At 44.6% G+C, this 72089-nt stretch overlaps 1 protein-coding gene across 8 annotated transcripts; it reads left to right on the top strand.

Moving 5' to 3' along the window:
* The first annotated feature begins 24599 nt into the window (after positions 1–24599).
* LOC110508471 (capping protein, Arp2/3 and myosin-I linker protein 3) lies at positions 24600–70675 on the top strand. Of its 8 annotated transcripts, none has more exons than XM_036966211.1 (40): positions 24600–24775; positions 31622–31716; positions 47311–47361; positions 47518–47577; positions 47719–47840; positions 48348–48442; positions 48725–48795; positions 48949–49022; positions 50694–50769; positions 51039–51127; positions 51346–51440; positions 52255–52341; positions 53594–53703; positions 53863–53940; positions 54608–54684; positions 58596–58700; positions 59186–59255; positions 59483–59564; positions 59687–59783; positions 59876–59930; positions 60315–60487; positions 60884–60952; positions 61312–61405; positions 61595–61693; positions 61875–61994; positions 62227–62340; positions 62560–62735; positions 62921–63008; positions 63487–63609; positions 63705–63771; positions 63869–64041; positions 64673–64752; positions 64938–65057; positions 65234–65411; positions 67525–67963; positions 68274–68401; positions 68505–68742; positions 68954–69037; positions 69394–69504; positions 69812–70675. In XM_036966211.1, the coding sequence occupies exons 1-40, from the start codon at positions 24718–24720 to the stop codon at positions 69859–69861; spliced, it is 4371 nt and encodes a 1456-aa protein (XP_036822106.1). In that variant the 5' UTR covers positions 24600–24717; the 3' UTR covers positions 69862–70675. The 8 variants fall into 8 exon arrangements, with proteins under 8 accessions (XP_036822106.1, XP_036822107.1, XP_036822109.1 ...); XM_036966212.1 differs by having other exon boundaries at positions 24601–24775; positions 65231–65411; positions 68954–69025; XM_036966214.1 differs by having other exon boundaries at positions 24601–24775; positions 65231–65411; positions 68954–69025; positions 69394–69507; positions 69804–70675.
* The last annotated feature ends 1414 nt before the right edge of the window (positions 70676–72089 follow it).

The raw sequence follows: 72089 nt of genomic DNA, 5'->3' as shown, positions 1-72089 counted from the left end.
TGGCTGCATCTCTGATCAGTCTTCTCCTTGTATGAGCTGAAAGTTTAGAGGGACGGCCAGGTCTTGGTAGATTTGCAGTGGTCTGATACTCCTTCCATTTCAATATTATCGCTTGCACAGTGCTCCTTGGGATGTTTAAAGTTTGGGAAATCTTTTTGTATCCAAATCCGGCTTTAAACTTCTTCACAACAGTATCACGGACCTGCCTGGTGTGTTCCTTGTTCTTCATGATGCTCTCTGCGCTTTTAACGGACCTCTGAGACTATCACAGTGCAGGTGCATTTATACGGAGACTTGATTACACACAGGTGTATTGTATTTATCATCATTAGTCATTTAGGTCAACATTGGATCATTCAGAGATCCTCACTGAACTTCTGGAGAGAGTTTGCTGCACTGAAAGTAAAGGGGCTGAATAATTTTGCACGCCCAATTTTTCAGTTTTTGATTTGTTAAAAAAGTTTGAAATATCCAAAAAATGTCGTTCCACTTCATGATTGTGTCCCACTTGTTGTTGATTCTTCACAAAAAAATACAGTTTTATATCTTTATGTTTGAAGCCTGAAATGTGGCAAAAGGTCGCAAAGTTCAAGGGGGCCGAATACTTTCGCAAGGCACTGTATTTGGTGAAATAGACCGGCATGCATCTCCACAGGAAAACAATGGGGGAAGCGGAGCTCAGCGTTCCAAGGGCAAAAATAATTTTAGGGGCTAGCATTTGATGATAACTGAGCTAGCTGCCAAGCCTTACATCATTAGAAAGAGGAGATTCTCATGATTAAAATGGCGTCCGACTTCATGTTATCTCACCACAGTCCAGATTGCAGATATGTCACTCTCTACCTCCAGCTCTCCGGGTCAGGTTGAGGTTTTTCTTTTGATCTGGACTATTTTTTGTGCTGACTGAAGTGTGTTCACCTGCTGTTCCAGCTCCACCTGCCTTACCTCCAGTTGGGTGAATTTCAATGAGGGAGTAGTACTCTGTGCTGGGAGGTTGACTTTCTTCTTGGGGTTTCTTGTCTGTGGGGTTGTATAATGAAAAGGTCTGGTCTGACAATGCTCGGGGTGGGGGTATCTTTCTCAAGAAAGTGCTGATCCTGCTGAGTATCTCTTCCATACTGTGAAAGTCCAGCTGAAACTGTTTTGGGGTTGGCCTGTACCATTACTGTTCCAGATTTGTCCAGGTTCACATTGTCTGATTCAGAGTCCTCGTTGTCTAGTATCCTGAGTTTCCACCCATCACTAACACCCACCCCCCCCCCCCTTCTTAACAGAGGAGTTTGAATATAGCACTTCACCATGCCAGGGGATGGTCTGTGTGGAAGATTAAGTTGCTTATGTTCCCATTTTTATAAAAGCCTCCTGATTTTCCAAAATTAGCTTGTACTCTTTTCGTGCTTTATCCTTTAATACATCCAGAGGGTACTGTATTGTAATTACCTCTGAACAGCAGGAGTGGGCTTCAAAGGCCTCTGCGTTTGGTTGGAGTAGGCTGTGAGACACTCCTGCCATTTTTGGGCTCAAGGGCTTTGACACATCTCACTTCACTCCTCAGTGCTAATTGAAGTTGTATCTGTTCGGTCTTAGCAAGCTTGGTAGCCTTTTCTTAGCATTCAGTCCTTATAAAGTAAAGTATATCATTGTAATGTATTTTTCTTCTTGGCTTTGAAAATAGCTTCAGACTAAACATTACTCACACAGTTTCAGGTTTCTGTTGTTTATTTGCCAGACCATTTGCTATACAGCTTGGAAAGAAGAATCTTTGGTGTGGTATGGTATGAATCCTTCCAGGTAATTCTGTCCAAAATCAGGTTGTAGGTTTGGAGTTTTGATTTGGAGTGAAGGTTATGTCGTGGAGGGTATTATCCTGTATATGTTCTTGCAGAAAAATCCAAGTTTATCTAACTCTAAATCTATCTTTTTGTAAAAACATGCTGGAAAATGTGGGAGCTCACATGCAGCTGTGTCTCTCTACCTCTCCTCTCTCTCCCTCTCTCTCTCTGCTCTGTGTTCAGTGGTTTGAAGTAGAAAATTAAATCTTCATTAGCAATCTTAATTAGACTTCGATCTCCCGACTGTAAGTTGACAGAGTATCTATAGTGTAACAGGGGAAGACAGGGGTAGGGGTAATCATAGAATGGAAGCTTTAGGGTTAGTAAGTTACACAGGAAGAACTAGACCTACTCTCCAAAGGAAATTAGATGACTGAAAAAGGAGAGAATTAGATTTATAAGCATACAGACATGTTGCCAACTGTATTTTATTTTAATAGGCAAGTCAGCTAAGAACAAAGTCTTATTTTCATTGGAACATCGGGTTAACTGCCTTGTCAGGGGCAGAACAACAGATTTTTGTCAACTCTGGGATTTAATCTTGCAACCTTTCGGTTACTAGTCCAACACTTTGACCACTAGGCTACCCTGCCACAGTGTTAATGGGTGATATAGTCTGAACTCAATTACTGGATGGGTTGCTACGTTCTGTTTATTCTGTATTCAAAATAAAATAAAACGTTATTTTGCAAATGTGTTGTTTTTTTAAAAATGTTATCAAATGACTGCCCCCGTCTTGCTTTTCAGAAATGTGATGTTAACCGAGGGGACATGATCTTTTATCATGCTTACATAAGCGTAAAACAATTGTCCGATACTAGAGAACGTGAAGAAACTTATGATTCTAATGTAAAACAACCCACAACATACTCACCATACTGTGTAAGGTACTTCCTACAGGTCCTTTACATTCAGAGTAGAATTCATGGTTGCGTGCATTCTTATTGCCATTATCTGACTCACCAATCAGATATCATCAAGCTCTTCATGAATACCTCTTATAATTATTAGTTAATGCATAGACAACAACAAAAAGACACACAAAAAAAACTGTGTAGAGCTGACATGGATTTGCCTAGGGGATACCTGTGAGGTAAAATGATACAAAGACATTGCCTGTGCTCTCAGTATGACAGGTACCAGGTACAGACAGCGTCTGTAAAGAATTCCTATGGGAGATATAGCGTATGGCAGAAATCTATATTTATAGATTCCTGATGTTGTCCACATTGTGGAGAAGATAAATAAATATGACCCCAGAACGTTTCGAAATGCTAAGAGCAGTAGATCATGTCAGGGGCTTTTATTTCTCAGAGTAGCTGCCTGGGAGGGGTGCTGCACTATGCTGTGTGATCATATCTGTGGTTAAATTTAAATTGTGGTGTGTGTGTGTCTTTGTTTCTGCCTCTATTTGCACAGCTGATCAGAGAGAAAACACAATGACAGGGAAATGATAAACGGCCGCGCGCACACATGCACACGTGCGCACACACAAACACACACACACACACACACACACACACACACACACACACACACACATACACACACACACACACACACACACACACACACACACAGGGCCTATTATCAAATTGGTTTATTAACAAAATAAATTACTAGAATAATAACTAATAAAAGGAAATTGCATCCTCTCTATTTCAGGTAAATGTCCTTAGGAAGACACAGAAACACATGCATTGTAATTCCTTGTGTAATGTGAATGTCCATTGTTTGAACACATAAACAATAGATTGAATACAATAAGGCAGATGAAGGAGCTCTGAATCTGTTTCTTCATGCAATAACGGAATGGGTAAGCATTCATGTTGTGCATCAATAATTGTAAAAAACAAAATTGTTTTAATGTGCTCAGTGAGGATAACACTTTTGAACCTTACACAACACCACAGTAAATCACATCTCCACTTACCCATTGTAAGGAGCAGGCAGTCTATCTATGCATCTTAGTCATTTAGTAGACAATTTTATCCAGAGCGACTGACTGAGTATGTACATTTTTCATACTTTTATCCTGTGGCAATCAAATCCACAACCCTGGCGTTGCAAAAGCCATGCTCTACCAACTGCGCCACACGGGACCCGGCAGCGTTGGTAAATTCATTCAAACAGATTACAAGCAGCTTGTCCATGAGTTGCTACTGCCACCTGGTGGAAATTAGATGAAGACTTGATGAAGCCTACAGTTAATGGCATGTCTGTGTACTCGATATAAGACATTTTCCTCAATATTGTTGTGTGATTGGGGTGTGATTACTTTGTCTTCTGTTACAACGAATTAGATGACTGACAGGGGGGCGCTGTTTTAAGCCACCGTGCCTCCATCTAGGCACTCCCCCATCTTTGTAAAAAAATATTTTGGAAGCGAAATAAATGCATTTATTAATGTCTACAGTTTTCGCCACATATTTTCTATTGGACACCTAAATGCATACTTTACATTGCATTACTTACATTACATTATTTAAGCTGAACATAAAAAGAAAGATAAAAAAATCAAAAGAATATATAAAAACATTTTCCTAAAAGTATACACTTTTTTTAATGTTCTAATTTGACTGTTCCCACTACAATAAAAAAAACTAAAATTAATTTAATTTTGTCCTTTAAACATTTATTTGAAATACTGTAGAATTACATTCATTCCTATGGAGGGCAGCTTCTTCTGCAGAGTGACATTAAGGTTGACCAGTGGCTTCAAATCCTCTCACTGGCCAATACATAGCATAAGAAATCCAGGGTTTATATACATCATTGGAAATTTGCTTTGGAAACATGATGCAAACATAATTTGACATCATTTTAATATGTTTTATCAAATAGATCTGAACAACATGTTTTTTTCAATCAAAATCCTACAAACAACCCCAAAAATGACAATTTTATGATGCTTCCAATTTTTCATCCTGTCCTGAATTTTATGTTTGAAAGTAGGGGGTCCCAGTTATTACAGATGCAATCTCTTACAAATACATCCAATGAAAAGCTCGCTAAGGTTTCTAACCACACTCAGAGTACTATTCGGGAATCAGAATCACTCTCATTCTTCGAACAAAGTGAGGCAGGCAGGCAGCTAACCTGCCAAACATCTCTGAGGTCACTTTGCTAGCTAGCTAGATAGCTAACCAAACATTTAACCAAAGATACTGGTAACAAACCCCTTTCCCCCACAGGTTTACCCTTTTGTCTGTGATTTTACCCAATGAGAATGGCTGAAGAAGGTTGAAACTTGAAATGCTCTATATGTCTCAATTTACTGAAAAATCCAACAACCAGTCCGTGTGGGCATAATCTTCGCATGCAGCGCATCGCTGGCGACGTCTATCTATGTCCTCAGTGTAGAAAGATTTTTAGCCCGTACCCCATTAATAGATACTAACTACCCAGCTAGCACAGTGGATCTGGGCCAATTCCGGCAGAGAGTCGGGGTACTCGGCTGAGAGTCAGACTCGGCCGACGTCATGTGACCCGAGTCTGGCAGGATTACTTATGTCTAGGATGCGGGGATGGAGCTTGGACCGATTCCGGTGTGAGTTATCTGGCCCAAATGTATTACTTGGAGATAGGGCCGATTCCGGTGAGAGTTATCTGGCCCAAATGTATGGCAGATGATTACACTGGCTGCTTTATATAATTAACATTTCATTATTTATTTATTTTCCCAAATTTTCTCATTGTTTCTGTGACCCAAAAATACAATGAACATTTAAATGAAATTCTTTAAGAGTTCTGTGTAGTATTTTTAGTATTTTGATACTTTGTGCAAGGCAATCAATCAATCAAATGTATTTATAAGGCCCCTTTGTTAGCCTGCCTGCCAGCTTAGTGGAGTCTGCCACTAGCTCAGTCAGTGTAGTCAAGTCAGCTATCCCCATTGAAACTAAACATGGCGGTGTTCGCCTTAGCAATCTCACTAGAATAAAGACCTCTTCCATCCCTGCCAGTATTGAAAAAGATTGTGATCCCTCACATCTCAAAATAGGGCTACTTAATGTTAGATCCCTTCCAAGGCAGTTATCGTCGTCAATGAACTAATCACTGATCATAATCTTGATGTGATTGGCCTGACTGAAACATGGCATAAGCCTGATGAATTTACTGTGTTAAATGAGGCCTCAGCTCCTGACTACACTAGTGACCATATCCCCCGTGCATCCCGCAAAGGCGGAGATGTTGCTAACATTTATGATAGCAAATTTCAATTTACAACCCCCCCCCCCGAAGTTTCCGCCTGTTGAGCTTCTAGTCATGAACTATATGCAGCCTACTCGATCACTTTTGATAGCTACTGTTTACAGGCCTCCTGGGCCATATACAGCGTTCCTCACTGAGTTCCCTGAATTCCTATCAGACCTTGAAGTCATAGCAGATAATATTCAATTTTTTGGTGACTTTAATATTCACATGGAAAAGTCCAAAAGGCTTTCGGAGCCATCATCGACTCAGTGGGTTTTGTCCAACATGTCTCCAAACTTACTTACCACCACAGTCATACTCTGGACCTAGTTTTGTCCCATGGAATAAATGTTGTGGGTCTTAATGTTTTTCCTCATAATCCTGGACTATCGGACCACCATTTTATTACGTTTGCAATCGCAACAAATAATCTGCTCAGACCCCAACCAAGGATCATCAAAAGTCGTGCTATAAATTCTCAGACAACCCAAAGATTCCTTGATGCCCTTCCAGACTCCCTCTGCCTACCCAAGGATGTCAGAGGACAAAAATCAGTTAATCACCTAAGCAAGGAACTCAATTTAACCTTGCTCAATACCCTAGATGCAGTCGCACCCCTAAAAACTAAAAACATTTGTCATAAGAAACTAGCTCCCTGGTATACAGAAAATACCCGAGCTCTGAAGCAAGCTTCCTGAAAATTAGAATGGAAATGGCACCACACCAAACTGGAAGTCTTCCGACTATCTTGGAAAGACAGTACCGTGCAGTATCGAAGAGCCCTTACTGCTGCTCGATCATCCTATTTTTGCAACTTAATTGAGGAAAATAAGAACAATCCTAAATGTATTTTTGATGCTGTCGCAAAGCTAACTAAAAAGCAACATTCCCCAAGTGAGGATGGCTTTCACTTCAGCAGTAATAAATTCATGAACTTCTTTGAGGAAAAGATCATGATCATTAGAAAGCAAATTACGGACTCCTCTTTAAATCTGCATATTCCTCCAAAGTTCAGTTGTCCTGAGTCTGCACAACTCTGCCAGGACCAAGGATCAAGGGAGGCACTCAAGTGTTTTAGTACTATATCTCTTGACACAATGATGGAAATAATCATGGCCTCTAAACCTTCAAGCTGCACACTGGACCATATTCCAACTAAATTACTGAAAGAGCTGTTTCCTGTGCTTGGCCCTCCTATGTTGAACATAATAAATGGCTCTCTATCCACCGTATGTGTACCAAACTCACTAAGAGTGGCAGTAATAAAGCCTCTCTTGAAAAAGCCTAACCTTGACCCAGAAAATATAAAAAACTATCGGCCTATATCGAATCTCCCATTCCTCTCAAACATTTTAGAAAAAGCCGTTGCGCAGCAACTCACTGCCCTCCTGAAGACAAACAATGTATACGAAATGCTTCAGTCTGGTTTTAGACCCCATAATAGCACCGAGACTGCACTTGTGAAGGTGGTAAATTACCTTTTAATGGCATCAGACCGAGGCTCTGCATCTGTCCTCGTGCTCCTAGCCCTTAGTGCTGCTTTTGATACCATCGATCACCACATTCTTTTGGAGAGATTGGAAACCCAAATTGGTCTACACGGACAAGTTCTGGCCTGGTTTAGATATTATCTGTCGGAAAGATATCAGTTTGTCTCTGTGGATGGTTTGTCCTCTGACAAATCAACTGTACATTTCAGTGTTCCTCAAGGTTCCGTTTTAGGACCACTGTTTTCACTATATATTTTACCTCTTGGGGATGTCATTCGAAAACATAATGTTAACTTTCACTGCTATGCGGATGACACGCAGTTGTACATTTCAATGAAACATGGTGAAGCCCCAGAATTGCCCTCGCTAGAAGCCTGTGTTTCAGACATGAGGAAGTGGATGGCTGCAAACTTTCTACTTTTAAACTCGGACAAATCAGAGATGCTTGTTCTAGGTCCCAAGAAACAAAGAAATCTTCTGCTGAATCTGACAATTAATCTTGATGGTTGTACAGTCGTCTCAAATAAAACTGTGAAGGACCTCTGTGTTACTCTGGACCCTGATCTCTCTTTTGACGAACATATCAAGACTGTTTCATGGACAGCTTTTTTACATCTACGTAACATTGCAAAAATCAGATATTTTCTCTCCAAAAATAATGCAGAAAAATGTATCCATGCTTTTGTTACTTCTAGGTTAGACTACTGCAATGCTCTACTTTCCGGCTACCCGGATAAAGCACTAAATACACTTCAGTAAGTGCTAAATACGTCTGCTAGAATCCTGACTAGAACCCCAAAATTTGATCATATTACTCCAGCGCTAGCCTCCCTACACTGGCTTCCTGTTAAGGCAAGGGCTGATTTCAAGGTTTTACTGTTAACCTACAAAGCATTACATGGGCTTGCTCCTATCTATCTTTCCGATTTGGTCCTGCCGTACATACCTACACATATGCTATAGTCACAAGACGCAGGCCTCCTAATTGTACCTAGAATTTTTAAGCAAACAGCTGGAGGCAGGGCTTTCTCCTATAGAGCTCCATTTTTATGGAATGGTCTGCCTACCCATGTGAGAGACGCAGACTTGGTCTCAACCTTTAAGTCTTTATTGAAGACTCATCTCTTCAGTAGGTCCTATGATTGAATGTAGTCTGGCCCAGGAGTGTGAAGGTGAACGGAAAGGCACTGGAGCAACAAACCACCCTTGCTGTCTCTGCCTGGCCGGTTCCCCTCTCTCCACTGGGATCCTCTGCCTCTAAACCTATTACAGGGACTGAGTCACTGGCTTACTGGTGCTCTTCCATGCCGTCCCTAGGAGGGGTGCGTCACTTGAGTGAGTTGAGTCACTGAAGTGGTCTTCCTGTCTGGGTTGGCGCCCCCCTTGGGTTGTGCCATGGCGGAAAACTTTGTGGGCTATACTCAGCCTTGTCTCAGGATGGTAAGTTGGTGGTTGAAGATATCCCTCTAGTGGTGTGGGGGCTGTGCTTTGGCAAAGTGGGTTGGTTTATATCCTGTTTGGCCCTGTCCGGGGGTATCATCGGATGGGGCCACAGTGTCTCCTGACCCCTCCTGTCTCAGCCTCCAGTATTTATGCTGTAGTGGTTTATGTGTCGGGGGGCTAGGGTCAGTCTGTTATATCTGGAGTATTTCTCCTGTGTTATCCAGTGTCCTGTGTGAATTTAAGTATGCTCTCTCTAATTCTCTTTCTTTCTTTCTCTCTCCCGGAGGACCTGAGCCCTAGGACCATGCCTCAGGACTACTTGGCATGATTACTTTTTGCTGTCCCCAGTCCACCTGACCGTGCTGCTGCTCCAGTTTCAACTGTTCTGCCTGCGGCTATGGAACCCTGACCTGTTCACTGGACGTGCTACCTGTCCCAGACCTGCTGTTTTCCTCATTAGCCATCCATCTGTCATGGTTGGTGTAATGTGTTCATATTGTCTGTGTAGACTGCTCTGTGGCGGAATTTGTAGTTTTTGTACTTTTAAGACAGTGACATTTGCACCACAAACTTTTGTGAATAATCACCAGCAGTGGGAAAAATAAATATGCCAACATTACTGGAATACCAAACTGACTGACTTAACCTTTTCATGAACTTCAGAATACCTTGGCCTTGACTAGCAGCAGCAGTTCGTTTCATCATCTTTATCCTGTGCCAAACATATTTATTTAGTGACTCTAAATTATTAACGTCAGCTGCTCGCTGCACGTAGCTAGGCTAATAAAAGGGTTTTGTTAGCTAACTGTAGATTAGATCATTCTAGATAGTTTTAAAGGATGACTAAACTGATATTATAACCTCTTTTTATTAACACACCTTGTTTTCCATAAACATTTGTGTTCACTCTCTCATGAGGCAGGCAGGCAGGAGAGGAGAGGAGAGTAAGCGAAGAAAGAAACCAAGTTCTGAGTCAAACAAGGTGGTGCTGGTGCAACTAGGGCTATAAGAGATCATGTTGCGGCACATTTCTATAGGCTATGCAATTGTTGTAGAAAACAGAGTGATTGCCTCTAATAAAAAGAGGAGGATCCAATCAGCTTCCTATAGGCTAGGCCTACTATAGTTATTTCTCAACTTTCCTAATATTAAGCACATTGCTTATATTTACTACAGGAGTATAGCCTACCTGGCTGGCATGAAAATTAACCAAGGGAAAAGTGTCCTCCATTCGCTATTTAAGTGCATAGATGACACATATTTTTTCCTGCTGCCCCTGTTTCGATACAGATACATGATAATGGTCCATTCTAAATCAAAACAAATTTCACACATATATTATTCAGTATATGTAAAGACAAGATTAAATCAAGAATATTCTGATGGGTGACAGCATTAGTCTATCATTTGGAAATGATATATTATCACTTGTGAATGATGCCCAGCATAAGAAACAATGCCTTTCCGACTTTTTCAAGTCATAGTTGCACACCTCATGTAGCCTAGCCCATAGGCCTATATGTTTTCATAAGGTTAGTATCACAACCAAAGTGGCCAAATAACTTCTTAAAATTAAGCACATTAATCCGCTTTACAAGCCTAACTGGCATACATAATCAGCATGTGAGTTTCAAGTTTATGGAAGATAATTTTCACCACAATAATGCACCTTTATAATAAAAGCATTACATGCATAATTGAATTTGCGGTGACTTTTCATAATTGTGTTTTCCCTCTAATGGAACATTCGCGCTTATGGCCTACTGCCATGTGCACATTGATGTGCTTCTAATGTGAAGAAATATCCTAAAAGTTCACCAATATTTTAAGCTAAACGTTTTGATCTGTTGTGTCAGGCACATTGAGTAAAAAGGTTTTTTTGATGCTACTGGTTGTATTAATTTGGGATCTATCGCATCCCACAACTGTCCCAGACTATGTTTGGAATATTTATTTCCCGCAAAGAATATAATATATTGACTTTTGTACTATGGTGGATAGTAGATTGACATAGGCTAGTGCTTTTCCTGTTCGTTAGGCCTACTCATCTTGTTGGCTGACGAAAAGTAAATGTGGACAGTTTTTCCAATATCTTCAATATGCAACTCGGAATTGGATAAGGACGCACGCAGTTGCATCCCCGATGTGTCTGTATTCACTTGTAGCCTGTGAGAAAGACCCTATGGAGTGACGGAGAGCCATGTGAGTGAGAGCGGTACTTCCGCGCAAACAGCACTCATGGAGAAGGGCACAACGGCCACTGGTCGCAAAGGCATGGATTTTTTTAAGGTGCATTACGGTCACCCAAAGGGGATGCCGCCATGAAATTCAAGGCATTATCAAGTGCTTGTCAAATTGTGATTGAGTGACTGATGAAATGTATACAGCTTGCACTAAAAACAAAGCATAACTCGTGCCTTTCAACCAGCTTTTTTCAAATCAGTCGCCCAACGTTTGTAGAACAACGAAAGTTACATTAATTACTCTAAATTAAGTATGTAGGAGTACCAATTTCTTTGTTAACCACTCAACACGTTTGGAGAAAATATCCTTCGTATTTTATTCAGCTTTGTTCAGTTGTATTCTTCATACTATAAAATAATGCCACGGAATTCTGAGCAAATCTTGTCTGCTAAATGAACTAGTGGAGCCCACAGCCATTTGGCATAGCCAGATCAGGACCTAACATAAGGACAACTCAGAGTATGCTATTCTACTCTTCTAAAATAGACTACATTGTCTTCACATCATGCTTCTTTAGACCTGTCTACAATAAATAAAGGATATATTGAGAAGGTGTAGGCTATATTACATGCATTTATTCAACTTTTTTAAATGTAGATGCTCCAAAGGTCGGCATCAGAGGGAAGCCAGGAGAGGCTAAATGTGTTTATGTTAATTAACGGTCAATTACCGTGAGACCGACAGTTATTTGCTTGACAATCACCAGCTGACGAAATGTTGTGACCCCTACAGCCCTAGGTGCAACCAAACTAATTTTTGAGAGGCGTGGCTGATGAGGCTCTGTAGACTGCAGCTAGGAGACCACTGTAACTGACAAGTGAAAGTTTGTGAGGGTTTTAGGGGCCAAGCCAAATTTCTTCAGCCTCCTGAGTTTGAAGAGGCCCTGTTGCGCCTTCTTCACCACACTGTCTGTGTGGGTGTACCATTTCAGATCGTCAGTGATGTGTACGCCGAAGAACTTGAAGCTTTCCACCTTCTCTGCTGCCGTCTCGTCGATGTGGATAGGGGCGTGCTCCCACTGCTGTTTCCTGAAGTCCACGATCAGCTCCTTTGTTATGTTGACATAGGTAGGTTTTGTTGACATAGATATGTAGGTTGTTTTCTTGGCACCACTCCCAGAGCCCTCACCTCCTCCCTGTAGGCTGTCTCGTAATTGTTGTTAATCAGGCCTACTACTGTTGTGTCATCTGCAAACTTGATGATAGAGTTGGAGGCTTGCATGGCCACGCAGTCATGGGTGAACAGGGAGTACAGAAGCGGGTTGAGTACGCACCCTTGTGGGGCCCTTGTGTTGAGGATCAGCGAAGTGGAGGTGTTGTTTCCTACCTTCACCACCTGGGAGTGGCCCGTCAGAAAGTCCAGGACACAGTTGCACAGGGCGGAGTTCAGACCCAGGGCCCCAGCTTAATGATGAACTTGGAGAGTACTATGGTGTTGAATGCTGAACTATAGTCAATGAACAGCATTCTTATATAGGTATTTCTCTTGTCCAGATAGGATAGGGCAGTGTGCAGTGCAATGGTGTGTGTGGACAATGTTAATTCCTAAGTGATGTGGACACTTGAAGCTCTTGACCCGCGCCACTACAGCCCTGTTTGGGGTTTTAGGCTGGGTTTCTGTACAGCACTTTGTGACATCGGCTGATGTAAAAAGGGATTTATATATTTTTTCACCTTTATTTAACCAGGTAGGCAAGTTGAGAACAAGTTCTCATTTACAATTGCGACCTGGCCAAGATAAAGCACATACAACAACACAGAGTTACACATGGAGTAAAACAAACATACAGTTAATAATACAGTATAAACAAGTCTATATACGATGTGAGCAAATGAGGTGAGATAAGGGAGGTAAAGGCAAAAAAAGGCCATGGTGGCAAAGTAAATACAATATAGCAAGTAAAACACTGGAATGGTAGATTTGCAGTGGAAGAATGTGCAAAGTAGAAATACAAATAATGGGGTGCAAAGGAGCAAAATAAATAAATAAAATAAATACAGTAGGGAAAGAGGTAGTTGTTTGGGCTAAATTATAGGTGGGCTATGTACAGGTGCAGTAATCTGTGAGCTGCTCTGACAGTTGGGAGCTGCTCTGTGAGCTGCTCTGACATATACATTTGATTGATTGATTGATGGGATCATGTTCAGATTCTGTTTCCTGTAGTCCACGATCAGCTACTTTTTCTTTCTGACATTGAGGGAGAAGTTGTTGTCCTGGCACCACACTTCCAGGTATCTGACCTCCTCCCTATAGGCTGTATAGGCTGGCTCATCGGTGATCTGTCTTGCCACCTTCGTGTCTTCAGCTAACTTGATGATGGTGTTTGAGTCGTGTGCGACTATGCAATTGTGGTTGAACAGGGAGTACAGGAGGAGACGAAGCCCACACCCCTGAGGGGCTCCCATTTTGATGGTCATCAAGGCGGATGTGTTGTTGCCTACCCTCACCGCCTGGGTGTGGCCCATCAGGAAGTCCAGAATTCAGTTGCAGAGGGAAGTGTTCAGTTCCAGGGTCCTGAGCTTGGTGATTATCTTGGAGGGGACTATTGTATTGAATACTGAGCTATAGTCAACGAACCACTTTCTTACATAGGTATTCCTTTTGTCCAGGTGGGCGAGGGCAGTGTAGAGTGTAATAGAGATACTGTCAGTAGTGCTGAGCAAGTAGTGCTTTTTGAGGTTGTTGCGGTTAGATTATTAAAAAATAATCACAGTTTTCGATTTCGGTTTAGATTATTTGAGTTAAATGCTGTTACAACACAGAATATAACAATTAATAAAAGTCACATGATAGTGACTGCCCATTACTAACCATCATTTATTCACATTACTTTACTGTAATAAAATATTTCAGTTGTTGTGTATATAATATTTGTATTATTTGATGACTTTATTATTTCATTCCAAGTCATCATCTCATCTCTATAGAGCTGCTGCCTAGGCTGTCTGACAATCTATTTTGTAGTTCTTCAACGTCAATAAGGCATACTTGTATGACTGCTGAATACCAACTATCATACCTCACGAAGCAACTGCTGCTGTCTACTGTATATCCATTCACAATCACGTGCATTCTTGTCTCTTCCATAGCAGGCAAAGATAAACACCACAGCGTTTCATTCTGTCTTTGGAAACACACTGGACAAGTAGATGCACAATGGATTGTGGTCATTGTACTTAATTACCTGTCACGCGGGACTAGGTGTGTGTGCAGGAATCAGACACAGAGAGAGAGAGAGAGTAACGGAGTAAAGTGCTTTACTATTGCACACCAAACTGATAAGCCCAATACAATACAGGGCGCAGGACACTATACCAGACAACCCAAAACCACAGGGTGTCCAGTATAGAAAATAAAATACACTACGACCTAATATGTACACACGTAACAAAAGACAATCCCGCACAAAACAAGGGCGGGTCAAACTACTACATATAGGGAAGCTAATTAAACCAAAATACACACAGGTGAAACTAATAAGACAAAACCAACAGACAAACGAAAAAGAGATCGGTAGCGGCTAGTAGGACGGTGACAACGACCGCCAACTTCGGCGGACGTCGTGACATTACCACGTTTTATGCGCTAAACTATGTAGAATAATGTCCTGCTGGAAACTGCAACTCCCTACTACATCGCAAAGTTCAGGCAGGATCTGATTTATCTCTAGAGAAACTGTGCAATGTGTACATTGAAATGGAGTTCAAGTAATTGAACCGAGACCGGTCAATTAGTTGTTTAAAAAACAAAAAATAACGGACATTTCTGTTAATCACTTAGCACTAGTAATGAGGCAGCTGAAATCTTATAGCATGTCAATTGTAGTTGGTGAATATGTGTAGATTATTTAAAAAAAAAATGTAAGCCCTATTCCGCGATTTTTCATGAATAGGTTGTTCTTAAGAACTTGTTCATAACATATGACATTTTAAAATGAAATCTACTATGTACTATTTTTCATGCTATTTACTATAGCAGTGCATGCTAGTGCAAAAAGGGCCTACAAGTCATAGATTAAAAAAATATCTGCGCTTTCTAACATTATAAGGCATTACTAGTTACTGTTCATGGCTCTCTCATGAAAATATGTTTTATACTGCCGTCCACTTAAATATACCCACTGAGTCTTAAATAATATAACTTATAAATCAACTGTCAAACCACATCAGAATCCAGAGTATTAGCTTGCTTTACTCCAATGTTTGTAAACATTGTACATGTAAACAAACACTGTATCATCTCAAAACATGCTCACAATTATTATTTTTTATATATTGGATGGTTAGTCCTTGCATCCATATCTCTGCCTATTAATCTGAGTGTAACGGCTGTTGGAAGGAGAGGACCAAGGTGCAGCGTGGTATGTGTCCATATTAATTTAATGAACACCAAAATAACAAAGTGAACGACTGAAACAGTTCTGGCTGGTGCAGACACACAACAGAAAACAATCACCCACAACTCTAAATAGGAAAACAGGCTACCTAAGTATGGTTCTCAATCAGAGACAACGATTGCCAGCTGCCTCTGATTGGGAACCATACCAGGCCAAACACATAGAGATATAAAACATAGAACACAAAACATAGAATGCCCACCCCAACTCATGCCCTGACCAAACTAAAATAGAGACATAAAAAAGGAACTAAGGTCAGGATGTGACACTGAGAGTGGTTACATTTCTCAAGGCCCATCACTCAGCTTTTTACCAAAACAGAGGCAGTTATAAACAGAGCCACTTTGTTATTGCTTCAACTAAGGATTGCCGTTTTAATGTTTTCTGTTTTTTATGCAGTCTCTTTATTGGGCCGCAAGCAATAATGAGTCTGTTAGTGAAATGTACATTTTCACAGACAAATCTAAGCCACCTCAAATCAATCTGAATACTAAAAAAGACTGCTTATATGCAGAGCTATAGATATTTTAACAATAACTTCAAATTCTTCTTTGATATGGTGTTTAATTGACATGATCTGTTGGTGAAATTGCATCAGAGTATGAGTGCAAACTCATCACCTGACCGGGTGAGTAAAAGCTTTCTGTAACTTCAGTTCTAATTGATAGGTTGCAATCCTAAGCCTTTTGTTTATAGGTCATACTGTAGGCTATTAGCCTGAGTGAACCAGCCTGATCGCTCCGTTCACCCTTCTATTTAATTCCAAACAATGGTGAATGTATCACGTTTCAGGTATGTCCCAGATGCAGACAGTGTCGAAGAAACAAACGTTTATTTCTAACACAGGGGCTGGCAAACAACAGGTCAAAGGCAGGCAGGGGTCAGTAATCCAGAGATTGGTGCAAAGGGTCCAGAACAGGGCAGGCAGAAGGGGCAAAACCGGGAAGGACTAGAAAACAGGAGCAAGAAACAGACTGGAGTAGGGGAACAAATGCTGGTAGGTTTTACGAACAAAACTAACTGACAACAGACAAACAGAGAACACAGGTATAAATACACAGGGGATAATGGGGAAGATGAGCAACACCTGGAGGGGGGTGGAGACTAGCACATAGACAGGTGAAACAGATCAGGGTGTGACAGTACCCCCCCAGGGGTGCCTACCTGGGTGCATACCTGGTTGACCAGGATGTCGGCATTGTCCCTGTACAGGATGTCCCTGGCGGAGGCCCAGCACCTCTCCTCTGGGCCATAATCCTCCCAGTCAACCAGGTACTGGAACCCCCTGCCCCGAGATCAAACCTTCAGGAGACGCCTCACGTGTACTCCGGTTGGCTGTCGAATGAGACAGGGGAGATGGGTGGGCCTGGAGACAGGAGACAAAGGGCTGTGAGACATGGGTTTAACTCTAGACCCATGAAAGGCGGGATGTATATGAAGGGTACGGGGCAACAGGAGATGAACAGCAGTGGGGCTAATGACTTTGGAGATGGGAAACAGACCGATAAACCGGGGGAACAGTTTGCGGGATTCCACCCGGAGGGGCAGATCTGGGTGGACAGCCATACCTTCTGCCCGACATGATACTGGGGAGCCGGGGTCCGGTGGCGATCCGCTTGTCGTCAATACCTGGAGGTGGTCTTGAGGAGGGCCGACCGGGCTCTCCTCCAGGTACGACGACAGCTGCGGACAAACATCTGGGCAGAAGGTATGCCAAGCCCTTCTTCCTGCTCAGGGAAGACCAGGGGCTGATACCCCAGGGAACATTCAAACGGTGATAGGCCAGTGGCAGAGCAGGGAAGGGTGTTGTGGGCATACTCGACCCACACAAGCTGCTGGCTCCAGGTGGTGGGGTTGGCGGAGACCAGGCAGCGCAGAGTAGTCTCAAGGTCTTGGTTGGCTCGCACCGACTGGCCGTTTGACTGGGAGTGGAAACCGGAGGACAGGCTGGCCAATGACCCAATGAGGGTGCAGAACACCTTCCAGAACCTGGGATGAGAACTGAGGACCCCGGTTGGAGACCATGTCGGCTGGCAGTCCATGGATCCGGAAGATCCGGAGGGTCTGTGGGAATAAAGTGGGAGGCTTTGGAAAACCGATCCACAACGGTCAGGATGGCGGTGTTGCCATCAGATGGGGGAGACCCGTGACAAAGTCCAGGGAGATGTGAGATCAGGGACGGTGAGGGACAGGCAGAGGTTGGAGGAGACCAGCCGGAGCTTGCCGAGCAGTCTTGTTCTGTGCACAGACCGTCCAAGCGTTGAGAAATGCAGAGACATCAGGAACCATGGTAGGCCACCAAAAGCGTTGTCGCACAAAAGCCAGGATCCAACGGGAGCCCGGGTGGCAGGCAAGCCTGGAGGAATGGGCCCACTCCAGGACCGCGGAGCGGACAGCGTCAGACACGAACATCCGGTTATCTGGACCCCCCTGGGGTAGTAGTCGTGGGGCTATAGCGGCGTGACGGCGCATCCGGCTTGACATTCTTGGATCCCGGCGGTAGGAGAGGGAGAAGTTGAACCAGGTGAACAGTAGGGCCCACCTAGCCTGCCTGGAATTGAGGCGCTTGGCAGTGCGGAAATATTCCAGGTTCTTGTGGTCGGTCCACACAATGAATGGATGTTCCCGCCAACTCCAGCCCCGGTCTCAACTCCAACAACCGCGAGAAGCTCACTATTCCCCACATCGTAGTTCCTCTCCTTGGCACTGAGGCGGTGGGAGAAGGCGGTGCAGGAATGCAGCTTGAGGTCCAGGGCAGAACGCTGGGACAGGACAGCCCCCATTCTGACATCCTAAACATCGGCCTCCACCACGAAGTGGCCGGACGGGTCAGGATGAACCAAGATGGGAGCCGTGGTGAAGCAGTGTTTGAGATCCCAAAACGCCCGGTCAGCAGCTGGGGACCACGTGAACGGAACCATGGGAGAGGTGAGTGCAGACAGTGGGGAAGCCAGGGTGCTGTAGCGACAGCAATTCTCTGTGGGCTTGTATTACTGACAGGCTGCTTTATATCTGACTGCTCAGTCACAGCACAAGCTGTAAAGGTCACCCATGTAGTCCCATCAGCCAGATGAAGAGAGTTTTGGCCCTAGCTGCATGCTGCCTTGGGCCAGAGGTGGAGTGCTTATAATAGTGTATCCCCCCCCCCCCCCCCCAATATGATTTCCTTTGACATGTGCACTCAAACACAGTGACAAACTGAACTTTCCATGTTCGGCACAGTGAGCTTCGAAAAAGCAAACATAATTACCGTTATATCCTTTACTATATGCAGCACTCATTTCATGCCTGCATCAGCCAATGCTCATTCATGTGAAACGGAATAGAGGAGAAATGGGAATAGGATTTTACCCTGTCTCACCAGGTGAGGGCAGCACATCATAAGCACTGGTAGACCCAAGCACTGTTAGTCTATATATATATATATATGAAGCGTAACTGCCTTATCCTACTTGCACACATCCTGGTGTAGACAGTCAGGAAAAGACCAAGACCTAAAATGATGAAATGGATACAGTCCGTAAATCTCCTTTAGCTAAGCACCACTTTGTATTTCAAAATGCACAGATTCTGATGTTTTTGTAAAAAAAAAAAATGCACAGATAAGAGGTTCTTGTACGATCTATTCCATAGGACCATGCGTGATGGTCCAAAGGTCAGTCAACTGTAAATGTTTTAGTGGAAATAACATGTCTGAGTTTATTTTTACTGGGAGCGTTCATACATACATCCTAACAGACAGAGAAGTAAGTGAGAGTACACTGAGGACGTCCCTGCTCCTGTCTTTGAGATGATGTATTCATTAATAAAGGATGATATCATACTTTCAAGCGTGTCCGTGTGAACAGCTGAAGTCTTTCACCCTGTGAAACCTGGACCCCGTGTCGGCCTGTTTATCATCTCACCTTAGCTAAACTCTTAAGCGGAGGTTCAATCTCAATAGTCTGCAGTGACTGCTGCCTCTTTTCCATCTGCACTAGTGTTGAAGAACTGGACAGGGAAAGCAAATTCAAGGAGAAGAGACCCTAAACCTGCCAGTTTTCATTGTCTTCTCTCCTCCACTTACCCTTCCCTCCCTCCCCTTCTCTCCCTGCTGTTATGCCCCCCCACTGGGGTCTTTCACTCCAGTGACATCATTTGAGAGACACAGACACAAAGGTCTCCTCTCACACACAAACTGACACAAACATGTTTATGTGGCCATGGGGCCCCTTTAGGGCCAGTGTTAGGGATGACACCAGAGCCAGCTGCTCCTGTGCCTTCTATACACCCTCACACACACCTCTCACAAATGCAAGCTAACCCTGAACTGTTTGTGTGTGTAGTGCATGGTGCATGCTCACACACATGGGTTCATCATCCACTTCACTGCAGAGTGAAAGGGACAAAGGAGGCTGTAAAACAATAGCAGATATTACATTTGTGAAATTACTTAGGGTTGGGTTCGACAAGCAATGGTTCAGATCAGTGGAATAATCACACTAGACTCTTTCTGTTTTCTGCTTTATTTGCTGCTTGATCCAATCAGGCCTCTCAAGCCCTTTGTGATCTGTACCAATCCTTTCAAGGATACAAAGGGAAATGAGTAATTTTGCTTAATCTGTTTGCCATGCCCCTTTCTCGTTTGTCTCATAACTCTACCGTACCCCTCCTTTTCAGAATCATGTCAGTTCCCGTTTGTTTCCTGTTGTTTTCGTGTGTGTGTGTGTGTGTGAGAGAGAGAGAGAGACAGGGTGATGGTGTGTTTGTAATGATGTGTGTAATAGAGTGTTTTTGCAAGATGGTAATTGACTTACAATATTAACTTTTCAACACTTGCTATCAAGGATGCGAAGGAATAGTGCCTGAAACCTGTACGGATTTGTACTGAACAAAACCTCATGGCTCTCCCATACTGTGCAGACTGATGGGTTGAAATACGTTATCTTAAATGAAGGCATCCACGTATTCAAAAATATTGATTCCAATAAAGATAACCAAATGGCCAAACCTGGCTTGCCCTTCAAACAGACTCAACATATTTCCTCCAATAACTAGGTTTACATCCAATTGGCGATAGATTTTCATGTGAATATTCTAAAATCTGCATGAAGAAAATATACACATTTTCCCGTCAGTGGTGTTTCCACCAAACGGACAATAGAGATAACCAAATGGCCAAACCTGGCTTGCCCTTCAAACAGACCCAACATATTTGCTTCAGTAGCTACGTTTCTATCTAATTGGCGACAGATTTTCATGTGAATGTTCTAAAATCTGCATCTTCCCACCAGTGGTGTGTTTCCACAAAATGGACATGTTGTGGATATAGCCATTCCTAGTCAATCCCCAAACATTTATGTCAAAAACCCAAAGATAAAGCCTTGCGTTCTTATTTATTTATTTTTCTGCTGTTGGCGGTAGATTCAGTAGCCCTAGCGCCGGGAAGGCAAAGTGTTCCCATTTTGAACCATTTCATGTGTCTGAAGGTAGAACTCCGCCTACCAGGCAGGCTCAGAGAGCAAATGAAGTGCACCTGTAGGCCTACCACTGTCCATTCAGATAGCCCAGATCACCGTGTCTGCACAGTTTCCTCGATCCATAGACTGTAAAAAGAAGCTTTGAATGCACAGCAAAGTTGATCATGTGAGATTTCTTTTCAAACCATGACCAGAGCGAAAGCTGCTGTTTTTATGAGTGAGTTCTTATTTAAGTTGTTATTCAGCACCGTAAACACTTTGTTCAACAGTTTTATAAGCTATACATTTGCGATCTCCCTACTTCCACTCACGCTACAACCAGCACTGCAGCGGCAATGAATGAGTATAGCGAAGAGTTTCGATGAGCTTGCGTTGTTATTATTTGCAGCTTGTGTCTTTTTTAATATCAAGGAATATTTTAGTTTCTCTGGTCATTAAGTCACACGCATTATTTCTGCAATCAGCTGGAAGTTTGTAACCCCTCTTCTCATTGAAGGGAGCGAGAGAGGAGGGACGGCGAGTCAGGTGGGAGGTAGCCTCAAGGCTGCTGCCTCCCTCCCCTCAGACTGACCATCAGATGCAGGCCAATCAGTCCAGTAAAAGCTGTGCATCACAAGTAATACAACAATGATCTATTATCAGTGGGATCATGCACCTAAAATGTTGAAATATCATTTCAAAAGGGTCTGAGAAGAACCTCATTGGCAGGGCAATTCGAGTGTAGCCAATATGCGGTGGTAATGTATTGGGCCTATAGCCTACTGCACAAACCTCATTTCTACATAACTGTTTTTAATTGGTTAATGTTGCTTAGGCTTACGTTTTTTTAAGACAAGTTTAAATAAAAATCTGAGTGGTAGATCTCTGCTCGCATTTTGACTCAGAAAGTGATCTTGACTCAGAAAGTGATCTTGACTCAGAAAGTGATCTTGACTCAGAAAAGGTTGGTGACCACATGATGAGATTATCACGGATGAGAATATTTGTAGTTGTCAAACAGCAGTCAAGCACGAATCATCATGTCTCCAGAACAAGACCCTTGATATTAATTGGAAAGGCGCATCAAGATCACAGTGCGCTTTCACCACCCTGTGAAGTTCATCATAACTTATTCCATCTGTAGCCTATTTAATTGCATGGTTTCCCTAGTCATAGTGGGCTGTACCCACACTGTATCTGCAAGCTGTTAGTTAGAGCGCATGTGCCAATACTAACGCAACATTTTTTGTGAGAAAACCTTCAGTTGAGTTGAAAATGCGATGGAAACCCATTTAACTTTATTCTGTACATGGGAATTAAACCACAAATTGTATATTTATGTGCACTATTTCATCGCGCACAGCTTTTTATCTGCAATATATCTGCAAACAATATGCACATTATCCCACCAGAGATGTCTTGATGGAAACACATATGCATATTGTTTTTATGTGGATTTAAGAATATTGTACTTGTCTCCCCTATCCTAAGGGTTAATTACTATTACATACATAATATAGACCCAAAATATCAATACACTGGCAGTACATGTGTCAGTGTGTGTGTGTGTCTCTCTCTCTCTCTCTCTCTCTCTCTCTCTCTCTCTCTCTCTCTCTCTCTCTCTCTCTTTCTCTCTCTCTCTCTCTCTCTCTCTCTCTCTCTCTCTCTCTCTCTCTCTCTCCATCCTACGTCCACTACACTTGCCTGTAGCTGCAGCTGCTGAGCCGTCTGTGCTGCTAAGTCTAGCATAACTGGGCTGGGCCCAGCAAAATCCTAGCCTAGGGTAACACTTCATTATAAGGGTCAATAATAAACCATGTATAAGTCATTTACAAACTGTCTACTCACCATTTATTAATCATTACTCCCGCATTTGTAAATGTTAGTAAGCTAGTTCTTCACAGTTATTCATGTATATACAGTGTATTTCCTGAAACATGCTGTGTTGCGTGCTTGTTCTTTTACCAGGTACTGCAGGAATTCCTACCAATGACATGCCCATCTTTATGGTCACTCAAAACATTTATAAAGTGTTCATAAAGTATGAATAGCACTCAATTTAGATTAGGGACTGCAAAAATACTTTACAAAAGATTAGTAAATGGTTTATTAACATGGGTTTAATTATTAATATATGGTGAACACACAATTTATAAATGCTTGACTCCCGAGTGGTGCAGTGGTCTAAGGCTAATTTCTTTCATTCATTTCATTATGGGGATTGTGTGTGGATTGATCAGGGAAAAAAACTATGTAATCAGTTTTAGAATAGGGCTGTAACTTAACAAAATGTGGAAATAGTCAAAGAGTCTGAATACTTTCCCGAATGCACTGTATATACTTTTTTTTAAATGCAGGAATCATTTTATGAGAACACTAGTGTGTGCAACATGACTGTTTATATAAGTAATAATGGACAGTTTAAACTAGGTTGCTAAATCATGTGGTTGCTATTTAAATTGTACATGTTGAAATATTGATATAAAATGGTGTAAGTGCTTACTGGGGAAACCAACGGGTGTGCCATGTGTGTCCCTACCCTGTGAACATTCCAAAGTTGGTTTGAGGTGTCTAGGTCACATGGTCAAGGAGCTATTGCATTTTAGTTGATTTTTGTATAAATATGTATATTTCAAAAACATAGGAATCATTTTACGAGAAAACGAAAGAGTCTGTAACATGCCTCTCTGTGTAAAGCATAATGCACAGTTGAAATAAGGTTGCTAAGTCACATGGTGTAAGAGCTATTCACATTTTAATATTGTGATCATGCACTTTGTTGGTAGTTCCTAACTACCTGCATTGACTGTGGCCAGACTGCCTACACTATTGCTGTGTGATTATGAAACTGTGCTTTGATTAACATCTTTTTTCTTCATAAAACTCAAATCGATCGCAAGCTATTGATGTTCGAAGGTCCGAATGTTTGGCAAATATCGAATCTCAAAGCAACTTTACCACGGTACCGAACCGTTCCCTTTTCATTCCATCACAGCTGTTGTGATTTTTTAAAATACGGTATGACATGAGTCGCATGAAAACTGTGGATGGAAACGTGGTGACTTCTCCTCCAGTTTTTACTGCAGCAGTCCATACTGTGTAATAATTGTTGGCAACCACCCAGCTCACAAAAAACTGTCTCCATGGCCATATATTGACAATGGGCGGTACTGTAGGCTATTTCTTGATATGAATGAAATTAACCAAAAGTTATTGATCTAATGAAGCAAAATGGAGTCATTATTAATTTTGATATTAAAGATAACAAATATCATTAGAATATTTTGACAAATTTAATACGTTTATTCAATGTTTTTGTGTGACTTTTAATAATTCGTGTTATTAGAATTAGTGTTGAGGTTATTTGAGATTCGAGATTATAGTGTTATTATTTTATTTTCCCTCAAATATTAAAAGTAACATCTGAAGCCCTTGGGTCTATGCTTCTTGCGTTGACTGATGCATCCCCCCCCCCCCCCCCCCCCCCCCCTCTCTCTCTCTCTCTCTCTCTCTCTCTCTCTCTCTCTATCTGTCTCGCTCTATCTGTCTCTCCCCCCGATTTGATATGTTTATAGGAACTGGAGTCGCCCGCGCTACTCTCCGATTGCCAGTTGAAACGCATTAGCGGCTCTCTCCCTTGATTATAAGAAGCGCAGACGGACGCGTCAGGGCGCGCTATGGCCTCTAAAGAGACCACCGCTGCAGGTTTCGTTCACGTCGGCAGAGAAAACACAGGTAAGCGCAAAACTGCTCTTTTAAATTCACTGTAATGCTCAACACCTGCTGTAGCCTACATACTATATTTCCTGGGCAGAATACAGAGCCTATCGCTGTTGTGAATTCCAATGGTTATTTTATTGTACATGTCACTCTCTTTGACGTTCCATGTTCTCCTGTGTAAGCCCACGTCAGGAATGATAACCTGTTATTCCTATCGATCCGAATCGAAATAAACAGGCTACGTTGGGATTGCTTTGGTTCCCGCTGCCTGCTCTGTGTTTAGCACAATCATACTTTAAACGGTTATTAAACCCCACTTCTGTCAGTAGCGAGTTGGTTGGATGTGTGTTACTGCAAATGCGTGCCTGCCTGTGCGTGTCTCTGGGTGCTTTGCCTTGGCTTTAATAGTTTTCCTTTGAGTGTGTTTGTGTGTAGGGGTGTTATGTGGAACAATCATTTTGTTTGAAGCTTGCAGGCATGAGTTTTTTCATTGAGAGGCCCTCTACGCTGAAGAGATGGGCTATAGTGCCCTTAGGGTGTGCAGCGCTCAGCATACCACTGTTTAGTACACACACCCACACGCACACACACACACACACACACACGCACACACACACGCACACACACACACACACACACACACACACACACACACACACACACACACACACACACACACACACACACACACACACACACACTGATAGTTATATTTAAACATGTGACAAGCACGATCACACTCACGTTGGTCACACATGCCAGCACAATGGTAGTGTCTGACATATACACACACACAAACACATTGCACGCACACACACCAACTGACACCATTGGACAGAAGGGTGTTAAAAGGGTGTCTCTCGCTGTTAATTATCGTGAAGGCAAATGAATCCCTTGTTTGTTTCTGGATTTGGCTGTGGTAATGACCAGTCAGAGCTAAAGGTACAGAGACAGGAAGGAAGGGATGTGTGGTGGGCACTCATGGAGAAAGAGCAGTTCCATTAGACAATCAAGGCAGGTTTTTAACTTCGCCAGCAGATCCGACCCGCTTGCTTACAGCTACGCTAGGGTTCAGACAGGCTTCCTGTGTCGATGAAGACACGGCGGAGCCGGCACCAGAAATGTCTCAGAAAACGTCCCCCAATCCAGGGATGAGAAATGCATCGAGTTTGAGTTTATTTTATTTTTTACAGGGACAGTGCACATTAATCAACATTGTACTCCGAATTGTCCAGTTATTACAACTGTTACACTGAGAAGATTGAGCGACTGTTAAGCAAGCAGTCGTTCAACCTTGTCAGTGTAACATTTGGGAGTACAATGCATTTTTCATTCCTGGATTGAGGCAGGGTGAAATCAGAAAGAGTGGGAGGTCATATAAACTGGCACAGTTTAATCCTGACACATTTATTCATTGGTCTGACTAGAGAAAGTCAACACTATTGTGACTAAGCCCTTGCAGAGAAACCACATGATCACTTCATTGGTGTGACATCACAGAGCAAGCGTCAAGGTGGGAGCTCACCCTGCGAAGCACACAGTATGATAAGTGACATAGATTTTTTTCTGTTTTGATGTTAAGGTTATAAAACTGTCATAAATAATCATCACAAATTGTTATGTAAATGTGCATACTATTAAAAAGTTGCCAATATTTTGTTTACCTTTTGTATTTCAATAATTTTTCTTGTTGTCGGCTTGTAGTACTATATCCTGCAAATGTTTTTTTGTAGTACTGTTATTGGTACAGTTATTTTAGTGAATTCAGAAAAAGTGGATTTGTAACCTGTTCAGACATCTATCCAATATATTATCCCAACACATGTTTCCTAATCACACAAAATTTAATTGAATTGTCATTGGAGTACAATCAGGATTATAATCATTGTGTCCCAGTTCATCTAACCTGCTGTCGTAGTCTACCAAATGCAAACAGAAAATATGGTTTGGACTCAGTGTACACAAATGAGTGTGTCATGCCTCTGTGAATATGATATCAACATGAGTTTTTCTGTGTGATTAGGAAACATCTTGAGGATTTCAGAAATGTGTTGGGCTAATGTGTTGGATAGATGTTGAAAGAGGTTACAGAAGACTGAAATGCAAAATGTGTCCCACTTATTCAAAATTCATGCTACGTTTTGCGAAAATGATCTTGTGCTGGCTCCACTATATTTTAATCTACGCAGGAAGCCTGTCCCACCCAAATGAAGCTGTAAGCAAGCGGGTCGGATCTGCTGGCTAGGTTTTAACTCATCCTCTCCTCTCCCATCTCTTTCTCTCCTTCCTCTCTCTCTAATGGTAGTTCAGCATATGCTGTGGCCGGGCCTTCTGTGGGAATGCCGAGTGTTAAGGGCTATAATTGAGTGGTTTTTAAGCATGAAACACACTGAGAATCTCATTGCCGATAGGTACTGCCGAAAGGCACTTATCATAGTGGCAGGCCGTTCCTTTTCTTGCTAGAACAAAAGCGTTATCTGCTGCTTGCCGACCCGGCAGCGACTAACCTACCAATTCTACTTGTAGAATCGCAATGCTCGTCAGTGGCCAACAACTTGACTTTGAGCCAATCAGAGAGAACGAACCCCGAAGTGGGGGTGCCAACAAAAAAAAGGGAAAAAGAGGGTATTTTCATCTACAGATGAACCAGTCACACTTCATATGCAATGTAGACTATGGGATGGTACAAAAAATACAATACAAAATATTTTTGCTAGTTAGCAAATGCGCTAATGTTAGCTAGCTAGCTAAACATTTGGCTATGGGCTGGCACTGGCATAATGGGATTTAAACTTTTTAAAAACCAACCATAATTTAACCAGATAGGCCAGTTGAGAAAAAGTTCTCAGTTACAACTGAGACCTGGCCAAGATAAAGCAAAGTAGTGCGATGAAAACAACACAGAGTTACACATGGGATAAACAAATGTACAGTCAATAACACAATAGAAAAATCTGTATACAGTGTGTGCAAATGAAGTAAGGAGGTAAGGCAATAAATAGGCCAATAGTGGTGAAGTAAATACCATTTAGCAATTTACACTGGAGTGATATATGTGCAGATGAGGATGTGCAAGTAGAAATAATGGTGTGCAAAAGAGCAGAAAAACAAAAACAAATATGGGGATGAGGTAGGTAGTTGGTTGGATGGGCTGTTTACACAGGTAAAATATACCTGCTGGAGTGTGTGCTACGGGTGGGTGTTGCTATGGTGACCAGTGAGCTGAGATAAGGCGGAGCTTTATCGGAGGATATTTTGTAAATTACATCGCTGAAGTCAAGGATCGGTAGGATAGTCAGTTTTGCGAGGGTATGTTTGGCAGCATTTTAAATTGTTATTTCACATTTATTTAACCAGGTAGGCTAGTAAAGAACAAGTTCTCATTTACAGCTGCGACCTGGTCAAGATAAAGCAAAACAGTGCGACACAAACAACAACACAGAGTTACACATGGAATAAACAAACATACAGTCAATAACACAATAGAAAAAAGTCTATATACAGTGTGTGCAAATGAGGTAAGATAAGGGATGGTGCTGTCAAAGCAGTTAGCAGTTACAGTGCCTTGCGAAAGTATTCGGCCCCCTTGAACTTTGCGACCTTTTGCCACATTTCAGGCTTCAAACATAAAGATATAAAACTGTATTTTTTGTGAAGAATCAACAACAAGTGGGACACAATCATGAAGTGGAACGACATTTATTGGATATTTAAAACTTTTTTAACAAATCAAAAACTGAAAAATTGGGCGTGCAAAATTATTCAGCCCCTTTACTTTCAGTGCAGCAAACTCTCTCCAGAAGTTCAGTGAGGATCTCTGAATGATCCAATGTTGACCTAAATGACTAATGATGATAAATACAATCCACCTGTGTGTAATCAAGTCTCCGTATAAATGCACCTGCACTGTGATAGTCTCAGAGGTCCGTTAAAAGCGCAGAGAGCATCATGAAGAACAAGGAACACACCAGGCAGGTCCGAGATACTGTTGTGAAGAAGTTTAAAGCCGGATTTGGATACAAAAAGATTTCCCAAGCTTTAAACATCCCAAGGAGCACTGTGCAAGCGATAATATTGAAATGGAAGGAGTATCAGACCACTACAAATCTACCAAGACCTGGCCGTCCCTCTGAACTTTCAGCTCATACAAGGAGAAGACTGATCAGAGATGCAGCCAAGAGGCCCATGATCACTCTGGATGAATTGCAGAGATCTACAGCTGAGGTGGGAGACTCTGTCCATAGGACAACAATCAGTCGTATATTGCACAAATCTGGCCTTTATGGAAGAGTGGCAAGAAGAAAGACATTTCTTAAAGATATCCATAAAAAGTGTCGTTTAAAGTTTGCCACAAGCCACCTGGGAGACACACCAAACGTGGAAGAAGGTGCTCTGGTCAGATGAAACCAAAATTGAACTTTTTGGCAACAATGCAAAACGTTATGTTTGGCGTAAAAGCAACACAGCTGAACACACCATCCCCACTGTCAAACATGGTGGTGGCAGCATCATGGTTTGGGCCTGCTTTTCTTCAGCAGGGACAGTGAAGATGGTTAAAATTGATGGGAAGATGGATGGAGCCAAATACAGGACCATTCTGGAAGAAAACCTGATGGAGTCTGCAAAAGACCTGAGACTGGGACGGAGATTTGTCTTCCAACAAGACAATGATCCAAAACATAAAGCAAAATCTACAATGGAATGGTTCAAAAATAAACATATCCAGGTGTTAGAATGGCCAAGTCAAAGTCCAGACCTGAATCCAATCGAGAATCTGTGGAAAGAACTGAAAACTGCTGTTCACAAATGCTCTCCATCCAACCTCACTGAGCTCGAGCTGTTTTGCAAGGAGGAATGGGAAAAAATGTCAGTCTCTCGATGTGCAAAACTGATAGAGACATACCCCAAGCGACTTACAGCTGTAATCGCAGCAAAAGGTGGCGCTACAAAGTATTAACTTAAGGGGGCTGAATAATTTTGCACGCCCAATTTTTCAGTTTTTGATTTGTTAAAAAAGTTTGAAATATCCAATAAATGTTGTTCTACTTCATGATTGTGTCCCACTTGTTGTTGATTCTTCACAAAAAAATACAGTTTTATATCTGTATGTTTGAAGCCTGAAATGTGGCAAAAGGTCGCAAAGTTCAAGGGGGCCAAATACTTTCGCAAGGCACTGTAGTAAAGTTAGTGAGAGAGATATGAGTCTCCAGCTTCAGTGATTTTTGCAGTTCGTTCCAGTCACTGGCAGCAGAGAATTGGATGGGAAGGCGGCCAAAGGAGGAATTGGCTTTGGGGGTGACCAGTGAAATATACCTGCTGGGGCGCGTGCTACGGGTGGGTGCTGCTATGGTGACCAGTGAGCTGAGATAAGGTGGGGCTTTACCTAGCAAGGATGACCTGGAGCCAGTGGGTTTGGCGATGAATATGAAGCTAGGGCCAGCCAACGAGAGCATACAGGTCGCAGTGGTGGGTAATATATGGGGCTTTGGAGACAAAACGGATGGCACTGTGATAGACTGCATACAATTTGCTGAGCAGAGTGTTGGAGGCTATTTTGAGTGAAGGAGGCTTTTTTTGCGAAACAGGAAGCCAATTCTAGATTTAACATTGGATTGGAGATGCTTAATGTGACTGGAAGGAAAGTTTACAGTCTAGCCAGACACCTAGGTATTTATAGTTGTCCACATATTCTAGTCGAGCGGGCGGGTGCTGGCAGAGATCGGTTGAAGAGCATGCAGTTCGTTTTACTAGAATTTAAGAGCAGTTGGAGGCCACGGAAGGAGAGTTGTATGGCGTTGAAGCTTGTTTGGAGGTTTTTTAACACAGTGTCCAAAGAAGGGCCAGATATATACAGAATGGTGTCGTCTGCGTAGAGGTGGATCAAAGAATCACCCGCAGCAAGAGCGAAATCATTGATATATACAGAGAAAAGAGTCGGCCCGAGAATTGAACCCTGTGGCAGCCCCATAGAGACTGCCAGAGGTCCGGACAACAGGCCCTCCGATTATGGAGAGTGAATTCTTGCTAGGCAGTGAATGTAGCTGTGGCCATAGTATCAACAAGGGCTTTCTACAAAATAGCAACATTAGCGCAGATAGCTTTGAATCTAGACCATAAGCAATATGCTCGGATATGCAAATAACGCTACTGCCACCTTCTGGTTTGGAGAATTTTAACAGGGTTTAGTGGCTGACGAGGTCTTTGCTATTTGAACACAAAAAAGATTGACTGTTCACGGGTGCTAAATACTGTCGGCAGGCAAATGTTTGACAATCCTATCGCTGTGTCTGAGCTTTTACAGAGATTAAAGTTGATTACAGCTGCCTTAACTCTCTGTCTTTCTCTGATCCTTTCTCGTCTCTCCCTCCTCTGTCCCCATCCCCCTCTTCCGTCTTTTGACCAATCACATCAGCTCTTTTCACATCAGATCTTTTTCCAGAGATGATCAGATTAGTCAAGAGACCAATTAGTGAAAAAAAGATCCGAATTGGGCTGCCTGTGTAAACGCAGCCTTAGTGTTTGAAAGCTTATGGTGTCTTTTGGATATGGCAGCTTAAGAAATAGTGTGATGTGTATCAACTATTTGGTAAAACTTTGATAAAACTTCCTTTATTAATTAACATAACATTCTACTAAAGCTGTTTGCCATGCCACTCTGTCTCTTTTGTCTCATAGTGTGACTGTACCTCCAAATCAGTTCCATCTCTGGGGCTAAATATAAAACCAGTTTCGCTTCCTCTTGTTTTCTCGTGTATGTGTGTCTGTGCCGTGGTGTTTGTAATGTTGCCTGTAAGAGAGCGTTTTTGTGAGAGAGGAATTTACTTGCAGTATTGACTTTTGTTTCATGCCTTCTTTCCACAGAGAGCATCAGGAGGCTCATTGATAAACAATCTATCAAGTTTGTGCGAGCTGTAAAGCAGGACACCAAGCACGGCAAATCAGAGGACAGGATACTGGTGAGGCCCCTTCACAATACACTCTACTGTCAGAAATCTGGATTCTATATCTCAGGTCAATGTAGTGTATTTTCAACTTTAAATTAGAGTACAATCCATTTTAATCGGGCATTCAAGCTTGGTGGTCCACACACTCCCCTAGGAGCAAACGGGACATCATGGGGCATTGAGTCCATATCCTTTCAACCTTTATTAGAAGTGGCAGTGTGCCTCTAATGCCAGAGGCATGGGGATGGTGTGTATGTGTGTGCGTGTGTGTGTGTGTGTGTGTGTGTGTGTGTGTGTGTGTGTGTGTGTGCGTGCCCCTGTGTGCGCGTGTGCTCATGCCAGTGTGTGTGTGCCTGAGGGTGTGTAAGCGGACTGAGAGGTGTCCTAGCAGCTTGTGCGAGGCAACACACACACTTCCGGACATTGCTGCTTTTGAGACATCCTCAATTAGTCACCCGTATCAGTTACTAATGACAGACACGCAAGCACGCACACACGCACACACGCACGCACGCACACACACACACACACACACACACACACACACACACACACACACACACACACACACACACACACACACACACACACACACACACACATGACACAAGGGTCGTAGAGGAGTAAGAGCACAAGCTCATTTCCTCTTACTGCTGAGAGTAAACTGGTGCTGGGTAGAGGGAAGACAAGCTGTCATTACCACTCACCCCCTCTATTTTTGCCTCTGTCTAGCCTCTGTTTCCTTTTCTTCTCCTCCATATCTGTCCATCTCTATTACTCTCCCATCTCCCCTCCCGCTCCCTGCTCTCTCGCTTTTCTCCCTCCTCATCATCTCTCATCTTGCCCTTCTCTCCCCCCCTCCTCCCCTCCTCCATCTTTATCTCAACACATAGAGCTGTGTTGAACCACTCTGCTCCCTCCTTTATCTGAACAGAACTCAATTTGGCCTCAGGAGAATGTTAGTCTAAATGGGTTTTGCTAATGCAACTTCTGAAAACACTTATGGCGTAGCATGGCATGATGACAAGTAAAACATCGCATAGAGGCCTACATGTGTATTGTGCATATGTCAATGTTTGTAAATGGACAGAGCTTTTGGAACAACGTGTAGGGTGTCTAAAACACACACAGGCATGCATGCAGTGAGCTCGCTGTTGAATACTTAGTCTACTACACTTCATCTACTCTTTGTTCGTCCCTCCCTCTCTCTCTCTCTCTCTCTCTCTCTCTCTCTCTCTGTGTCCTTTCTCCCTCTGGGGTTGTGCTGGTATTCAGCTGTCTGTGTACGTCTCCTGTTCCAGCTGTCCCGCTGTGCCTCACAGACACATGTACACACACATACCCGCACACATACACGCACACAGACAGCCTCACCCTCCTAGTGCATTTCATTCAGACAGACATATAGTATGCTCAGCAAGACATACACCATTGTGCTGAGGGCAACGTTACGAAGAGTAACAACATACGCCCAGATACACAAACAACCGCATAAACACATCCTGTCATTGCACACACAAACTGGGACACACACAGAGGGCATGCATTTCGGAGCACTCATTTGAAGATTAGCGCCAACTCCAAAAACAAAACATCTTCAAAGACTGAGAGGAGTGAAGGAGGGAGGGGCAGAGGAGAAGGAGGGGTGGTGCGAGTCGAGGGGGGCACCAGGGAAAGGGGTGATGAGAGCTCAGAGCAACGGAGGAGAGGGGGAAAGGAAGGAAGAAATCTGATGTGTTTTGATGACCCAATTGCTGCCTTTTCTACCCTCGTCCATTATTTATCTCGATCCCTTGCTCGATTTCGCCCGTCATTGGTTCCCAGCTCCCTCTCTCCTCACTAATAAAGGCCCTATTACTGGGATGTGATCGCTACAGTGTGACACTCCAAACACAGTCGGTTGTCTCAAACCTTTTCTCCACTTAGATCTCCACATTCTCTCCTAGTCTCCTGTAACTACAAGGTACAAGGAGGGATCTGTCAACAGAGTAGGCTACTTGTAGAGACATTCAATGGCAGGAGAGAAGGAGAGCTGTTTATCTTAAACACAACAGAGTACCTCACTTGGATTTGTATTAGCACCACATAATGAAGACTGAAAATGCTTGAATTGAACCAAGATGGCTTTTTGTCATGTGAGTTCTGGTAGTCAGCTAAAGAGGTTGACACATGCACATCCCCGTTGGATACAACAGAGTACCTGTTGGGGAATGCCGTAATGGTTGGATGTCTGTAAATGGCAGGCATCTAATGGTGGTATGATTGATCTGTTGATCTGATGATAGATGTCTTACTACAGGGATATTGCTCTGTCTATAAACAGGGATGTATTAGTCTCCGTACCCCCCCCTCTCGCCCCACTCTCTCCCTCCCCTCTCCCAGATCCCTTTAATGTTCCACAGGGCTCGGTTGTAAGTCTCTTTGAGTTAGGGTTGTGCAGACTGTTATGTGAGCAAAATCTGCTACAAGATGTGTTTTTAAGCCAGCATTTTCTCCCTCATTTGCCTCCTCCCTCCAATTTATCTCTCTTTATCCATCTCTCCCTCTTTCTCTCTGTCTCTTTTTAAAGGCTGCTTATAGTGCAGGACCTAGGGCAGCTGTTTTCAAACGCGCCCGTACTCTCTGCCAGACTGTCTGCCAGGGAAGATGGAAAGGTTGTGTCCTTTTGATGCTGGGTTCACCTGGGTGAAAGCAGACTGTCCCCAGTGTCTCTTGGGGATTTTGTATGTTTGCGCACCAGTGTGTGTGCGCATGCGTGTGTGTATGTGTGCACGTCTCTGTGAGTATGTGTGTGCGCACAAGTGCGTGTGTGCGCGCACACATACTCAAGAGGACGTGCACACACATACACACACATGCGCGCGCACACATACACGCACACACACTGGTGCGGATACACACAAAATTCCCAAGAGACACTGGGGATTTTGTGTGAATGCAGGCACACACACCCGTTCTTCAGAGCCAGAGAGACAGGATCCTAGATTAGAGCGGCCAGGGCCCGGTTTCTCAAAAGCATCTTAAGTCTAAATTGATCGTTAGGACTTCGTAGTAGCATAGTTAAATCTCAGAGCTGGTTCACAAACACCATCGTTACTAGTTCAGGTTTTATTAGGTTTTATTAGTAGTATGTACTAATGGTATACACCGTCCAACGAAATACTTCATTGCAGGTTCCTGCTCGACATTGCAACAACAATAAGAAAGAATAAAATATAAGAATATGAACATAGAGTAAAGGGTTCAGTAGGATAAAATAAACATTTTTGCACAAGTATAAGACAGGAAGGCACATTTTATAGTCCAATATTTACACGTGTTTTAGGAAAGGGGTGGTTGGGGGGCAAGTGTTTAAATTCTGAAGTATTTTATGTGTGTGTAGCGTGACTGTATGTATGTGTGTGTGTGTGTGTGTGTGTGTGTGTGTGTGTGTGTGTGTGTGTGTGTGTGTGTGTGTGTGTGTGTGTGGAGGAGTGCTAAGCTGAGGAGAGTCAGTGGAGGTGGTCAGTCCAGTTCAAGTGTTCAGTAATCTGATGGCTTGTAGATAGAAACTGTCTCTGAGTCTGATGGTAAGGAAGTGAACAGCTCGTGGCTGGGGTGTGTGGGGTCCTTGATGATGCGGAGGGCCTTCCTCAGGCAATGTTTGGAGTAGATGTCCTGGATGGGTGAGAGCTTGGTCCCAGTGATGTACTGGGCTGTCTTCACTACCTGCTGGAGGGCCTTGTGGTTGTGGATGGAGCAATTCCTGTGTCAGGCCGTGATTCAACATGTCAGGACGCTCTCGATGGTGCAGTGGTAGTATTTGGAGAGGACCCGGGGTGGCATGCCTAATTTCTTCAGCCGCCTTAGGAAGTAGAGATGGAGTTGCACCCTATATTGACAGGTGTGGTGGTGTTGTTGGTCAAGTTCTCAGCGATGTGGACGCCGAGGAACTTCAAACTGCTGACTTTCTATACTGCAGTCCCATTGATGTGGATCGGGGCATGTTCCCTCTGCTTCCTGAAGTCAACAATCAACTCCTTTGTTTTGCTGACGTTGAGGGCAAGGTTGTTGTCCTGGCACCACAATGCCAGTTCACTTACCTCCTCCCGATAGGCTGACCTGTCGTTGTTTGCTATCAGGACTACAACTGGGGTGTCGTCAGCAAACTTGACGAGCAATCAATAAATCAATCAAATGTATTTATAAAGACCTTTTTACACCAGCTGATGTCACAAAGTGCTCTGTGCCATCAGAGACTCTGGGTTCGCGGCCAGGCTCTGTCGTGGCCAGCCGCGACCGGGAAGTCCGTGGGGCGACGCACAATTGGCCTGTCGTCGTCCGGGTTGGGGAGGGCTTGGCCGGTAGGGATGTCCTTGTCTCATCACGCACCAGCAACTCCTGTGGCGGGCCGGGTGCAGTGCGCGCTAACCAAGGTTGCCAGGTGCACGGTGTTTCCTCCGACTATGGTGCGGCTGGCTTCCGGGTTGGATGCACACTGTGTTGGGAAGCAGTGGCTTGGTTGGGTTGTGTATCGGAGGATGCATGACTTTCGACCTTCGTCTCTCCCGAGCCCGTACGGGAGTTGTGGCGATGAGACAAGATAGTAGCTACTGAAGAGACAATTGGATACCATATATATATATATATATATATATATATATATATATATATATATATATGATGGCTTGTAGATAGAAACTGTCCTGCCCTGCCCTGGCCTGCCCTGGCCTGCTCTGCCCTGCCCTGCCCTGCCCTGCTCTGCCCTGCCCTGCTCTGCCCTGCCCTGCCCTGCCCTGCCCTGCCCTGCCCTGCCCTGGCCTGCCCTGCCCTGCTCTGCCCTGCCCTGCCCTGCCCTGCCCTGCTCTGCCATGCTCTGCCCTGCCCTCCTTTTTATTTTATTTGTATTTTATTAGGGGTAAGATCAACTTTAATATTGAAGATAGACTGTGGCTTCTGTCAATGTAATTGGCTGCATCATTTCTAATTCCCCATATTTGTTGGTAAATATACAGTACCAGTCAAAAGTTTGGTCACACCTACTCATTCCAGGATTTCTTTATTTGTACTATTTTCTACATTGTGGAATAATAGTGAAGACATCAAAACTATGAAATAACACATTGAATCATGTAGTAACTAAAAAAAGTGTTAAACAAATCAAAGTATATGTTATATCTGAGATTTTTCAAAATAGCCAGCCTTTGCCTTGATGACAGCTTTGCACACTCTTTTGTTTTGCTAAGAGTTTTCATTATAGTATTGATCAATTGACTACGACTTTTCAAATAACCCAGCAGTGCTATTTGCAGAGTTATCTCCAGGTATATGTTGTAATTCTTCAGCCATTCCTGAAACTGAGACAAAAGAAGCAGCTACATACAGTGCATTTGGAAAGTATTCAGACCACTTTTCCACATTTTTTATATTTTTATAATAAAAGTTTATTTTTTATTTTTTCAAATGTATTAAAAAAAAAAAAAAAACAGAAAGACCTTATTTGCATAAGTATTCAGACCCCTTGCTATGAGAATCTAAGTTGAGCTCAGGTGCAATCCTGTTTCCATTGATCATCCTTGAGATGTTGCTACCACAGTCCACCTGTGGTAAATTCAATTGATTGGAAATGGCGTCGCCAAGATGGCGTAGCAGTCGGTCGTCTGTTTTGTCCTGTGTATATATAGTTTTCTTCTTATATTTTTAATCTCAATTTACGGACTGAACATACTCTCCTGCAACCCGCCTCACCCAATGTGGTAAGGATCCGCTACTTTTTATACTTTAGAACCGGAAACCCCATCAGAAGCTAGCCAGTTAACTAGCTAGTAGTTAGCCACTGCTAGCGGTCATGACCATTATCTCGGACATCAGCCAGCCTCAGCCCGGTCAATTACTGCCAGTCTGCACAGAGCGATTTCAACCCAGAGCATATTGGACTGTTTTGTCTCTACCACATCTCCGGATTCCTATCACAAACTCTGAACCTTTACACCGGATCATCGCAGCTAGCTGCTATCCGAGTGGCTACTCCTGGCTAACGTCTCTGTCCCGAAGCAAGCACCAGTTAGCCTGGAGCTAGCCTCGAGCTAGGTTCATCTCCCGGTTAGCCGAAGAGGTCCATTTGCCAATTCTTGGGCTACAATACCTCTTTTGCCAATTGGCCTGGACCCTTTACTGCCAACACGGAGCCCCGCCGATCCATCATGACTGGTCTGCCGACGTAACCGTACAATGTGGTTTCAACAGGCTCTTCCGTTGCGGCGTCCCCAGAGGCCCTTCTGCTAGCCTGCTACCCCGGCCCACTAGCTGTCTGGATCACCGTGGCTCAAGCTCGCCTAGCTACTCACTGGACCCTATGATTACTCAGCTACACATGCCTCTCCCTAATGTCAATATGCCATGTCGATTGCTCTTTTGGTTAGTGATTATTGTCTTATTTCACTGTAGAGCCTCCAGCCCTGCTCAATATGCCTTAGCTAGCACTTTTGTTCCACCCCCCACACATGCAGTGGCCTCACCTGACTTAAATGGTGCCTCTAGAGACAAAACTTCTATCATTGTCACTCAATGCCTAGTTTTACCTCCATTGTACTCACATCCTACCATACCCTTGTCTGTACATTATGTTAAACTAAACTAAATGTTCCGTCTCTTCTTGACACTGGTAGAAAGGCTCTATAGTTCTCAAGCCTTCCCCCCTCGCCTAGAGCCAAGGTCAGCCAGTGTAGATAAGCATTCTAGCCAGTCTGGCGATATAGTTTATTCATTTCTACCAAGGAACAGACAGTCATTGTTCTAATTCTTGATTATATTTACACACATTATATTCAGTACTAGGATTAAAAAGAAAATTCATACATATACAGTAACATAATAGTATTCTGATTAGTACATATACAGTAACATAATAGTATTCTGATTAGTCAGTCCTGATTGAAATGTATACATAATTAGTCATTATTGATACAAATTCCCTTAACATAGACTGCATTCAGTTTGCTGAGTAGAGTGTTGGAGGCAATTTTGTAAATGACATCGCCGAAGTCAAGGATCGGTAGGATAGTCAGTTTTACGTGGGTATGTTTGGCAGTATGAGTGAAGGAGGCTTTGTTGCGAAATAGGAAGCCGATTCTAGATTTAATTCTGGATTGGAGATGCTTAATGTGAGTCTGGAAGGAGAGTTTACAGTCTAACCAGACACCTAGGTATTTGTAGATGACCACATATTCTAAGTCAGAACCGTCTAAAGTAGTAATGCTAGTCGGGCGGGAGGGTGCGGGCAGCAATCGGTTGAAGAGCATGCACTTAGTTTTAATAGCGTTTAAAAGCATTTGGAGGCCACGGAAGGAGTGTTGTATGGCATTGAAGCTTGTTTGGAGGTTTGTGTCCAAAGCACAGTGTCCAAAGAAGGGCCAGATGTATACAGAATGGTGTTGACTGCGTAGAGGTGGATCAGATAATTTCCAGCAGCAACAATTTTGGCGGATAATTTTAGAAAGAGAGGGTCCAGATTGTCTAGCCCAGCTGATTTGTAGGGATCCAGATTTTGTAGCTCTTTCAGAATATCAGCTGTCTGAATTTGGTTGAAGGAGAAGCGGTGGAAAGCATGTCCAGCCGTAGAAAAATGCTTATTGAAATGATCGATTATCGGAGATTTATCGGTGGTGACAGTGTTTCCTATCCTCAGTGCAGTGGGCAGCTGGGAGGAGGTGCTCTTATTCTCCATGGACTTTACAGTGTTCCAAAACTTTTTGGAATTAGTGCTACAGGATGGAAATTTCTGTTTGAAAAAGCTATCCTTAGCTTTCCTAACTGACTGAATGTATTGGTCACTGACTTCCCTGAAAAGCTGCATATCGCGGGGGGCTATTCGATGCTAATGCAGAACAACACAGGATGTTTTGTGCTGATCAAAGGCAATCAAGTCTGGGGTGAACCAAGGGCTATATCTGTTCTTAGTTCTACATTCTTTGAATGGGGCATGCTTATTTAAGATGGTGAGGAAAGCACTTTTAAAGAGCAACCAGGTATCCTCTACAGATGGGATGAGGTTGATATCCTTCCAGGATACCCGGGCCAGGTCGATTAGAAAGGCCCGCTGAAGTGTTTTAGGGAGCGTTTGACAGTGATGAGGGGTGGTCGTTTGACCGCGGACCCATTACGCACACAGGCAATGAGGCAGTGATTGCTGAGATCCTGGTTGAAATCAGCAGAGGTGTATTTAGAGGGCAAGTTGGTCAGGATGATATCTAAGAGGGTGCCCATGGTTATGGATGTAGGGTTGTACCTGATAGGTTCCTTCATAATTTGTGTGAGAGGGCATCTAGCTTAGATTGTAGGATGGCCGGGGTGTTAAGCATGTCCCAGTTTAGGTCACCTAACAGTACGAACTCTGAAGATAGATGGGGGGCAATCAGTTCACATATGGTGTCTATGGCACAGCTGGGGGCTGAAGGGAGTCTATAACAAGCGACAACGGTGAGAGACTTGTTTCTGGAAAGGTGGATTTTTAAAAGTAGAATCTCAAATTGTTTGGGCACAGACCTGGATAGTATGACAGAACCCTGCAGGCTATCTCTGCAGCAGATTGAAACTCCGCCCCCTTTGGCAGCTCTATCTTGTCGGAAAATATTATAGTTAGGGATGGACATTTCTGGATTTTTGGTGGCCTTCCTACGCCAGGATTCAGACAAGGCTAGGACATCCGGTTTGGTGGAGTGTGCTAAAGCAGTGAATAAAACAAACTTAGGGAGGAGGCTTCTAATTTTAACACGCATGAAACCAAGGCTTTTACGGTTACAGAAGTCAACAAATGAGAGCGCACACACTGTACGTAGATTTTTCTATTGTGTTATTGACTGTATGTTTGTTGATGTGTAAATCTGTGTTGTTTTTGTTACACTGCTTTGCTTTATCTTGGCCAGGTCGCAGTTGTAAATGAGAACTTGTTCTCACCTGTCTATAAAAGGTTCCTCAGTTGACAGTGCATGTCAGAGCAAAAACCAAGCCATGAGGTCAAAGGAATTATCCGGAAAGCTCCGAGACTGGATTGTATCGTGGCACCGATCTTGGGAAGGGTACCAAAAAATGTCTGCCGCATTGAAGGTCCCCAAGAACACAGTGACCATTCTTAAATGGAAGAAGTTTAGAACCATCAAGACTCTTCCTAGAGCTGGGCAATCGGCGGAGAAGGGCCTATGTCAGGTAGGTGACCAAGAACCCGATGGTCACTCTGACAGAGCTCCAGAGTTCCCCCAGAAGGACAACCGTCTCTGCAGCACTCCACCAATCTGGCTTTTATGGTAGAGTGGCCAGATGGAAGCCACTCCTCAGTAAAACGCACGTGACAGCCCACTTGGAGTTTTCTTAAATGCACCTAAATGTCTCTTAGACCATGAGAAACAAAATTCTCTGGTCTGATGAAACCAAGATTGAGCTATTTGGCCTGAATGCCAAGCGTCACGTCTGGAGGAAATCAGTTCCATCCCTACGTTGAAGCATGGTGGTGGCAGCATCATGCTGTGGGGATGTCTTTCATCGGCAGGGACTGGGAGGCTAGTCAGGATCGAGGAAAAGATTCACGGAGCTGTCACGTTCTGACCTTAAGACTGTTATGTCTTTGTTTTAGTATGGTCAGGGAGTGAGTTGGGTGGGTTGTCTTTGTTAGTTTTTCTAGGATTTACTATTTCTGTGTTTGGCCTGGTATGGTTCTCAATCAGATATCATATTTAGGGAGCCTGTTTTTTATTGTGTTTCGTGGGTGATTATTTTCTGTTTTCTGTTTTGTGTCTGCATCAGCCAGAACTGTTTTCGGTCGTTTCTCTTTGGTATTTTTGTTATTTCCGTGTTAATTATAAAAAATATGGACACATACCACACTGCACCTTGGTCCTCACCTTCTTCCACCATCGACGACCGTTACAGAATCACCCACCACCAAAGGACCAAGCAGCGTGGTAACAGGCAGAGGCAGAAAGCGCAGGACTCCTGGACATGGGAGGAGATTTTGAACGGCAAGGGACCCTGGGCACAGGCTGGAGAATATCGCCGCCCCAAGGCAGAGCTGGAGGCGACGAAAGCCGAGAGGCGGTGGTATGAGGAGGCAGCATGAAAGCGCGGTTGGAAGCCCGAGAGGCAGCCCCAAAAATGTCTTGGGGGGAGAACACGGGGAGTTTTGCTAAGTCAGGTAGCCAAATCCCTGTGCTTACAGTGGAGAGAGAGGGGCCGGGCAGGCACTGTGTTATGCCGTGAGGCGCACGATGTCCCCGGTGCGCATGCATAGCCCGGTGCGGTACAAAGCAGCACCTCATATCGGCTTCGAGCCAGGTGCCATGAAGCCGGCTCAGCGCATCTGGTCTCCAGTGCGTCTCCTCGGGCCGGGTTACATGGCACCAGCCCTACGCATGGTGTCCCCGGTTCGCCAGCACAGCCCAGTGCGGGCTATTCCACCTCGCCGCACTGGCCTGGCTATGGGGAGCATTCTGCCAGGTAGGGTTGGGTAGGCTCGGTGCTCGAGACCTCCAGTGCACCTTCACGGTCCGGTCTCCACACACCAGCCCTCCGGTGGCGGCCCCCCGCACCTTCATACAGGTGCTCCCGCCTATCCAGCGCTGACAGAATCTCCCTCCAGTCCGGATCTGCCAGAGTCTCCCTCCAGTCCGGATCTGCCAGAGTCTCCCTCCAGTCCGGATCTGCCAGAGTCTCCCTCCAGTCCGGATCTGCCAGAGTCTCCCTCCAGTCCGGATCTGCCAGAGTCTCCCTCCAGTCCGGATCTGCCAGAGCCGCCCGTCTGTCAGGAGCTGCCAGAGCCGCCCGTCAGTCAGGAGCTGCCAGAGCCGCCCGTCAGTCAGGAGCTGCCAGAGCCGCCCGTCAGTCAGGAGCTGCCAGAGCCGCCCGTCAGTCAGGAGCTGCCAGAGCCGCCCGTCTGTCAGGAGCTGCCGGAATTGCCCGTCACGCCGGCGCTGCCGGAATCGCCCTTCTCGCCGGAGCTGCCGCAGTCTCCCGCCTGTCCGGTGCTGCCGGAGTCTCCCGTCCATCCGGTGCTGCCGGAGTCTCCCGTCCATTCGGGACTCGTGGCCAGGGTACCCAGTCCGAGGTCGGCTCTTAAGAGGCCACGGAGGCGGGCTAAGTAAGAGGCGGACAAGGACTATGGTGGAGTGGGGTCCACGTCCTGCGCCAGAGCCGCCACCGCGGACAGACACCCACCCAGACCCTCCCCTATAGGTCCGTCTTTTGTCATAGCGTTCAGTTGCTTTCATGTATTTTAAACGAAAGCTGTCATGGTTCCACCTGTCACCCGAGGGACCGGGTAGAGGGCAGAGACCGGGCAGAGACCGTCCTAGAGACTGTAATGACCCTGGTGCTTTCTGTTACTAATTATAATTTCTTTATAGAGAGATGCGTTTTCTGTCAGCCTTTGTAGAAACTTGATTTCGTTGCCATGTGTGTTTGTCTCCTGAGTGAGTTATCGAATCACAGTGTTTGTTGTTTCCCCAAGTTTTACTTTGTGTCCACTGGTTGGACTTTTGACCAGTAAGGTGTTTACGTTTTTCCTTTCCATTGATTCCTCACCTGATTCTCTTCTCTGCTCCTGGGTCCTACCTCACCATGTCACAAAAGCCTGACTTGGGCCGGGGCATCAGACTCCAGATCCCTTTATAACGGAGTTCTGTCAATGAGGTGCTTGGTTTTTCATTGGCTAACACTTATAAGGTGGTTTGTGCAGGCTGACAAATGGTGCGTTTGGATGCTATCGGAAAACTTGAACATTTGATGTAAAAATGTATCACTAGCCACTTTAAACAATGCCACTTAATATAATGTTTACATACCCTACATTACTCATCTCATATGTACAGTATATACTGTACCCTATACCATCTACTGCATCTTGCCATCTTTATGTAATACATTACCCATCTCATATGGATATACTGTACTTTTTACCATATACTGCATTCTATGCCGTTCTGTACCATCACTCATTCATATATTTTTATGTACATATTCTTCATCCCTTTACACTTGTGTGTATAAGGTAGTTGTTGTGGAATTGCTAGGTTAGATTACTCGTTGGTTATTACTGCATTGTCGGAACTAGAAGCAAAAGCATTTCGCTACACTCGCATTAATATCTGCTAACCATGTGTATGTGACAAATAAAATTTGATTTGATTGGTTACGCCTCTGTAATTACGGACTGAAGTTACCACCAGTTGCATTTTGTTAGTACAGTGTAACCATAAATAATTACAATTAATTACAATACTTGTTACAGTGTAATTACATATGTAATTACACTGAAATGAGGACCCCTTTAAAATGAATTGTTCCCAAGATGTGTTTTAAAGGTGCTTGGTTAAAATCACCTGCGACAACAAAGACTGCTTCTGGGTGAGATACTGCTTATTCGTAATAAAGTCGCACTTGAAAATGCTAAATGCATCGGCAGATGCTTTTTTTGTTGCCCTTTCGCGTCTCTTTATACACAGAAGATCCCCGCTAAGCACACAATCTCTGTGACCGCCGATAGACTTCAGAATGAAGTGGACCACAAATAGAAAGTTACCAATGTCTTTGCAATTGGAGGATACAAAGATGCTTCAAATGAAAACCGAGATGAATGCATTAACAGATAAATACAGTCAGTATAGTCTACATGTCTATTGTATTTCAATCATATTGAAATCAATTTCATCTTCATTTAATTGAGCTCCATTTTGCCAGTTCTATTCGTTAAAGTGCCTGTACGCCTAAGTTGGCCTCGTCTCCCAGAGGCAGTGATGTGAAGCGTTGCAGGTCTCGTTTGAAGTGCAGACCCAGAGCTTGATAGCTTATGATTAATATAAGCCAAACCATCCCCCTACCTCCCTCCCTCCCTCCCGGCCTGCCTACCCACACTCCCTCCCCACAGACCCACTCTGGCTCTGCCTGGCTCTTTGAACTGTGAGTGTTTGACTCTGTGCCATCACGGCTGGAAGGGCACCTCTGCAGCCCCCATCACAGACACTCCCGTCTCTAAAGATTCTCTTTAAGACTCGACTCCTCTGCCTCTTTAAGATTCTCCCTGTATGTCTCAGATGGCCAGGTTAAAGTCCCCCTATCTCATCACCCAGGTATCACATTGACTGTCTGATCCGGCTCGGCCAAAGTCATCTCCCCTCAGATATTAGGATTCTGATTGGTCATCTCAGAGCAGCTTGGAGAACCGTCTACTGTTTATGTATGAGGAGTCTGATGAGATTTCACAGACAGTGGGGAAAAGTTCAATCAGTCTCTTCAAGGTCAGTCTCTTCAACCTCTCTTCAAGGTTGTGATTGGACAGTTCAATCAGTCAAGTGTATTTATAAAGTAATTTTTACATTAGCAGATGTCGCAAAGTGCTTGTACAGAAACCCAGCCTAAAACCCCAAAGAGCAAGCAATGCACATGTAGAAGCATGGTGGCTAGGAAAAACTCCCTAGAAAGGCAGGAACCTAGGAAGAAACCTAGAAAGGATCCAGCTTCTGATGGGTGGCCAGTCCTCTTCTGGCTGTGCCGGGTGGAGATTATAAGAGTACATGGCCATTAAGGCCAGATTGTTCTTCAAGACGTTTCAAACGTTGGTGGATGACCTGCAGGGTTAAATAATAATCACAGGGGTTTATAGAGGGTGCAACAGGTCAGCACCTCAGGAGTTAAGTTGGCTTGGCTTTTCAAAGTCAGTTGGCTTTTCATAGCCGAGCATTCAGAGGTCGAGACAGCAGGTGAGATAGAGAGAGAGAGAGGGAGGGAGGAGTGGGAGAGAGAGGGTCAAAAACAGCGGTTTCGGAACAATGTAGCACGTCTGGTGAACTGGTCATGGTTCCATAGCCGCAGGCTCAGGCACCTGTCTCTGATTAGGTCTGCCAAACTATGTTTACAGTTCGGCACACAGTACAAGTGGGAGTATTACAGTACCAGCCACCAGTCAAAAATACAAACGTGTATATAAAAAAAAAGTGTATTTAAAAAAAAATTTAAAATCGACATCTATTGCTTTCTCCAATGTTCGAATTCAATTCCAATATCCAACATGTTAACCTTGATTTTGATTGGCACTTATTTTTGAACAAACATACTCTTAACCAAAATCAGAAATCCATTGATTGGTATTAATAATGATATCTGAATAGATGATTAATTATATTTGAAGATGCAAACCCCATGTCAGGCTGTGTTCAACCTCTCACTCAATCAAATCAAAGTCCACCATAAGACCTACATTATTGATGCCCGTGTTTACGTGCCTATCTTTTGTGTCTGATGACAAAAGCTTTGCATCTCTGTCTCCTCTCTCTCTCTTTCTCTATCTTTCTCTCTCTCTCTCTCTCTCTCTCTCTCTCTCTCTCTCTCTCTCTCTCTCTCTCTCTCTCTCTCACTCCAAGCCTCTCAGCTATCATAAAAAGTGTTCTCTCCACTGCTGTTCTCTGATAAGATTTATATAACTGAGTTTTCCAACATGTCAGGGTATTCTGATGTGAATAACAATCTCTGTAATAGGGGCTCTCAAAAGGCCTTGTTTCAAAGGAGGTTTCTTGAGGCTGCCTGTCTTTCCTCTGTCATACCGCAGGGTCAACTCCCTGGCTGCCGGGCTTTCCTGGCAGTCTCATTTGATACAGCTTGATCCACTGTCGACGTGCTAACTTAGCTAAGAATAGCGTGGCGAGATGTCCAATATGAGGACTTTATTCATGGCAAATCTGTTGTCTCCATCTCTCCCTCTATCGCTGTCCTTCTCCTTAGCCTCTCTGTTTCTTTCTCTCTGTCTCTCTCTCTCTCTCTCTCTCTCTCTCTGCCCCACGGTGGGTTGCCATTAACGATTCAGCACAGAGAGGCCTTGAGGAATTGAAAGTGACAGAGCAGAAACAGAAAAGAAACCTCCAAGCAAATAAGAAAGGCAAGAGTGACGGGGAGGAGAGAGAGAGAAGAGGGGGGCGGGGGCGGCGGGGGCGGCGGGGGTAGGGAGGGAGGGTACAATGCACAGAGAGGTGGATGGTGAGATGGGAGGCTTAAAAAGATAGTTTGTTGGAATAAAGCACAGATTTACATAGAGAAAGAAATGGAAGGATGGCAGGGGGTGAGAGAGGAGAGGTGTTAAAGAAAAGGAGAACCGACTGGAATTTGGTTAAGATTTGGGAAGGCGAGGGCAAAGAATAGACTTAAGGATGGAGGGATGCAGGGTGTGTGTAATAAAGGCGTGGACGGAGTATGCTAATTAGGACGTTTGAATTATGAATGCGATGAATTACTTCTGCAGACTCGACGTTGAATATATGCCCACTTTCCCTCTTGCCAACCACTTAATGGTAATCCCCTGATCTGGATAAAACTGGATTTTTGTTGTGCTTTTTCTCCTGTTTCCCCCTGCGTCTCCTCAACTCCTAACTCCTAAATCAATTCAAGCTGTGACACATTGACACTGGAATCGATTGGAAATAACTACCTTAAGTAACGAAATGTCAGCATCACAATGTCTCAAAAATGCTAGGAAGTAACATCTATTCAAGACTGAGTAATGTTATGTTTGAGTAAACAGATATGGTGGTTGGTCCCCTATATTGGTATTTCCTTCTGTCTGACAGTAAAATTCTTCTTTTCACTTTTTAGGTTCTGGCAACATGGCGAATGTATCTATTTGCTGTCAAAGTCCCCGCCAAGGTATTTCACGATTTAAACAAAAAAATCATAGACTAATAGTGTTGTTTTTGATGATGATGAGTATGAGGATGATTCTGAAGATTATTATCATCTTTTTTTAGTAAAGGGATAACTTGGTCATATCAATTACAATGCACAATATCAACATCATTTCAGGTGGAGGTTACTTTCAACTTCCTGGAAATTCGAGCAATGAACACTTATCCAGATCATCAGGTGAGAGAGACTGTTTTATTCCCACAACCACAACCATCTGCCTCGTTTTCTCAGTGTTTATCGGGCAACTCTCAACTCTCTGAAACGATCATTTCCATTTAGCCCTGTTTAATCTCAGTGATGTCAACTCACACCTTTCAGGTTGTTATAGACACAGACAAATCGACCCACTCCTTGAGACTGCAGTCACAAGACCACCTTGATCACATGATGAACCATATCAACTTTGCCCTCTCACGAATATTCAATAACTCCATGTATGCGTAAGTCTCGCTTGTGGAATCACCTACTGCTACGAACCGTGCTATGTAGTCTGTAAGAAGGGAGAGAGAGCCTGGCTGCAGACTGTAACATCATCAGGATTGACTCTGCACTGGGTATTGACCATTGAGACTCATCTACAGTATATAATACACCAAAATGTCTGTTTTCCATCGGATCATTTAACAGGATACAGAGAGAATGCAGTTAAAGGCACTACAGAAGGTTAAAGTAAAGAGTAGTTAGGGCTATTGAGCTAAAGTAAGGATTAGGGTCAGAGGTGAAGTCAGACAGGTTCAGAGATTTAAGCAGGGTAGTAGTAGTATTGGGTTTACTACACAACTTGATTAAGGACACTGTGTATTTAATGTAGCAGTAAAGTCATGTCACCAACATGTGTAGTATGCAGCATACTGTATCCATATGGCTTGTTCACCGACTGAGATGTTAATATCTTTCTACTTATTTCTCATCTTTCCTTCTCTGCCTCCCTTTCCCATCTCTCGCAGTCCGACCATCTGCCGAGCAGAGGGGGACGTCTCTGATGGAGTCCTCCAGTTTTCACCGGACTCCGAATCATCTGTAGAGACTCAGAGAACCTGTGGTGAACCGCCTACTCACTCCCTCTCAAAACTCACACTCGTTGTCGAGTCGTGACACAATTTTGAATTCACACCCGGAGCATATGTTATTGTGTTTAGAAGCAACTATTCTACGACTGTATGTGATCAGGGATCATTTTTAATATCTCTAGCTCAAGTTCTTTCATGCTCTTGTCTTTCATCTCAACTCAATATGAACTCCCCCACCCTGCTCTGTTTCTCTTTCTTCTCTTGCCCTCTCTCCTCATCCTCTCTCTCTCTCTCTCTCTTTCTGTTGCTCTCAGGCGGTTTCTCTGAGACCTACGCAGCTCTGTGCGACTATAACGGCATCGGCTGTAAGGAGGAAGTGCAGTGGGTAAGAAAACCACATGCATTACATCAACCGACTGTAGTGCTCAATCATTGGAGTTACCGTCATATTTGTAACCTGAATCTATTCTATCGCTCACTCTCCCCTCCCTCTCTCTCTCCCCTCCCTCCCACCCTCCCAACTTCCCCTCTCTCTTAGGATGTGGACACTATCTATCACTCTCAGGACAACAGGGAGTTCAACCTGCTGGACTTCAGCCACCTGGACAGCAGGTACACCACCTGTTCTGTATGCAAAAATGATGCTTCAGAATACTGCTGTTCTACGCCCTTCCTCTAGTCCTGTCCACTTACATTTCAGCCCCACTCTGCTCTCGGATGGGACTATGTCAGTAAGTGAGTGTCAGGGGTACAGGGTAAAGCTTTCATGGGACTTCACCCGTGTGAGGTGCTCTAGTTTAAGCCTAGTTCCACCACCTCCTGTGGGCTGGCCTTCCCAAACTCTACGCCTCTCCTGTCTCCCTGCCAGGAGGCAATTGTGGTCATCCCTCTGGGCCGTGTCCACCGCCACCCCCCCACCCCCACCCCCCACCCACCCACCCAAATCCTTTCTGATTTCTGCCTTCTACAGTTACAGCCTCCGACACGGCCATGCTTTTTCTGCTGACTGTCGTCCTCTTCTATTTCATTTCATTCTTTGTGCTATGAAAGTGGGTACATTTCTCTCTCTCTGCTGCCTGTGTGGCCCTGCAGCAATAGCTGGTTCAGATGTCGCTCTCACACTGGGCACTCTGCAGCAGCTAAACCTGGTTCGTGTGTGTGTGTGTGTGTGTGTGTGTGTGTGTGTGTGTGTGTGTGTGTGGGCGCGTGCGTGTGTGACAGCATACATGCTTGTGTGTCTGTGTGTGTCTCTCTCTGGAGTATAGCTGGCAGACTGTCATGCTCTCGTGCCCTACAGGCCCCAAGGGGACCAATAGTGGTAGTAAACAGTTCTCTTCTACACATGAGCTGGAAGTGCAGCTCACACTTTTAATGGAATTGTTGATTCAGGGAAATCGTGCTAGTAGTTTGGTGTATGAGGGAGCTGCTGTTGGCTGGTGGGGAACACTGGGAGAGGTTGTGGAGTGTACACACTCATACTGTACACATGCATGCACACGTACGCACGCACACCATCACACACACACACACACACACACACACACACACACCCTTTAGCCAGCCAGAGTGAAGTCCCTTCCGCAATGGCATGAGAAATGAGAACACAGCCCTCAGCCATGCTACACTGGACTGGGCGCTAATGATTCGCTGTAATGGAGGGAGGGCGTTCCCCTTTAAGAGCGATCTCTCCCTCTCTGTTGGTCTCTCTGTCTGTTGCCTCATCTCTCTCTCTGCCTCTCTCTCCCTCTCTTTCGCTCTCTCTCTCTCTCTCTCTCTCTCTCTCTCTCTCTCTCTCTCTCTCTCTCTCTCTCTCTCTCTCTCTCTCTCTCACTCTCTCTCGCTCTCTGCCTCTCTTCCTTTCTCCCTCCCTCCCTCCCTCCCTCTCTCCCTCCCCTCCACTAGACAAATTGTGTGTTGGGCAGGATAAAACGGTTTTAGGCCTTTGGCCAGGATCGAAACATAGCTCTGTTGCACCTCACACTGAGTAATCCACTGACCTGGCCTCTCTCAGTCAGCCAAATTGATCCTTCTCTCTGCCCTCTCTCCTTCCTCAGGCCCTCTCTCTCCAACACGGAGAGTGTGCTGCAGAATCATACATCATTTCTGAAGCCATCCATATGGCTCTCTCTGATTCATTTGTTTTGCTGGAGAAAAACACATTTTTTTTTTGTGTGGGGGGGGGTGGGGTTTGGCTGTGGGAGTGTAATGAGTTTTTGATGAGTATTTCCAGTTGATACCACTGTTGTATAAATCTAAGCCTGAAATTGTGTGTGTCAATTTCAGGGACCTGGCGGTGATGGTGGCTTCCATGGCGTACAACACTTGGTTCACCAAGCTCTACTGCACAGACATGCGCATTGTAACTATCCATTGCACATTACTGATTGCCTGTGACATCTGGTTATGTTTCAGAAGTCTGTCTGTCTGTCTGTCTGTCTGTCTGTCTGTCTGTCTGTCTGTCTGTCTGTCTGTCTGTCTGTCTGTCTGTCTGTCTGCCTGCCTGAGAACATCCATTTGTGTTTAGACTGGACTAGAAGGTTTTATATATTTTTGAGTTGGTTAAAAGTGTGTTTTATCCACAAGGAGCTTGTCCAGTTATGTAGCAATGTCTCTGTTTGTTGTCCCCAGGGGTCAGAGGTGGTGGAGCAGGTCCTTCACACCATCAGTAAGTCCAGCAGTCTGGAGGAACTCACTCTGGAGAACGTTGGCCTCAAATCGTGAGTCTCCTCCACTCCTCCCCTCCTCCTGTTTCTGCCACTTCTCTCCCTTTCATCTCCTCTCTTTTTATCTGTTCGAATTCTTGTCTTCACCGCCCCGACTTCAGTGCTGAGTTGAGCTTTTTATCTTCCATGACTCAGATATACACAGATGCATAATGGATCACTGGAATCATCAAAACCATCTTTAATCCTTCTCTCTACATTTGCTATTTTAGAGACTTCCCTCAGAAAATGGCGACGGCTCTGTCAGAGAATCCTGCCTCTGCAATCCACTCTCTCAACCTGGCCCACAACACCTTGGACAACCAAGGTACTGGCCCCTCAGTGGCACGTCTCTCGCTCTTTTTGGTGCATCAGTCATGTGTTTGAATACCAGTCTGGGTGCATCTTTCTCAGTGTTTGCTGTTTGCTTGTAGGGCTGATGGCGCCAGAGGGGAGGGCTGCCATCTTATCGGCTCTTAACCAAGCATGCTATTTTGTTGTTGTTTTTTGTTGCGTTTGTTCGTAGCTTGTTTTGTATATACTGTTGCTGCTACCGTCTCTTATGACTGTTATTCTTATCTCTTACTTTTGGGGGGGGGGGGGTTCCTTAAAACTGCATTGTTGGTTAAGGACTTGTAAGTAAGAATTTCACTGTAAGGTTGTATTCGGCGCGTGTGACAAATACAATTGGATTTGATTTGACTTGGCAGATGTGTGTTTGCGCGCGTGCCCTCTATTAATGTGTGTGTGTGTCAGGGTTGTTGGCATGCCAGGAACTCTCGTTAGTACAGTAAGAATCTGCCTCTTTCACCTGTCACTTCCACTAACATCACTGTGTGTTTGTGCCTGTGTGCCTATAGACGTACTAGACTCGCTTTGTCGTCTAGGGTAGATTATACCCGTGTGTATGTGTTCATTTTGCTGATCATGTGCGGGAGAGGTCAAGGGTGTGTGATTGTGTGCGCTTACTCTGATCTTTGCATGTTCATGTGTGTGACTGTTTGTTTGTGGACGTGAGTGTAAGCAGTGTGTGTGTGTGTGAGCAGTGTGTGTGTGTGTGTGTGTGTGTGTGTGTGTGTGTGTTTGTCTGTGTGTGTGTGTGTTTCATTCTGACACTCTCAGGTGTGTTTATTTTATCCCAGGAGTGTCCAACCTCATCCAGCTGGTGTGTCGTCTCAACAAAGGCCTTCGTCTGCTCAACCTCTCCAAGACGTCCCTCTCCTCCAAGGGTGTGTTCATCCCTCTGTCCTCCATCTGTCCCCTGGGCCACAGCGCCCCCCTGTGGTGGTCACCTCTCCTCCATGAACTCATATAGATCAGTTGGTTGTTTGGCAACAAAACCGACACGTGCTCAACTATAGGGCAAAACAGATGGGGTTGTCTTAGATTGTTGACAACGTGTAAACTATATTTAGTCTCCAATGTTTATTGAAAACATAAAGTTGCACAATGAGCATCGTTTCAGGTTATCTAGCTAGCAGATTTTTGCCATATTAGCATAGACATGGTATCAGTCAAAACACCTCAAAACAAGACATGGCAGCCAGAACAAGGTAAAACTAACTGAAACGAGCCTCTCACTATTCCCCACATTGCAGTTTCTTGTCATTGTTGCTAGCTATATGGTCATCCAGAATCACAACGACACATAACCTTCTGCCTCATTGAAGCGTGAAGCATTGTTTTCCTGACGCTCTCAGCTAACCCGTCTATAGGGCCTGGGTATTCAAGAGAATTTTATTCTTGGTCATACAGGGTCCTAAGGTTTATGTTCTCTTATATTTGTCAAGAGCACATTTATGATCAAAGTCTATTTATAGATTTACAGATTTGATAGATTTACAGATGACTCGTCAAAAAGACAGTCATAATATGTGAATGTGTTGATTCACATGGATGGGCAGAGGATGGCCTACCTGCTCCCTCTCAAGGTATGCGCCACATGCCTGTCTGTTGTCTGCTCTGCTGTCTGCTGTGTGCTAATTTCCTCTTTAATCTGGGCGAATTAGGGATGAGATTGATCTACTGTTCTAGGGTAGCGCACAGGGCTAGCTATTCCACAGTCTTTGCCTCATTGCTCTAATTGTAACCTTTTGTTGCAGGCCTCAAAGTAAACACGAGAGTACAAGGTCTGGCCCTGCACGTCTGCCGTTTTGTGGGCTTTATTGAGTTCACTGCTCACTGAGCATGCTCTTGTTACTATTTTCTCTCTCAAAATCTCTGCAGTGAAGAGATCTGAAAGAGATTTGAATGGGCTGCTCTAATATAACGGACCAAGGGGCCCATATTTGTCTTTTTGGTTTCAGATGGAGCGTTTTATGGGATTAGTAGTTAGCTCGGATAGTTGGCCAGTTAATAAGGGTGCTCTGAAACGCTTTCCCTCCTCCTCTGCAGGTCCTTGACTTCCCCACGTCAACAGACTATTTCTACCGATGCACATTTCTTTATTCATTCATCCCCCTCTCCCTTCCTCTATCTTAGGAGTGATGTCTCTCTCCCAGGCCCTCTGCTCCAGTGATGACTACTCCAACTCTCTCCTTCACCTGGACCTGAGCAAAAACCCTGGGATTCTGTCTGGGGAGGACGCCACGGTGAGACCGGCACATCAACACGCCACATGTACACGCACGCGCACGCATCGTTGCTCCGCTTGTAACACACGCACACACAGCCAGACACACGCGCGCACACACACGCACGCATGCACTACTCTCTTTAAAGGCTCTCTCTCTCCGTCTATCTCTCTGCAGAACATGTACCTGTTCCTAGCCCAGCCAAACTGTCTGGTTCATTTGGACCTCTCTGGGACCGACTGCACTGTGGACTCGGTTAGTAGCGTCTCCATTCTAGAGTGCTTCATACTTTGACCATACAATTCAAAGTGATACACGCTTTGTCTGGTCAAGGGTCAGGATGGTCTTAACTGACATACTTATTGAAGTGGACTTTATAACCGTTAAAGTGGAAGTGTGGACGCCCTAATCGGGACAACAGTTCTGGGATTCTACAAACGTATAAACATCACATTTAATCTGTATAACTTGGGAAGGAACATTCTGCCACAATTGCAGGAATATTATGCCTTTTATGTTGAGCATTAATGTTTGTGTAGAATATTACAGTGTGTTCTGAGACAGGAAGCTTCTGGTCTGCCATTGCTCGTTCTCAACTCATTCCTCTTCCTCTGATGTGTCTTTGGGATGAAAGGAGGCCACTTTTTTTTCTTCGGGATTTTGTTTTCTGACGATTGTTGTTGTGTTCGTATCTTGTTTTCTCCATATAATCTCCCCTGTAAGAGAGTCTGGTTGACTTTGTTAGAATGTCACTTCCTTGGCACATTAGCGTTTTTGCAAAAATGACTTCCTGACGGTGTTAGCGAAGCGATCGTGAAACTGCCGAGCTTGTTGACATGATTGATCTTCGTATGTATTTGTTGTCGTGTTAACATAATATGTGATTTAATCCTGCTAACTAACTGGTTTCTATCCATAACAGTTATTCGGCGCTCTGTTGAGGGGATGTTGTGTTGATCTCGCTTACCTGAATCTCTCCAAGAACTGCTTTTCTCACAGGTGAGGTGACTCTGGTTGCCCCTTGAATGGACCTTCATCCATATCGATTCACTTAACGTTGTTGATCCCTGAGAGGCAACCAGCAGTATCCTCTCTCAGGGAAGTGTCCGTGTAGAGCACAACACATTCTGTCAGAGATGGGCCTTTACCCCTGTACCACGTAGACAGAATTAGATAGAAATGTGTCCAACTGTACAAGACGCGCCCCCTCATCCATCTCTTCCGTCTCTGAGCCAGTGTTTACCTACCTTGCGGAGCAGAGCAGGCTGGAGCAGAGCAGACATGATCCATCTCTCGTCTGCTCTCGTCTGGCCTCCCTCAGGACTGGCAAAGCAGCAACCCCATCTCCGCTCAGCAGATTAATCCATTATAGAAAAGTTTGTGAAAAATGAGACTAATTTTGGAAGGGAATTATTGTTCAAATCCCCAGGCTCTCTACGCGCCAGCACATTCTCGGTCTCCCTCACCTCCCCCGCTCTCTTCTCTCTACTCTCTACTATCTCTCTCTCTCTCTCTCTGCTATTACTATAGAGCAGGTTGGCATTTATTGTCATGAATCTTGCCCTGGAGGCACCTCTGTAGAGTTGTCAATAGCTGGCACATCCACAAAGTCATAAAATCTGATTTGAACCCTAACCTTAACCACACTGCTAACCCTAATGGCTAACCCAAACCTTAAATGAACCCTTTACACTCATGGGAATTGGCCTATATGGGTAGGACTAAAAATGAAATGTTTCTTACAAAATAAATATGAAATGCATAATCATGGTAGCAATTTAAAGGGAACAGTTTGGAGATTATGGGAAAATGATTCATACCAAAGTTGAAGAACAGTTCACTTGACACACTTGTAGTTGTTTTGATTGGAGCACAACCCTGCAATCCTGTTAACACAATCCAAAAGGGGCCCATTTTATATTGCAATCTGGGTCAGCTGGGCATTATTTGAACGCTTGTTCTATTGCCAAAATGACTAACTAGGTTATAAAATAGGATCGTACAGTGTTTGGGCTTGCACAAAGCAATTCAGAGAAACAGACCGTGGTTTTGAAGCGCAAAGGAAGGAGTCGCGAGCGCATTGAGGTGCGTGTTCCGTGGCCGTTCAGAACAACCCAGGGTATGACGCCATGCACAGTGCCTTCAGAGAGTATTCACCCCCCTTGACTTGTTCCACATTTTGCTGTGTTGCAGCCTGAATACGACGTTTATTCAATTGAGATTTTGTGTCACCGGTCTGCACACAACACCCCATCATGTCAAACTGCAAATGTGTTTCTAGAAATGTTTACAAATGAAACGCTTTTCTAAATGGCGAGCCTAAATGAGTTCAGGAGTAAAAATGTGCTTAACAAGTCACATAATAAGCTGCATGGATTCAATCTTACTTGCAATAATAGTGTTTGACATGAGTTTTAAATGACTACCCCATTGCTGTACCCCACACATACTGTACATACAGTACATACTGTACTGGTGGTGGCTGCATCATGTTATGGGTATGCTTGTCATCGGCAAGGACTAGGGAGTATTAAGGGTTTAAAAAAAGTGGAATACAGCTAAGCACAAGCACAATCCTAGTGAAAACTTGGTTAAGTCTGCTTTCCAACAGACACTGAAATTCATCTTTCAGCTGGACAATTCACCTGAAACACAAGGCCAAATATAAACCGGAGTTGCTTACCAAGACAACATAGAAAACTCCTGAGTGGCCTAGTTACAGTTTCTACTTAAATCATCTTAAAAATCTATGGCAAGACTTAAAAATGGCTGTCTAGCAATGATCAACAACAAACTTGACAGAGCTTGAAGAATTGGGAGAAAAAATATTGGGCAAATATTGTACAATCCAGGTGTGCAAAGTTCTTAGACACTTACCCAGAAAGACTCACAGCTGTAATAAGTGATTCTAACACTTATTGACTCAGGGGGGTTGAAAACGTATCTAATCAAGAAATGTTTGTGTTTTATTTTCCATACACTTCTTAAAACTTGTCATTACAGAGTGTTTTGTGTAGATCGTTGACAAAAAATGACAATTAAATCCATTTGAATCCCACTTTGTAACACATAAAGTCAAGGGCTGTGAATACATAGTGATTATAGACGTTGACACTGTACTGTATATGACATGAGTTTTATTATATGGAAGTGCAAGACCAAAAAGCACATTTTTGTTTTCATGAACTTTTACGATATATCCAATTTTGTAGCTGGCCCATCTAACAGAAATCTCTAATTTCTGCGTCCAGGGCAAGATTCATGACAATTAACGTCACCCTGCTACGTCACCCTGCTACGTCACCCTCTCTAGTCTCTTTTTCTCCATTCCTCTCATGCCTCTCTTTCTCTGTCTTTTCTCTCTCGCCTTCTCTAGCTCCTTCTCCTCTTCGACATGTCCCTCTCACTCTCTCCCCTCTCCCATCCCTCCCTCTCTGTGTGTCTGTACTTCACTAGCAGCAGTCAGTGGAGCCTTGGTCGCTCTGCCTGAGCTCTGATCTCGCCACATTAAATAGAACATAAATCGGTTTGAACTGATAAGAATGAAAGAGCCAGCGCTATCCCCCCCCCCTCTCTCTCTCTCACTCTCACTCTCACTCTTTCTCCTCTCTCTTTCCTCCAAATCATTGACTGTAACAGTGTTCAATGTCTACACTGGCCCCTCTGTGCTGGGTGTATCTGCTGCCCATCTCTGTGTGACTGAAGCCAGTCTTCAGTCACACAGAGACTGTAGCCACGCAAAGACATGATTTATGCCGATGAGCGCATAGGTTGGCGAGCACACGAACCTGTTATCATCATGCCATTCTCTGACTTGAGCCCCCATTAACCCTTTACCCCCTACCTCTCTCTCTCTCTCTCTCTCTCTCTCTCTCACACACACACACACTATTTCTTTCTGTCTCTCTCCACTTCCTTTATTCCTCTCTCTTTCTCTCTCTCTCCATCTTTCCTTTGTTTTCTATCTCTACCCCCTCCGTCTCTCTCTTTCTGTCACTATATGCTGAATTATTTGTATGGTCAGGCTAAAATGAGTGTTAGTTATGCTGTTCTACAATTTAGGAGTATACCGTCCCCTGTATTCCAATTAAATGCCTGGATGTTTCTGTTACCTGGTATGGCTCAGAGGGCTCTTACTGACATGCTCAGAATGAGTGTATTCCTGAGCTGGTGTACAATTGCTATGGGCTCTGAAGTGTGTGTATTTTTCCATAAGGAAAATATTTTACGCCCAGTTGTGTTAACAGATGTTTTGATAAAAAAAAAGCATTTTTGTAACTTAAACTTGTTTTGTGTTGTTCACATTGTCTGATGTTATAGTCTTGTTTTTTGAAGGCCATTTACTGCCTGTCTATTTCTCTGTCTGTCTCTCACGCTCTCGTTCTCCCTATCTTGCATTCTCTCTCTCTCTCCCTCCGGTTCTCTCCCACTCTGTCTGTCTCTCACGCTCTCGTTCTCCCTATCTTGCATTCTCTCTCTCTCTCCCTCCGGTTCTCTCCCACTCTGTCTCTATCTCTGTCTGTCTCTCACACTCTCGTTCTCCCTATCTTGCATTCTCTCTCTCTCCCTCTGGTTCTCTCCCACTCTGTCTGTCTCTCACGCTCTCGTTCTCCCTATCTTTCATTCTCTCTCTCTCTCCCTCTGGTTCTCTCCCACTCTGTCTGTCTCTCACGCTCTCGTTCTCCCTATCTTGCATTCTCTCTCTCTCTCCCTCTGTTTATTTCCCACTCTTTCTCTCTTTCTCTCCCGTTCTCTCTCTCTCTCTCTCTCGCTCTCGCTCTCGCTCTCACTCTCACTCTCACTCTCACTCTCACTCTCGCTCTCACTCTCGCTCTCACTCTCACTCTCACTCTCGCTCTCCCTCTCTCCCTCTCTCCCCCTCTCTCTCTCTCGCTCTCTCTCTCTTTCAGGAAAGTGAGGGAGACTCTTCCTGTCGTCAGACAGTTCTTCAGTTCAGCCTTCAGTCTTACGCACGTCAACCTGTCTTCCATGAAGCTCCCTCCGGACACTCTGAGGTGAGATAGGCACTCCGCTCTGGCCACCTCCCAAAATGTCTGACTCACGCTCTGACTCAGTCCATCATTTATTTACCGACACTTAATGAATTCTTGAACATGTGTGTATTGTGAAAGGTGTTTTGTTGGTAAAAACCAATCTCCTTATCAAGTTGTCTTTTTGTTGTGTACCACTTTACCACGCTTCCCGCGTTTCAGTTGAAGCACTTACTGGTCCTTGGCCAAGTAGTTCTAGGAATCTCTAAACTCCTTTTCTCCCACATCCTTTAAGACGGCTGTAACACCCCTCAGTGTGTGTGAATAGAAATCCTACATGGTTTCCTCGTAGGGAAGTTGATGGAAAAATCCGTCATGGTAATTAAGAAAACAATTTGAAATGAGTTTGCTATGCATTGACCTTTCTTGACCTCCTCTCTCTCGCTCTCTCTCTCTCTCTCTCTCTCTCTCTCTCTCTCGCTCCATCTCTCCATCTCTGCCTCTCTCAGAGCTCTCTTCCTTGGCCTGTCTTCCAACCCTCACATCAGTGACCTACACCTGGACCTCAGCTGCTGTGAGGTACGGCGCCTGTCTGTCCGAATTGCCTTGCCTTCCTGTCTCTCCATTTGACTGATTTAGTCTTCTCTCTCTCTCTCTCTCTCTCTCTCTCTCTCTCTCTCTCTCTCTCTCTGTCTCTCTCTCTCTCTCTCTCTGTCTCTCTCTCTCTCTCTCTCTCTCTCTCTCTCTCTCTCTCTTTCTCTCTCTCTCTCTCTCTCTCTCTCTCTCTCTCTCTCTCTCTCTCTCAGTTGAGGTCTGCTGGTGCCGGGGTGCTCCAGGAGCTGTTTCCCAGAGTGGCCTGTATTGGTAGTCTGGACATCTCAGACAACGGTGAGTGACCCTTGTGCCTTTCTCTTCCCTACGCATGCCACAGTCTTCTGAGTATTTTGAGGGCCAACATAGATGCCAGTTCATATGCATTAGCTGATATACTGTGCATATGTGTCTCTCAGGGTTAGATGCTGATCTGCTAGGGGTCATCCCGGCCTTCTCCAGACACCCTTCCCTCAAACACTTGCTGCTGGGCAAGAACTTCAACCTCAAGGGCAGGTAGGGACAGTAACCCGTCCTCCGCAGGCGCGTAGAAACACGCACTGGGAAGATGTGTATTTTGTCTAACAGTGGCAATTATGTGTCTGCAGGGTGCTGGATGAAATTCTGCAGAAACTAGTGCAGTTAGTGCAGGAGGAAGAGTGTGTGAGTTTCATCATGCACGTGAACACACACTGAGACACGCTCGCGCGCACACAAACTCATACACGTACCACCCGGGTATGTTTATGTACTCGCACTCACTGCCATACTCTACGCAGGCACACTGTATGTTCTCTCCGGCCCTAGTGAATGATTCATTGGGACGTACTTTATTCTCTCGGCTCCGGGCTCCTCTCTCAGCGCAGATACGGCATCACCATGGCGAGCTCACTCAATTATTTACTGCTGTTGACGCTGATCACTCACAAACATAACACAAGCACACAGCACTCAAAGACACACACATACACACACTTTACAAATTCACTTCAGTTTTGAGAGCCCTTATCCTCTCTCTCGCCCCTCTCTCCGTCTCTCCGTCCTCAGGCCCTGCAGTCCCTCTCTCTGGCGGACTCGCGCCTGCGCTCTCGGGGCACAGTGCTGGTGAACGCTCTGGGCAGCAACACCTGCCTGCGCAAGGTGGACCTGAGTGGGAACAGCCTGGAGGATGCGGGGGCTAAGATGCTCAGCAAAGCCCTGCAGATCAACACCACACTCAGGTAAGAGAGAGGGAGCGAGGGAAAGTGGGAGCGAAAGAGAGGAGGGAGAAAGGGGGGCTGGTAGAGAGCAAGAAAGGGGGAGGTGAGAGAGAGAGGGAGGGGGAAAAGAGAGACTGAGGGGGATGTGGGAAAGTTCATTGTTCAGTTGCTATGCCGTAGTTAATGCAGTGATAATGTAATGATGAGGGGTTCTGTTACGGCTCTCAATACACTCTGTAGTGAACAAGCACTTCTTTGGTTATTCACGCTGTGCAATTCTGAATTTGTAATTTGACAGGTGCCATGTATGTGAGCTTCAGTTTTCAAGTCAATTATTATTCAAATGATCTCTCCTTTTCTCCTTTTATCCATCCCTCTCTTTCTCCTTCTTCCTTCCTCCCATTTGATCCTTCTAAGGAGTGTGACGTGGGATCGCAATAACACCACGGCTACAGGATTCCAAGATGTGGCTCGGGCCCTGGAACAGTGAGACACACGCACCCCAACACACACACACACACGCTCTCACCCACTCACTCAAACAAACCTGAACACGAGGGACATGACTGAAAGTCAGAAGACAAGAGACGCATATCTCTGTGCTTGCCTTGCAGTCGTTGCACAGCGTTTCATAAGCACCCTGACCTGTTTGTGAGGCGGGGCTGCCTGTTTTAAGTTCTAGTGACAAGGATTCACATAAAGAGGACATTAGAGTGATATCCAACTACCGCATCAAGCATTTCCAAGGCAATGAATCATCATTATTCATAGAAAAGGTATTGATTTGTAATGATTTCTGTTTTTTTTCCCTCTTCTTCATTTTCGCTGACTCATTCTCTTGACAGTAACTTCACCCTGCATTACATGTCCATCCCCCTCAATGATGTCACACAGGCTTACCGGAGTGCCCCTGAGAGGATTGACCAAGCGCTGACCAAGGTGGGTCCCCTGGGGTGTGACGTCACGCCGTGACATCACGACTGTTGTCGTCGGCAGCTCGTGTCTCGTGTCCGTCTCTCTTATTTCTGCCCTGTTCACTTCGTTAAACCACCTCTTCTTCTCTCTGTTGCTCGTCTTCTTTCACCACCGACATCCCTCCTTTCCCATCCCTCTCACTTTGTATCTCAGATTCAGCGTGCTCTGTTGAGGAACAACCAGACCCAGAGGTTCTCTCAGAAACAGGCTCTTCGTCTGCACCAAGGCCTGGTCACCAGCACTGCTGAACAGGTACAAATACTGTGAGCTTATGTAAACGGTGTAATTTTGGCGAGAAAGACAGCCTTTGAGTCAAAACCCCACGGACTGACGTGTGTGTGTGTGTGTGTGTGTGTGTCTGTGTGTGAGTCTGTGTTTGTGTGTGTGTGTGTGCGTGCGCGTGTGTGTGTATGTGTGTGTCTGCGTGTGTCAGGTGATGGAGCGGCTGTGTGTGCGTGTGCAGCAGCAGGTGTGTGCTCTCCGAGGCTCAGAGGAAGGAGAGGAGTTGCAGGCTGCCAGACAGGTCCTGAAGGAGGCCAGAAACTCCCGTGCAGTAAGTTGGCGTGTGCGTATGCATGCGTGTTTATATATTCTAAACCACTCTCTCTGTCTCTCTCAGCTATACTGTGTGCATATGTGCGTGTGTGTGTGTGTGTTTGTTTGTGTGTGTGCGTGTGTGTGTGCGCGTGTGAGTGTGTGTGTGTGTATGCGTGTGTGTGTGTGTGTTGAATATGCATATGTATGTGTGGTTGAATATATTCTAAGCTCCTCTCTCTCCCTCTCAGCTCTACCCATCTCTGTGTGAGCTGGCCCATGTTCTCTCAGTGGACGGGCCTGTCAGACAGAAACTGGACTCTCTAGCAGGAGAGCTGGCCAAGGCTGCTGATAAGGAACTACAGGTAGACCACTCAACACTCCATCTCCCCCTGCATGGTTGGATTTAGACTATGATGGATGAATTGAAAGATAGATAGATGGATATATATACACATTCTTCGGCAGGAGACCTGGCCACGGTTGCTGATAAGGAAACATGGGTACTGTGATTCTTATCGTAAACAGGACTTATTGAATGAGGGAGTGTCACATTGATGACTTTGTTGACTGATCATTCCCAGGTGATAGTGGACTCCATGGTGTCTCTGTGTCGGGAGCTGTGTCCCATGTCCTCCTCCTCAGCTGAGCGACTCAACCCTCCGCTCTCCTCTGTCTCAGAACGTGTCTCCATCCCTCGCTCCACCATCCGCACCGCCCTGATGGAGAGAGCGGCACAGGACATCAACAGAGCCCTGGAGTAAGAGGGGGAGGAAAAAAAGAGGGAGGGGATGAGAAGGGTCTAGACTAAAGAGTAGGGTGTGAATAGAGAACTTGAAGGAAGAATTCACTCCCCCCCCCCTCTCTCTCTCTCTCCCCCCTCCCTTGATCTCTTTCTCTCTCCCTCCCTTGATCTCGTTCTCTGTTTTTATCTTTCTCCCTCAGGGACGTAAAGCTGTCGGTGGTCTCCTATCTGACCAACTCCATAGTGGATCAGATCCTTCAGGAGCTCTACACCACTCACAAAACCCTGGTACTAACACACACACTACTCTCTCTGTGCTCGATGTGTCTTTACCTCTATGCACGGTGTACCTCTGTGACCTCTGTGACCTCTGTGTACCTCTGTGACCTCTGTGTACCTCTGTGACCTCTGTGTACCTCTGTGTACCTCTGTGACCTCTGTGTACCTCTGTGTACCTCTGTGACCTCTGTGTACATCTGTGTACCTCTGTGACCTCTGTGTACATCTGTGTACCTCTGTGTACATCTGTGTACCTCTGTGTACCTCTGTGACCTCTGTGTACCTCTGTGTACCTATGTGACCTCTGTGTACCTCTGTGTACCTCTGGGACCTCTGTGTACATCTGTGTACCTCTAGAACAGTGACTTGTTCAATCTCAGTTTCATCTCCCCACCATCTCACACCAGAGAGCATAGTCTCAGACCAGACCAGTTCCCATTGTGTCGGACCAGTATATAGCATTGTAAATGCCTCTCGGTTGTCTTAGCTGTGTCAGGTGTCCCAGGCGAAGCGTTTGGATGACGCAGGGACAGGCAGGCGCATCATCAGACAATCCAGAATCACAGACTCACTGGACTTCCCCGACGAGGAAGGCCTGGGCATGAACATCGTAAGTGTGTGGGCGGGTGTATATGTGTGCGTGTACGAGTGCATTTTTCCATTGCTCTTATCACGTTGCCTTTCCTCTCTCTCGTGTCATACTAGGACACCATCGCCATCAAGAAACGTAGCTCCAGAACCAGAAGGATTCGTCCGGTGTCAACCAGATTGAGTGAGCTTACCTTAATAATAAAGTTATCATGCAGGGCATTTTATGTGGATTAACATGGATTTGACCCAACTTTGAATCTTCTCTCCCTCCCTTTTAGGTCTTGGTGATGATCCCACCTCCTCCCCGACTCACTCTGGCCCCCTATCCCGCTCAGCATCATGGGAGGATCTGTACACCCTGCCTACCCAGGGTGCACCACTGCGCCATGTGACACAGGTCAGGCCACGGCCCCCGCGAAGGCACTGTCGAGGACAAGTCCCCGTGGAAACAGTGAGTCAACTCTGACCTGTAAAGAAGAGCCAGACCCGATCCTAAATAGCCCCCTAAGCACTTCATACAGATCTGAAAGCTGGTCAAGTTGAAAGTTCAAACGTACCCACTAGGCTGTGTGAAATGTGATACAGACATTACTTACCCAATCATTTTAGTTAAACTTAAGTACCTAGGGGGTAGGGGTTGACCAGGCCTCTGAGCCAAACAAATCTATTCACCTCTCAGCTCTAATGCAATGTATTTGTATTCTAGAATTGGAGTCATCCTGGTTTTTCATGCCAGAGGCATCCCAAAAATAGGTTTCTTTATGACTGTGAATCTGTCGCATTATCTCATGACTCACTCGTTTATCACGTTCTCCAATCCGCAATGCCCCAAGGCATCTCTCTGTTGGCGGCATATCAGATTCCTCAGCTGCGTCCCAAATGACACACTTTTCCCTGTATGGTGCGCTTCTTTTCGACCAGAGCCCCATGGGCCCTGGTCAAAAGCAGTGCACTATATAGGGAGTAGGGTGTATGTACATGATACATGATAATTGCACAGGATAGCATGGCAGTAGTTTCAGTGTGACAGCAGAATTTGTGTTGGTGGCTGTGGTGTAAACCTGTTATCTCCGTCCTCTCAGCACTGTTCAGAGAACGGAGGAGTCAACGTGCTGGAGGATGGACTGCCGGATTTCTATACCAAGAGAGTCCTGCCTGACAGGTAGGCTACGCACAATTCACACACACACACACACACACACACACACACACACACACACACACACACACACACACACACACACACACACACACACACACACACACACACACACACACACACACACACACACACACACACACACTCTCAGTGACCCAGCTACCCATATCTTTATCTCTCCCCACCAGTCAGCTGTCACTACTCCATCAAGCTCAGTCCCTGAGGAGGAAGAAGAGACGCAGTGTGCTGTCGATCTTCTCCGGGTTCCGCAAGAACCGCAGCTCCACCATCTCCAATCAGGAAACAGAGTACGGAGGGAGTCCTGAAAAGTCATGCACACATTTAGTTGATTTATTGCCGAGCATATGATTACAGGTCATAGTTATAAATTGTTAAACAACAACTATAAAATAATTGTTTATTGTCAGTTTATCAGTTTATAATACATCTCTGTCTCGTTCTCGGTCTCTCTCTCTCTCAGTAGTGGCTCAGAGAACGTGTACTCTATGATTCAGCACCCTAAGGATCGTGGGAAGGGGGAGGCCATCATTGAGGTGGGAGCCAATGGGAGAATGATGCCGTCCCCTAGGCCCATCCAGGGCACACCACTGCCTGGGATGAGGGGGGGCAGGCCTAGCCCCCACTGCCTCACACAGAGACAGGTAGGAACGTAGGTCGGCCCCTAGTTCATGAATATGGCCAGGAGTTTTACCTGACTAGTCTATCCCACTCATTACAAAATGCATCACAGTACAGCATGCATGCTTTTACATTCTATGTAATCTATTACATAGAATGTAATAGCGGTTCTTCAGAGACTCCCCTACTACCTCAGCTCATGTATTAATTGGAGATCCAGCCATTTTCAGACCCACTCTCTTTACTGGCTGGTTCTGGAGGTCCCGCGGGTCAAAATCAAATCAAATCAAATCAAATGTATTTATATAGCCCTTCGTACATCAGCTGATATCTCAAAGTGCTGTACAGAAACCCAGCCTAAAACCCCAAACAGCAAGCAATGCAGGTGTAGAAGCACGGTGGCTAGGAAAAACTCCCTAGAAAGGCCAAAACCTAGGAAGAAACCTAGAGAGGAACCAGGCTATGTGGGGTGGCCAGTCCTCTTCTGGCTGTGCCGGGTGGAAATTATAACAGAACATGGCCAAGATGTTCAGATGTTCATAAATGACCAGCATGGTCGAATAATAAATAATAAGGCAGAACAGTTGAAACTGGAGCAGCAGCACAGTCAGGTGGACTGGGGACAGCAAGGAGTCATCATGTCAGGTATTCCTGGGGCATGGTCCTAGGGCTCAGGTCCTCCGAGAGAGAGAAAGAAAGAGAGAATTAGAGAGAGCATATGTGGGATGGCCAGTCCTCTTCTGGCTGTGCCGGGTGGAGATTATAACAGAACATGGCCAAGATGTTCCAATGTTCATAAATGACCAGCATGGTCGAATAATAATAAGGCAGAACAGTTGAAACTGGAGCAGCAGCACAGCCAGGTGGACTGGGGACAACAAGGAGTCATCATGTCAGGTAGTCCTGGGGCATGGTCCTAGGGCTCAGGTCCTCCGAGAGAGAGAAAGAGAGAAGGAGAGAATTAGAGAACGCACACTTAGATTCACACAGGACACCGAATAGGACAGGAGAAGTACTCCAGATATAACAAACTGACCCTAGCCCCCCGACACATAAAATACTGCAGCATAAATACTGGAGGCTGAGACAGGAGGGGTCAGGAGACACTGTGGCCCCATCCGAGGACACCCCCGGACAGGGCCAAACAAGAAGGATATAACCCCACCCACTTTGCCAAAGCACAGCCCCTACACCACTAGAGGGATATCTTCAACCACCAACTTACCATCCTGAGACAAGGCTGAGTATAGCCCACAAAGACCTCCGCCACGGCACAACCCAAGGGGGGGGGGGGGGGGGGGCAACCCAGACAGGATGACCACAGGGTCTCCACTGACCTAGGGAAAATCTGTGATGGAACGTTTTAGGTTTGTGCTTTTCTAATAACCAATTGCCGTGTTCATGTAAGTGACTGATTGAACGAATCCTCACTATCAGCATCTGCAATTTGGCAGTACGCCCAGAACCTTGTTTTGAGAACAAAAGGATATCTCAGTTTTAAGGCCTCAGCTTGGAGAGAAGAAGCCTCCTGAGGTATTGGTCTGTCACATGTTATGAAGCGGTATTGGTCGGTCACATGAATGCAGCAAACGTTAATGATGAATTAATTATATATGATATATATGAATAAGCTAAACCTTGTAAATATAACTTGCCAGCAGTATTTAAGAGAACTAATGGGACTGCCTCGGTAGAGCTCCTGACAGATGTGTACTATGGCATCCAGTTTGTTGAAACCTCTCCTGTTAACTGTTAATGAACAATGATTCATTTAAGATTGACTTCGAGTGTCCCATGTGTAGAATGTCAACGAGGATGCCTTTAGTTTTATAGCCCCAGCTCATGGAATAGCCTTGAAATTAGACTTGCTGGTCTCCATTGGACAGTTTAGATTGAGTTTAAGCGAGGTGATATGTGAGAGTTGGGTTTGTTTTGATTCATCTTGTATTTATATTATTATCTTACATTCTTTGTATCAAATTGTGTAGGTTCATGTTCGCAGGGCTCCTTTGTAAATGAGACCCTGGTGTCAATGGTGACCCACCATGTAAAACGAAATAGTAAAAATGTGCATATATGACACAATGTAAGCTGGACAATCTACTCTCTTCACTCTGTCTCTCTCCCACCTTCCAGCCTTCAGATCTGGTCGGGGTGGTATACAATTGTATCGGAGCAGAAGACGAGGACTCAGACAGTAGCTTTGAGATCAGACCAGTGGGCAGAGACACAGTCAGACAGAAGGACACGCCGATTGCATCAGACACCCAGACAGAGTCCCGTGCCAATGGACATGCAATGTCCTCCGCTTCTCTGACAGACAAACAGGCTGACATACAGACTGACAGACAGAGTGACAGACAGACTGACAGACAGACAGAGCCAGTCTGTCAGGACCTGCCGATGCCCAGCACTCAGACAGAGGTGGAGAGACGGACAAAGGAGACAGAGGGGACGGAGTCAATGGAGGACAGGAAGGAGGCTGCCCCCTGTGGACAGAAACCAGAACCCCCTTCTCAAAGCAGCAAGCCCAGCCTGGCCAGCATTAAACAGAGACACCTGCAGGGAAGCTCCGGTACTGCAACATAAATAACTAGAGGTGTATTAACTAGAGAGAGGTGTATTAACTAGAGGTGTATTAACTAGAGGTGTATTAACTAGAGGTGTATTAACTAGAGGTGTATTAACTAGAGGTGTATTAAATAGCTCTGAGACTCTACTTTTATCCAATGTAAAAAACACAATTTCACATTTTGCTACATAAGACCGATTTGAGCCGGTCGGCCGCGTTTGGCTCCAGCTACTGCATGTGCTAGAACGTGGATGTAGAGTCGTTACCAAATTACAATATCACTTTTGTTTCACACTTTTTTTTGTCTTTGTAGAGAAATCAACTGATGGTATAGGATGGACAGAGGGAGACAAGGTAGAAGAGGAGAATAATGAAAGGAGACGTGAGGGTGTGCAGAAAGAAAGAGGGGCAGAGGGGCAGCGGCCCCCCATTCCTGAAAAGGTGTGTCTGTTTCGTCTGTCTGTGTCTCCTTGTTTCTTGTGTCGCTGCTTGTTGTTTGTGTCTGTCTCAATGACTTAACGATGCGTGCAATCTATCTCCACAGCCTGGTAGAGATAAGACCTCTCCAAAGACACTGCCTCCTGTCACTCCGCCTGAGGAAACCACCAATGAGAAGAAAACCACACCTCCTGTTCCACCTGCCTCTGCCAAGCCCTCTTTTGATTTGTCTCAAGCTCCTGTCAGTCAAGACGAAGGGACTAATGAGAAGAAAAGCCTTCCTCCTGTGCCTCCTGCTTCTACCAAGCCTGTGTTTGACTCTCCTGATCATGCTGGTTGTCAAGGTAGCACTATGATGGAATTTCACTGAAGGTGGTTTTATTAAGAAATCATTGTAGTGATAATTGATAACGCTCTGGAAAAGAACGTCTGCTGAATGACTCAAATGTAAATGAAAATGTGCATGCAGTCCCAAAAATGATCAATGGCTATGAATATTGTATTATTGTTGTTGATGATGATGGCGGCAGGTTGACCTTTTGACTATTTAATCAGATGAGGAGGGAGGAAGAAATGGTTATCCACTGAAGCCGCATCGCAACAGGAAGGCAGACTCATGTGACATGGGTATGTGTGAGGGTGAGCGTGTGTGGGTTCACTGCATGTGTGAATGTGTGCTGTACGTCTGTCTGTACATACATGTTTGTCTCCACAGATCCCTGCATGCATACGCTTGTTTTACACTATCTTTTGAATTCCGATGTTGGAATTCCAATTTGTGATTTGATGCATTTATTTGCTTGCTATTTCAGTCATTGAATGCTGACTCATTGTGTCGCTGTTAGGTACGCTGACCATTCCTCTGTCCATCCCTCTGCCAGGGACTATCCAATAGATCTCTGCTTATCATGACTCTTACATTACTGCAACTACCCCCTGTCACCAGTCACCGTCTGTGTGGCCCTGTGTGTATGTCTCATATCATTTCCCTTCAGGCATGGAACGGATTAGCCCCAACGATCTGGAGACGGGGTCCTCAGATCGCAAACCCCCTGTGAAAAGACCCAGACTCCCAGAGAACAGAAACAGATCTCTGGACTTCCCCAGTATGTATCTGCTCTCTGGACCCCTCTCTGTGTCATACTGTATGAGTATGTGCAAGCATGGGAATGTTCATAAGCCTCCTTTTCATGACTCAGTGGTGAAAGAGGGAATTGACATGGCATTGACAGTCTACCCAATGTGTCACATGATCAGAAAAAAACACTGGGCCGTGCTGGGCCATTAAAATCCGGTTGACTGTGGCCTAGGCATTGTTTGGGGAGATGAGGGAGAGTCACCTTTCTAATACTTAATGGGAGATAGGACAAGGCCGAACAAGGACTCTTGACTTTCAGATCTCTCTCTGTCTAGGTCCTGAGAGTCCAGAGCCCGCCAACGACAATGGTGTGACGTCGTCATAACAACAACAACAACAGACCGGAGGCGAAGACAACATTCTGGACAACTGGAGGGAGAGGAGAGTGAAGAGATGGAGAGAGAAGGGAAATGATGAACTTGATCACAATAGACCCAACTGTGGTTATCCTCGTATACAGCATTCATTTCCTTCATTTTTACGAAACATGCATGTACACTCTGCTTTTTTTCCTCCCTCATACTTAGTTGCACTCGCCTTCATTCCTTTGCAGAGGGACACACACACACACACACACACACACACACACACACATTTTTACCTTTATATTTTAGTAATTTAGCCAACGCTCTTATCCACACAGACACACACACACAGAGAGGTCTCTGAGGGCCCTCTGGTATTCTTATGTCGCTGTTATTTCTTGCACTTCTTGTTGTACAAAAATCTTTGATCATACTTCTGATTCTCCCTCGTCTCTCTTTTATTGACAATCTGTGACCCTGTTTCTGTAAGAATGAGTCGGTATGTATTCGAAACTAGTATTATGTAATTATTGAACATAAGTGAACAAACTCTGCACTAAACATTGTTATTACCAAGTCATTACATGGTAACGGGTAACATTCATGCTTTTATTTTACAATAAGATGAATGTGAGTGTGTTGTAAGGATGTTTTTCCTATTGAGAAGATGGTAATGACGTGTATTGTTTATCATTATTACAGTAATCTAGTAGTTGGTCAATAGAACAATGGCAGTTTTAGTCTGTTTTATTCATATTTTACAGGACTGAAATTAGTATATTTTCAAAAAAATGCTAATATAATGAATCAATCAATAAAATTGACTTAACTAAAGGAACCAAACTGATGACGCACTATCTCAGGTGAAAACAACCCTAACCTGACATCTGCTTCAAGAACTCATATGTTTGTTGTGCAAGATTAGGATTTGACCCTCTATGAAAATGACATCGATGGATTTTGGAGCACTACTATGAAGTGGGCAACAGAGGGCGCTAAATGCTTAGAGCTGAGTGATGAAACAGACTTGGATGAAACACAAGTTAGAGTGTGATGATGATAAAAATGATATCATCGAATTGGTAGCGTCCATTTGTTTGAAGTAGGCTTAAAAGGGATTTCAACTGACAGACGGGCCACGAATACATTAATCAATGAATTAGGCAAATATTAAATTGGCTGTGTTAAAAGTCCACATTCATTAATCATGTCATGAATAATGTCACAAAATACACACACACACAATTTGGATTTAAAAGACCAGAAGGTACTTGTCCTCTGACGCCAAAAGCTCCTCTTTCACGCCTGAGTTTGACAGAGTGAAAGAGCACACCTCTATAGCAGAGGACAGTGCACATTCAGGAGCTTTGCTAATCACATTAATTAGTCAATATGGGGAGATAAGCTAGTTTAAAATCTGGAATCCTGAATGGTGAACCTGCCACGTCCGTTTGTGATCATTGCAAGCGATAGAGCATCAGCATATGAAATGCATTTATTTATTTTTAAACCATGATGCGCGCGATGCACCTGTAGTTTGTCTACAGAACAAAAAAAAACAATCACGCCCGTGGGGGTGGACAGTGTCGCTGTTTCCCCCTACTGCGGATTCCATCTTTAAATATACAAAGATCTGTACCTTTTTTTGTAAGGGAAAACCAAGTCTGAGATTTCTAAGTGGAAATGACAAACTTCAGAAGCCTTTTGCAACCTCAGGTACACATATACGTTTTATATTCCAGTGTGATCAAATGAAGATCCTGCAGCTGTAGATGATGATAAGGAACGAACACTTAACTCTTAAAACATGTTAGTGGGAGTGTCCACTAAGTATGTTCATGGATGAATGGGTATACTTCATTGATCCCACGAGGCTGACATAGTCCTTGTAAAAGTTAGAGACCGCTGTGCCAAATGATAGACAGCATGGTTCCCCCTCATTCTTCTTTAAATATTGCAGGCTACATATGAGAGGATGGCTGTCATCTAACTGGTATTTGACCCCTAGTTGCTTTGGCAACGGCTGTCAGGAGACACCCAGCCATGAACACCATGCTCATGTTGGTCACTGGATGGACAAGAAAACAAGTCAACACCCTTTTCACCAAAACTCTTTGCGAAACACAAAAACACCTTTCCATCCAGACTGAGATGGAGGCTGACATGCTAATGACTGTTAGGATTAGACTTGCAGATAAGAACTGTTGTAACTTCAACCATTCAAAGTACAACATTTGACTTCTAGCTT

Source organism: Oncorhynchus mykiss, chromosome 28 (assembly GCF_013265735.2).
Source record: "Oncorhynchus mykiss isolate Arlee chromosome 28, USDA_OmykA_1.1, whole genome shotgun sequence".
Lineage (NCBI taxonomy): Eukaryota > Metazoa > Chordata > Actinopteri > Salmoniformes > Salmonidae > Oncorhynchus > Oncorhynchus mykiss.
The sequence above is the reverse complement of the archived record's forward strand: the minus strand, read 5'-3'. Positions and strand labels throughout refer to the sequence as shown.

Excerpts from the sequence above, each read along its gene's own strand:
- LOC110508471 (XM_036966210.1), top strand. The coding sequence starts at position 24,718 with ATGGCCTCTAAAGAGACCACCGCTGCAGGTTTCGTTCACGTCGGCAGA. Across the intron at positions 52,342-53,593 it reads GACGTCCCTCTCCTCCAAGG|GAGTGATGTCTCTCTCCCAG; the intron begins GTGTGTTCATCC and ends CCTCTATCTTAG. Across the intron at positions 61,995-62,226 it reads AGGCCAGAAACTCCCGTGCA|CTCTACCCATCTCTGTGTGA; the intron begins GTAAGTTGGCGT and ends TCTCCCTCTCAG.